Below are 72089 nucleotides of genomic sequence, written 5' to 3'. Positions count from 1 at the left end.
ATTTAGAGAAATTAAATTCATGAGTCATATCATCTAAACCGATAGTAACAACATCCCTTTTGCAATCTATGGTAGCATTAACAGTGTTTAAGAAGGGTCTACCAAATATAATGGGACAAAAGCTATCTTGTGGGGATCCAAGAACAAGAAAATCAGCAGGATATTTAGTTTTCTCACACAAGACTTCAACTTCTCTAACAATTCCCATTGGTGAAATAGTATCTCTATTGGCAAGTTTAATTGTGACATCAATATCTTCTATCTCAGCAGGTGCAATATCATGCATAATTTCTTTGTATAAGGAATAAGGTATTGCACTAGCACTAGCACCCATATCACATAAGCCATGATAACAATGATCTCCTATTTTAACAGAAATAACAGGCATGCCTACCACAGGTCTAGGTTTATCGTTAGCACAAGGTTTAGCAATTCTAGCAGTTTCATCACAGAAATAAATAACATGCCCATCAATATTATCAGACAAGAGATCTTTAACAATAGCAGTATTAGGTTCAACTTTAATTTTCTCAGGAGGTGTATAAGTTTTAATATTGCTTTTACGAACTATAGTTGAAGCTTTAGCATGATCCTTTATCCTAACAGGAAAAGGTGGTTTCTCAACATAAGAAGTACGAACAATAGGATCATTATAAGTGACAATCTTTTCTTCAACTTTAATAGGTGCAGCTACTTTTACTTCTATGGGATTATTTAAACCACTTCTCCTTGGGGAGATCAACATAAGTAGCAAAAGATTCACAGAAAGAAGCTACTATCTCAGAGTCAAGTCCATATTTAGTGCTAAATTTACGGAAAACATCGGTATCCATAAAAGATTTAACACAATCAAAACGAGGTGTCCTACCTGACTCCTTACCTTTGTCGAGGTCCCAATCTTCAGAGTTGCGTTTAATCCTTTCCAATAAATCCCATTTGAATTCAATAGTTTTCATCATAAAAGAGCCAGCACAAGAAGTATCAAGCATGGTGCGATTGCTATCAGAAAGTCGAGCATAAAATTTTTGAATAATCATTTCTCTTGAGAGCTCATGATTGGGGCATGAATGTAACATTGATTTAAGCCTCCCCCAAGCTTGAGAGATGCCTTCTCCTTCGCGAGGCCAAAAATTATATATATAATTGTGATCACGATGAACAAGATGCATAGGATAAAACTTCTGATGAAATTCCAATTTCAATCATTTGTAACTCCAAGACCCCATATCATCACATAGCCTATACCATGTCGATGCATCTCCCTTCAAAGATAAAGGGAAGACCTTCTTCTTAACAACATCTTCGGGTACACCTGCAAGCTTAAATAATCCACAAACTTCATCCACATATATTAGATGCTCATCAGGATGTTTTGTTCCATCTCCTAAAAAGGGATTAGCTAGCAGTTTTTCTATCATACCCGGAGGAATTTCAAAGCAGACATTTTCATTTTCAGTAGGTTTAGTAGGTTGAGGAGCAACTCTTTGCTCTACTGGTCGGGTGAAGATACCCCGAACAAGCCCCTCAAAGGATTACTTTCCATAGTAACAAGTGACAGTAAATTTCAGCACACTATACAAATTTTTCCTTACCAAATTCCACCTACCAAAGGCCTTCACTCCCCGGCAACGGCGCCAGAAAAGAGTCTTGATGACCCACAAGTATAGGGGATCTATCGTAGTCCTTTCGATAAGTAAGAGTGTCGAACCCAACGAGGAGCAGAAGGAAATGATAAGCGGTTTCCAACAAGGTATTCTCTGCAAGTACTGAAATAAGTGGTAACAGATAGTTTTGTGATAGGATAATTTGTAACGAGCAACAAGTAACAAAAGTAAATAAAGTGCAGCAAGGTGGCCCAATCCTTTTTGTAGCAAAGGACAAGCCTGGACAAACTCTTATATAGAGAAAAGCGCTCCTGAGGACACATGGGAATATCATCAAGCTAGTTTTCATCACACTCATATGATTCGCGTTCGGTACTTTGATAATTTGGTATGTGGGTGGACCGGTGCTTGGGTGCTGTCCTTACTTGGACAAGCATCCCACTTATGATTAACCTCTATTGCAAGCATCCGCAACTACAACAAAAGTATTAAGGTAAACCTAACCATAGCATGAAACATGTGGATCCAAATCAGCCCCTTACGAAGCAACGCATAAACTAGGGTTTAAGCTTCTGTCACTCTAGCAACCCATCATCTACTTATTACTTCCCAATGCCTTCCTCTAGGCCCAAATAATGGTGAAGTGTCATGTAGTCGACGTTCACATAACACCACTAGAGGAGAGACAACATACATCTCATCAAAATATCGAACGAATACCAAATTCACATGACTACTAATAGCAAGACTTCTCCCATGTCCCCAGGAACAAACATAACTACTCACAAAGCATAAACATGTTCATAATCAGAGGGGTATTAATATGCATATAGGATCTGAACATATGATATTCCACCAAATAAACCAACTAGCATCAACTACAAGGAGTAATTAACACTACTAGCAACCTACTAGCACCAATCCCGGACTTGGAGACAAGAATTGGATACAAGAGATGAACTAGGGTTTTGAGACGAGATGGTGCTGATGAAGATGTTGATGGAGATTGCCCTCTCCCGATGAGAGGATCGTTGGTGATGACGATGGCGATGATTTCCCCCTCCGGGAGGGAAGTTTCCCCGGTAGAACAACTCCGCCAGAGCCCTAGATTGGTTCCGCCAAGGTTCCGCCTCGTGGCGGCGGAGTTTCGTCCGAGAAGATGGCTTCCTATTTTTTCCCATCGAAAGACTTCATATAGCAGAAGATGGACACCGGAGGGCCACCAGGGGGCCCACGAGGTAGGGGGCGCGCCTAGGGGGTAGGGCGTGCCCCCCACCCTCGTGGGCAGGGTGTGGCCCCCCTAGTGAATCTCTTCCGCTGAGTATTTTTTATATATTCTGAAAACGTATTCCGTGAAGTTTCAGGACTTTTGGAGCTGTGCATAATAGGTCTCTAATATTTTGTCCTTTTCCAGCCCAGAATCCCAGCTGCCGGCATTCTCCCTCTTCATGTAAACCTTGTAAAATAAGAGAGAATAGGCATAAGTATTGTGACATAATGTGTAATAACAGCCCATAATGCGATAAATATCGATATAAAAGCATGATGCAAAATGGACGTATCACTATTGGACTAGGCCCAAAAGAGACAAAATTCCAGCAATCCCCCACCAGATCCCAGAGGCACAGAAAATTTGCCTTTGGTTCCAAAACACTGTTTTATATACCGGTATTGCGGTGGAGAATGTTAAGTTGAACTTCCACCTAGAACTCTATGCTACACTAGTAGGCAACTTGAACAGTGGGCTGGGCCTTGAACTGCAAGTTTTCTGCTAATCTAGCTTCACACAAAGCCTTGACCGATACTAGGCTACCGTGAGTCTTCCCCGCGGATGGAGCTTATGCGTCATACTCCATGACCTTTCATGAGTTTACTAGAGAGAACCCTACTCTCATAGATTGCGACGTTTGACAATAAGACTCATATAGGTATGTTCTTCAAAAGATGTTCTGCAGGACAACATCTCTGCTTAAATGAGCCACTTAGAACACATTAAGATATACATCAACCTGCCATGCAGATTTAGGAGAGTATTGCATCTTCATGGAGTGGTATTGTTAACAGTAAGGATACTCCCCTCTCAGTTGACCAACAGCTTGTCTTCCATATCTAATTCACGGGATCTCCGATCACATAGACTAGGTTACCACTGTGAACAACTCATATTGTGGGTCTCATACCCATCTCCCTTGATGCATTATCTATCACATTACGTGATAGACCCTTAGTAAAAGGATCTGCCAGATTTTTAGACGTTTGGATATAATCCAATGCAATAACTCCGGAGTTTCTCATTTTCCTGACAGACTTTAACCTTCTCTGAACGTGTCTTGATGACTTCATGTTATCCTTTGAGCTGTTCACTTTCGTGATCACAGGTTGATTGTCGTAGTTCATAAGGATACCCGGTACAGGTTTCTCAATAACCGGTAAGTCATTCAAGAGCCGGTGAAGCCAATCTGCTTCGACGGTAGTTGTATCTAGTGCTGTGAGTTCTGCTTCCATTGTTGACCTTGTTAAGATGGTCTTCTTGCAAGACTTCCAAGAAATAGCGCCACCTCCATGAGTGAATACATATCCGCTCGTGGCATTTATCTCATCAGCATCTGAGATCTAGTTTGAGTCACTATACCCTTCAAGCACCTTTGGGTGCCCAGTGTAGTGAATTCCATAATTTGCAGTGCCTTTCAAATAACGCAAAACTCTCTCTAGAGCTTTCCAATGCACATCTCCTGGTTTTGAGACAAACCGACTCAGTTTGCTAACAGCAAAAGAGATGTCAGGTCTTGTAGCACTGGCAAAGTACATAAGCGAGCCAATAATCTGAGAATACTTCAATTGATCTCTAGCAATTCTTTGATTCTTTCAAAGTAACACACTCGGATCATATGGTGTTGGAGAGGGCTTGCAATCACTATAGCCAAAGCGGCTCAAGATCTTTTCCACATAGTGAGATTGAAGTAATGTAATCCCACCATCATCGTCTCTCAATAACTTGATGTTCAGAATGACATCAACCACTCCTAAATCCTTCATCTCAAAACAGCAAGATAGGAAATCCTTGACCTCCTTAATTACATTCAGATTTGTTCCGAAAATCAGTATGTCATCAACATACAAGCAAAGGATAACTCCCTCGCCCCCACCATGGCGATAGTACACACATTTGTCAGCTTCATTTACAACAAAGCCTACAGCTGTTAAAGTTCTTTCAAACTTCTCATGCCACTGTTTGGGTGCTTTCTTGAGTCCATACAAAGACTTCATCAACTTGCACACTTTTCCTTCCTGACCATCTAGTACAAACCCATCTGGTTGTTCCATATAAATTTCCTCATCCAACTCTCCATTTAGGAAATAAGTCTTAACATCCATTTGATGAACGAGAAGACCATGTGAGGCAGCTAGTGAAAGTAGAACTCAAATAGTGGTCAGTCGAGCCACATGTGAGTAAGTATCAAATAAGTCTTCACCTTCCTTTTGGGTATAACCCTTAGCCACGAGCCGAGCCTTGTACTTTTCAATAGTACCATCAGGCCTAAGCTTCTTCTTAAATACCCATTTGCACCCTATAGGTTTGCACCCATAAGGACGATTAGTTATCTCCCAAGTTTCATTCGCCAAGATGGAATCCATCTCACTACGAACTGCTTCCTTCCAGTAGTCAGCATCTTCAGATGCATAGGCCTCTGAAATAGAACTGGGAGTATCATCTATGAGATACACAAGAAAATCATCACCAAAGGACTTTGCAGTCCTCTGTCTCTTGCTCCTAGTAGGAACTTCATTGTTCTCCTCCACAGGATTTTCAAAGTGTTCTATGAAATGGCAGGTTCAGTAATTGTAACTGGTTCCTGATTCGATGAACTAGACATCTCCTAATTAGATGAGGTAGCCATATCCTTCATGGGAAAGATATCTTCAGAGAAAGTCACTTCATTCGACTCCATGATCGTACCGACATGCATGTCAGGTACCTCAGATTTTACAACCAAGAATCTATAGCGAATGCTATGAAAAGCATATCCCAGGAAAACACAATCCACAGTCTTTGGTCCAAGCTTGCGCTTCTTTGGGATTGGCACATTGACTTTCGCCAAACAACCCCAGGTTCGTAGATAAGAGAGCTTTAACCTTTTCTTCTCTCATTCCTCGAATGGAGTTCTCTCTTTGTTCTTTGTGGGGACTCGGTTTAGGACATGACATGCTGTCAATATCGCCTCCCCCCACCATGCCTTGGAAAGACCAGATGTGTCTAACATGGTGTTAACTAAATCAGTTAGAGTACGGTTCTTTCTTTCGGCCACCCCATTTGACTGAGGTGAGTAGGAAGGCGTCCTCTCATGGATTATACCATGTTCCGCACAAAAAGCAACAAATTCATTGGAAAAATACTCTCCACCACGGTCGGACCTAAGCCTCTTGATTTTTCGATCAAGTTGGTTTTCCACTTCAGCTTTATAGATCTTGAAAGAGTTCAAAGCCTCATCCTTAGATTTCAGAAGATACACATGGCAGTATCTAGTGGAGTCGTCAATTAACGTCATGAAATATTTCTTTCCTCCTTTTGTCAAAACACCATTCATTTCACATAGATCTGAATGTATGAGCTCTAGTGGTGCAAGATTTCTCGTTTCCGCAGTCGTGTGAGACTTACGAGGTTGCTTAGCTTGCACACAAAATTGACACTTAGATCCCTTGACAGTGGTGAAACTAGGGATTAAGTTCAACTTCGCTAGTCGCGACATGCAACCAAAGTTAACATAATAAAGATGTGAATGCCGCACATTTGATTCACTATTGTTGCAAACATGATTAAGAACTTTATTGCTAACGTTTGATAAGGATAAATGAAACAGGCCTCCTAACTCATAGCCTTTACCAACAAAAGGTTCCATACTTGGATATTACAAATTTATTTGACTCAAAGACAAGCTTATAGCCATCTCTACACAGAAGAGATCCGCTAACAAGATTTTTATTGACGGAGGGGACATAATGCACGTTCTTCAGCCGCACGATATTCCCAAAGTAAACTTCAGATCGATCGTGCCAACACCACGAACAGAAGCACTTGAACCATTTCCCATCAGCACGGTTGAAGTCCCTGCGGTCTGATAAGACGAAAACATGGAAATATCACCTCATACATGCACATTAGCACCCGTGTCCATCAACCAATCAGGAGAATTACATACTGAAAGAATAGTGGGAAATATACCATACCCAACATCCTTCATGTCAATGTCTCCAATGACAACATTAGCAGTCTTGCCTCCTTTCCCAGGATGACGCTTGTCATTGCGATTAGGGCAACTAGGAGCTCAATGATCAGGATCCCCACACACATGACAGACACCTTTCTTCTTGCCATTCTTCTTCTTGAAGTTTGTGTGTTGCACAACCTTGTTATTCCCATAAAATTTTGCTTTACCATCAAACTTGCCCTTGTTCTTGAACTTGTGGGGCTGGAAGTTCTTCTTCTATACCAGATTGGCACTAGATCCTCCCTCAATACCTCGAGCATGTGTGTCCTTTGCTCTCGCCTTTTCTTCGACATTAAGAGTACCAATGAGATCAGGAACGGAAAACTCTTGTCTCTTATGCTTCAGTAAGGTAGCAAAGTTCCTCCACGAAGGAGGAAGCTTGGTGATGATACCTCCGTCAACAAACTGGTCCGGTAGCATAAAGTTGAAGTGCTCAAGTTCTCTAGCAAATGACTGTATCTCATGAGCTTGCTCAACCATGGAGCGCTCTTCAGTCATCCTGTAATCATAGAATTGCTCCATGATGTATAGCTCAGTGCCGGCATCCAAGACCCCAAACTTGGCCTCGAGTGTGTCCCACATATCTTCTCCATTGTCAATTGACGCATAAGCATCAACTATGTTCTCACCAAGAACACTCAATAGAGCAGCCTTAAACAGAGTATCCATTTTCTGAAAAGCTTGTTCCTGTCGGGCATCAAACTGTTGGAAATATGCCCTAGAGGCAATAATAAATTAGTTATTATTATATTATATTTCATTGTTCATGATAATCGTTTATTATCCATGCTAGAATTGTATTGATAGGAAACTCAGATACATGTGTGGATACATAGACAACACCATGTCCCTAGTAAGCCTCTAGTTGACTAGCTCGTTGATCAATAGATGGTTACGGTTTCCTGACCATGGACATTGGATGTCGTTGATAACGGGATCACATCATTAGGAGAATGATGTGATGGACAAGACCCAATCCTAAGCCTAGCACAAAGATTGTGTAGTTCGTATGCTAAAGCTTTTCTAATGTCAAGTATCATTTCCTTAGACCATGAGATTGTGCAACTCCCGGATACCATAGGAATGCTTTGGGTGTACCAAACGTCACAACGTAACTGGGTGGCTATAAAGGTTCACTACAGGTATCTCCGAAAGTGTCTGTTGGGTTAGCACGAATCGAGACTACGATTTGTCACTCCGTGTAAACGGAGAGGTATCTCTGGGCCCACTCGGTAGGACATCATCATAATGTGCACAATGTGATCAAGGAGTTGATCACGGGATGATGTGTTACGGAACGAGTAAAGAGACTTGCCGTTAACGAGATTGAACAAGGTATCGGGATATCGACGATCGAATCTCGGGCGTTCTTGCAACGCTTCCGCTTAGCGATCTACAAGGGTATGTAGATGCACTCCCCTTCCCCTTGTTGCTAGATTACTCCATAGATTGATCTTGGTGATGCGTAGAAAATTTTAAATTTCTGCTACGATCCCCAATAGTGGCATCATGAGCTAGGTCTATGCGTAGTTTCTATGCACGAGTAGAACACAAGTTGTTGTGGGCGTCGATTTTGTCAATTTACTTGTCGTTACTAGTCTTATCTTGATTCGGCGGCATCGTGGGATGAAGCGGCCCGGACCGACCTTACACGTACTCTTACGTGAGACTGGTTCCACCGATTGACATGCACTAGTTGCATAAGGTGGCTAGCGGGTGTCTGTCTCTCCCACTTTAGTCGAATTGGATTCGATGAAAAGGGTCCTTATGAAGGGTAAATAGAAATTGGCATATCACGTTGTGGTTTTGGCGTAGGTAAGAAACGTTCTTGCTAGAAACCTATAGCAGCCACGTAAAAACTTGCAACAACAATTAGAGGACGTCTAACTTGTTTTTGCAGCATATGCCTTGTGATGTGATATGGCCAAAAGGATGTGATGAATGATATATGTGATGTATGAGATTGATCATGTTCTTGTAATAGGAATCACGACTTGCATGTCGATGAGTATGACAACCGGCAGGAGCCATAGGAGTTGTCTTAATTTATTTATGACCTGCGTGTCAACATAAACGTCATGTAATTACTTTACTTTATTGCTAAAGCGTTAGCCATAGTAGTAGAAGTAATAGATGATGAGACAACTTCAAGAAGACACGATGATGGAGATCATGATGATGGCGATCATGGTGTCATGCTAGTGACAACGATGATCATGGAGCCCCGAAGATGGAGATCAAAAGGAGCAAAATGATATTGGCCATATCATGTCACTATTTGATTGCATGTGATGCTTATCATGTTTTACATCTTATTTGCTTAGAACGACGGTAGCTTAAATAAGATGATCCCTCACTAAAATTTCAAGAAAAGTGTTCCCCCTAACTGTGCACCGTTGTGAAGGTTCGTTGTTTCGAAGCACCATGTGATGATCAGGTGTGATAGATTCTAACGTTCGAATACAACGGGTGTTGACGAGCCTAGCATGTACAGACATGGCCTCGGGACACATGCGAAACACTTAGATTGACTTAACGAGCCTAGCATGTACAGACATGGCCTCGGAACACGGAAGACCGAATGGTCGAACATGAGTCGTATAGAAGATACGATCAACATGAGATGTTCACCGTTGATGACTAGTCCGTCTCACGTGATGATCGAACACGGCCTAGTTGATTCGGATCATGTTTCACTTAGATGACTAGAGGGATGTCTACCTGAGTGGGAGTTCATTAAATAATTTGATTAGATGAACTTAATTATCATGAACATAGTCTAAATTGTATTTGCAAATATGTTGTAGATAGATAGCTCACGTTGTAGCTCCCTATTTCAATACGTTCCTAGAGAAATACCAAGTTGAAAGATATTGTAAGCAATGATGCGGACTGGGTCCGTAGTCCGAGCAGTGTCCTCACTGCTACACAGAAGGCTTACGTCTTTGATGCACCGCTCGATGTGCAAACCCCTACAACGTCGTCTGTGGATGTTGTGAACACCTGACAGACACATCATGATGACTACTTGATAGTTTTGTTGGAAATATGCCCTAGAGGCAATAATAAATTGATTATTATTATATTTCCTTGTTCATGATAATCGTTTATTATCCATGCTAGAATTGTATTGATAGGAAACTCAGGTACATGTGTGGATACATAGACAACACCATGTCCCTAGTAAGCCTCTAGTTGATTAGCTCGTTGATCAATAGATGGTTACGGTTTCCTGACCATGGACATTGAATGTCATTGATAACGGGATCACATCATTAGGAGAATGATGTGATGGACAAGACCCAATCCTAAGCATAGCACTAGATCGTGTAGTTCGTATGCTAAAGCTTTTCTAATGTCAAGTATCATTTCCTTAGACCATGAGATTGTGCAACTCCCGGATACCGTAGGAATACTTTGGGTGTGCCAAACGTCACAACGTAACTGGGTGACTATAAAGGTACACTACGGGTATCTTCGAAAGTGTCTGTTGGGTTGGCACGAATCGAGACTGGGATTTGTCACTCCGTGTGACGGAGAGGTATCTCTGGGCCCACTCGGTAGGACATCATCATAATGTGCACAATGTGATCAAGGAGTTGATCACGGGATGATGTGTTACGGAACGAGTAAGGAGACTTGCCGGTAACGAGATTGAACAAGGTATCGGGATACCGACAATCGAATCTCGGGAAAGTATCGTACCGCTAGACAAAGGGAATTGTATACGGGATTGATTAAGTCCTTGACATCGTGGTTCATCCGATGAGATCATCGTGGAACATGTGGGAGCCAACATGGGTATCCAGATCCCGCTGTTGGTTATTGACCGGAGAGTCATCTCGGTCATGTCTGCATGTCTCCCAAACCCGTAGGGTCTACACACTTAAGGTTCGGTGACGCTAGGGTTGTAGGGATATGTATATGCAGTAACCCGAATGAGTAACCCGAAAGTTGTTCGGAGTCCCGGATGAGATCCCGGACGTCACGAGGAGTTCCGAATGGTCCGGAGGTAAAGAATTATATATAGGAAGTGCTATTTCGGCCATCGGGACAAGTTTCGGGGTCACCGGTATTGTACCGGGACCACCGGAAGGGTCCCGGGGGTCCACCGGGTGGGGCCACCTATCCCGGAGGGCCCCATGGGCTGAAGTGGGAAGGGATCCAGCCCAAAGTGGGCTGGGGCGCCACTTTCCCCTAGGGCCCATGCGCCTAGGGTGGGGAAACCCTAAGGAAGAGTCCTAAGAGGGGAAGGCACCTCCTAGGTGCCTTGGGGAGGAGGGATTCCTCCCTTGGCCGCCGCCCCCCTAGGAGATTGGATCTCCTAGGGCCGGCGCCCCCCCCCTTGCTCCCTATATATAGTGGGGAAGAGGGCCTCTCACCACGCCTTTGGTGCCTCCCTCTCCCTCTCCAACACATCCTCCTCCTCCATAGTGCTTAGCGAAGCCCTGCCGGAGTACTGCAGCTCCATCACCACCACGCCGTCGTGCTGCTGCTGGAGCCATCTCCCTCAACCTCTCCTTCCCCCTTGCTGGATCAAGAAGGAGGAGACGTCGCTGCTCCGTACGTGTGTTGAACGCGGAGGTGCCGTCCGTTCGGCGCTAGGATCATCGGTGATTTGGATCACGACGAGTACGACTCCATCAACCCCGTTCTCTTGAACGCTTCCGCGCGCGATCTACAAGGGTATGTAGATCCACTCCTCCCTCGTTGCTATGACTCCATAGATAGATCTTGGTGACACGTAGGAAAATTTTGAATTTGAAAATTTTGAATTTATGCTACGTTACCCAACGGTGGCATCATGAGCTAGGTCTATGCGTAGTTTCTATGCACAAGTAGAACACAAAGTAGTTGTGGGCGTTGATTTTGTTCAATATGCTTGCCGTTACTAGTCTTATCTTGATTCGGCGGCATCGTGGGATGAAGCGGCCCGGACCAACCTTACACGTACGCTTACGTGAGACCGGTTCCACCGACTGACATGCACTAGTTGCATTAGGTGGCTGGCGGGTGTCTGTCTCTCCCACTTTAGTCGGATCGGATTCGATGAAAAGGGTCCTTATGAAGGGTAAATAGCAATTGGCATATCACATTGTGGTTTTTGCGTAGGTAAGAAACGTTCTTGCTAGAAACCCATAGCAGCCACGTAAAACATGCAAACAATAATTAGAGGACGTCTAACTTGTTTTTGCAGGGTATGCTATGTGATGTGATATGGCCCAAAGGATGTGACGTATGAGATTGATCATGTTCTTGTAATAGGAATCACGACTTGCATGTCGATGAGTATGACAACCGGCAGGAGCCATAGGAGTTGTCTTAATCTATTTATGACCTGCGTGTCAACATAAACGTCATGTAATTACTTTACTTTATTGCTAACCGTTAGCTGTAGTAGTAGAAGTAATAGTTGACGAGACAACTTCATGAAGACACGATGATAGAGATCATGATGATGGAGATCATGGTGTCATGCCGGTGACGTTGATGATCATGGAGCCCCGAAGATGGAGATCAAAAGGAGCAATATGATATTGGCCATATCATGTCACTATTTGATTGCATGTGATGTTTATCATGTTTATACATCTTGTTTACTTAGAACGACGGTAGTAAATAAGATGATCCCTCACTAAAATTTCAAGAAGGTGTTCCCCCTAACTGTGCACCGTTGCGACAGTTCGTTGTTTCGAAGCACCACGTGATGATCGGGTGTGATAGATTCTAACGTTCACATACAACGGGTGTAAGACAGATTTACACACGCGAAACACTTAGGTTGACTTGACGAGCCTAGCATGTGTACAGACATGGCCTCGGAACACAAGAGACCGAAAGGTCGAGCATGAGTCGTATGGTAGATACGATCAACATGAAGATGTTCACCGATGATGACTAGTCCGTCTCACGTGATGATCGGACACGGCCTAGTTGACTCGGATCATGTAATCACTTAGATGTCTAGAGGGATGTCTATCTGAGTGGGAGTTCATAAGATGAACTTAATTATCCTGAACATAGTCAAAAGGTCTTCGCAAATTATGTCGTAGCTCGCGCTTCAGTTCTACTGTTTAGATATGTTCCTAGAGAAAATTTAGTTGAAAGTTGATAGTAGCAATTATGCGGACTAGGTCCGTAAACTGAGGATTGTCCTCATTGCTTCATAGAAGTCTTATGTCCTTAATGCACCGCTCAGTGTGTTGAACCTCGAACGTTGTCTGTGGATGTTGTGAACATCTGACATACACATTTTGATAACTACATGATAGTTCAGTTAAACGGTTTAGAATTGAGGCACCGAAGATGTTTTGAAACGTCGCGAAACATATGAGATGTTTTGAGGGCTGAAATTGGGATTTCAGGCTCGTGCCCATGTCAAGAGGTATAAGACCTCCGACGATTTTTCTTAGCCTGCAAACTAAGGGAGAAAAGCTCAATTGTTGAGCTTGTGCTCAGACTGTCTGAGTACAACAATCATTTGAATCAAGTGGGAGTTGATCTTCCAGATGAGTTAGTGATGTTTCTCCAAAGTCATTGCCACCAAGCTGCTAGAGCTTCGTGATGAACTATAATATATCAGGGACATATATGATGATCCTTGAGATATTCGCGATGTTTGACACCACAAAAGTAGAAATCAAGAAGGAGCATCAATTGTTGATGGTTGGTGAAACCACTAGTTTCAAGAAGGGCAAGGGCAAAAAGGGATGCTTCATGAAACGGCAAATCAGCTGCTGCTCTAGTGAAGAAACCCAAGGTTGAACCCAAACCCGAGACTAAGTGCTTCTGTAATAAGGGGAACAGCCACTGGAGCAGAATTACCCTAGATACTTGGTAGATGAGAAGGCTTGTAGGGTCGATAGAAGTATATTGGATATACATTGTGTTGATGTGTACTTTACTAGTACTCCTAGTAGCACCAGGGTATTAGATACCGGTTCGGTTGCTAAGTGTTAGTAACTCGAAATAAAAGCTACGGAATAAACGGAGACTAGCTAAAGATGAGCTGACGATATGTGTTGGAAGTGTTTCCAATGTTGATATGATCAAGCATCGCACGCTCCCTCTACCATCAAGATTGGTAAACCTAAATAATTGTTATTTGGTGTTTGCGTTGAGCATAGACATGATTGGATTATGTCTATCTTGATACAGTTATTCATTTAAGGATAATAACGGTTACTCTGTTTATTTGAATAATACCTTCAATGGTCTTGCACCTAAAATGAATGGTTCATTGAATCTCGATCATAGTGATACACATGTTCATGCCAAAAGATATAAGATAGTAATGATAGTACCACCTACTTGTGGCACTGCCACATAAGTCATATCGGTATAAAACGCATGAAGAAGCTCCATGTTGATGGATCTTTGGGCTCACTCGTTTTTGAAAAGTTTGAGGCATGCGAACCATGTCTATTGGTGTATATGCATGAAGAAACTCCATGCAAATGGACCGTTTGGACTCACTTGATTTTGAATCACTTGAGACATGCAAATCATACCACATGGGCAAGATGACTGAAAGCCTCGTTTTCAGTAAAATGGAACTAGAAAGCAACTTGTTGGAAGTAATACATTTTGATGTGTGCAGTCCAATGAGTGCTGAGGCATGTAGTGGATATCGTTATGTTCTTACTTCACAGATGATTTGAGTAGATGTTGAGTATATTTACATGATGAATCACGAGTCCGAATTATTGAAAGGTTCAAGTAATTTCAGGGTGAAGTTGAAAGATCGTCGTGACAAGAGGATAAAATATCTATGATATGATCATAGAGATGAATATCTAAATTACGAGTTTGGCACAGAATTAAGACATTGTGGAAATTGTTTCACAACTGATACAACCTGGAACACCATAGTGTGATGGTGTGTCCGAACATCATAACTGCACCCTATTGGATATGATGCATACCATGATGTCTCTTATCGAATTACCACGATAGTTTATGGGTTAGGCATTAGAGACAACCACATTCACTTTAAATAGGGCACCACGTAATTCCGTTGAGACGACACCGTATGAACTATGGTTTAGAGAAACCTAAGCTGTCATTTCTTAAAAGTTTGGGGCTGCGACGCTTATGCGAAAAAGTTTCAGGCTGATAAGATCGAACCCAAAGCGGATAAATGCATCTTCATAGGACACCCAAAACAGTCGGGTATACCTCCTATCTCAGAACCGAAAGCAATAAGGGATTGTTTCTAGAATCGGGTCCTTTCTCGAGGAAAAGTTTCTCTCAAAAGAATTGAGTGGGAGGATGGTGGAGACTTGATGAGGTTATTGAACCGTCTCTTCAACTAGTGTGTGACAGGGCACAGGAAGTTGTTCCTGTGGAACCTACACCAATTGAAGTGGAAGCTTATGATAGTGATCATGAAACTTCAGATCAAGTCACTACCAAATCTCGTGGGATGACAAGGATGCGTACTACTTCAGAGTGGTACGTAATCCTGTCTTGGAAGTCATGTTGCTAGACAACAATGAACCTACGAGCTATGGAGAAGCGATGGTGGGCCCGGATTCCGATAAATGGCTCGAGGCCATAAAATCCGAGAGAGGATCCATGTATGAAAACAAAGTGTAGACTTTGGGAGAACTACTTGATGGTCGTAAGGCTGTTAGGTACATATGGATTTTAAAAGGAAGACGGACAATGATGGTAAGTATCACCATTAAGAAAGCTCGACTTGTCGTTAAGATGTTTTCCGACAAGTTCAAGGAGTTGACTACGATGAGACTTTCTCACTCGTAGCGATGCTAAGAGTCTGTTGGAATTATATTAGCGATTACTGCATTATTTATGAAATCTTGCAGATAGGATGTCAAAACATTGTTTCCTCGACGATTTTCTTGAGGAAAGGTTGTATGTGATACAACCGGAAGGTTTTGTCAATCCTGAAAGATGCTAATAAGTATGCAAAGCTCCAGCAATCCTTCTAGGGACTGGAGTAAGCATCTCGGAGTTGGAATGTACGCTTTGATGAGATGATCAAAGGTTTTGGGTTTATACAAAGTTTATGAGAAACTTGTATTTCCAAAGAAGTGAGTGGGAGCACTATAGAATTTCTGATAAATATATGTTGTTGACATATTGTTGATCAGAAATGACGTAGAATTTCTGGAAAGCATATAGGGTTATTTGGAAAGTGTTTTTCAATGGAAAGCCTGGATTAAGCTACTTGAACATTGAGCATCAATATCTATAAGGATAGATCAAAACGCTTAATGGTACTTTCAAATGAGCACATACCTTGACATGATCTTGAAGGTGTTCAAGATGGATCAATCAAAGAAGGAGTTCTTGCCTGAGTTGTAAGGTATGAAGTTAAGACTTAAAGCTCGACCACGGCAGAATAGAGAAAAAGGACGAAGGTCGTCCCCTATGCTTAAGACATAGGCTCTACAGTATGCTATGCTGTGTACCGCACCTGAAATGTGCCTTGCCATGAGTAAGTCAAGGGGTACAAGAGTGATCTAAGAATGGATCACAGGACAGCGGTCAAAGTTATCCTTAGTAACTAGTGGACTAAGGAATTTTCTCGATTATGGAGGTGATAAAGAGTTCGACGTAAAGAGTTACGTCGATGCAAGCTTAACACCTATCCGGATAGCTCTGAGTAGAGATACCGGATACGTATAATGGAGCAACAATTTAGAATAGCTCCATGTAGAACAGTTATTTGAAATGGCTCCAAATATAGCGTAGTAGCTGCATCTACAAGATGACATAGAGATTTGCGAAGTACATACGGATCTGAAAGATTCAGACCCGTTGACTATAACATCTCTCACAAGCATAACATGATCAAACCCAGAACTCATCGAGTGTTAATCACATGGTAATGTGAACTAGATTATTAACTCTAGTAAACTCTTTGGGTGTTAGTCACATGGGGATGTGACCTTGAGTGTTAATCACATGGCGATGTGAACTAGATTATTGACTCTAGTGCAAGTGGGAGACTGTTGGAAATATGCCCTAGAGGCAATAATAAATTGATTATTATTATATTTCCTTGTTCATGATAATCGTTTATTATCCATGCTAGAATTGTATTGATAGGAAACTCAGATACATGTGTGGATACATAGACAACACCATGTCCCTAGTAAGCCTCTAGTTGACTAGCTCGTTGATCAATAGATGGTTACGGTTTCCTGACCATGGACATTGGATGTCGTTGATAACGGGATCACATCATTAGGAGAATGATGTGATGGACAAGACCCAATCCTAAGCATAGCACTAGATCGTGTAGTTCGTATGCTAAAGCTTTTCTAATGTCAAGTATCATTTCCTTAGACCATGAGATTGTGCAACTCCCGGATATCGTAGGAGTGCTTTGGGTGTGCCAAACGTCACAATGTAACTGGGTGGCTATAAAGGTACACTACGGGTATCTCCGAAAGTGTCTGTTGGGTTGGCACGAATCGAGACTGGGATTTGTCACTCCGTGTAAACGGAGAGGTATCTTGGGCCCACTCGGTAGGACATCATCATAATGTGCACAATTTGATCAAGGAGTTGATCACGGAATGATGTGTTACGGAACGAGTAAAGAGACTTGCCGGTAACAAGATTGAACAAGGTATCGGGATACCAACGATCGAATCTCGGGCAAGTATCGTACCGATAGACAAAGGGAATTGCATACGGGATTGATTAAGTCCTTGACATCATGGTTCATCCGATGAGATCATCGTGGAACATGTGGGAGCCAACATGGGTATCCAGATCCCGCTGTTGGTTATTGGCCGGAGAGTCATCTCGGTCATGTCTACATGGTTCCCGAACCCATAGGGTCTACACACTTAAGGTTCGGTGACGCTAGGGTTGTAGGGATATGTATATGCAGTAACCCGAATGTTTTTCGGAGTACCGTATGAGATCCCGGACGTCACGAGGAATTTCGGAATGGTCCGGAGGTAAAGAATTATATATGGGAAGTGCTATTTCGGCCATCAGGACAAGTTTCAGGGTCACTGGTATTGTACCGGGACCACCGGAAGGGTCCCGGGGGTCCACCGGGTGGGGCCACCTATCCCGGAGGGCCCCATGGGCTGAAGTGGGAAGGGATCCAGCCCAAAGTGGGCTGGGGCGCCACTTCCCCCTAGGGCCCATGCGCCTAAGGGTGGGGAAACCCTAAAGGGGGCGCGGGGGGCCCCCCTTGCTTGGGGGGCAAGCCCCCCACCCTAGGCCGCCGCCCCCCCTATAGGATTGATCTCCCTAGGGCCGGCGCCCCCCCCCCTGGACCCTCCACTATATACTATGGGGGAACAAGGAAGGGCCCCTCCTTTTGAACCTACGCCCTTTGGTGCCTCCCCTCTCCCCCTCAACAACATCAATCCCTCCACTTCCTCCCCATAAGTGTGCTTTAGCGAGCCCCTGCCGGAGTACGCAAGCTCCATCAACCACCACCGCCCGTCGTGCTGCTGCGGAGCAAGTCCTTCCCTAAAAACCTCTCCTTCTTCACCCCTTGCCCTGAAATTTTCAGAAAGGAGGAAGGATTCCGCTGCCTCCGTACGTGGTGGGGTTGAACGCGGAGGGGTGGCCGTCCCGTTCTGCGTAAAGGACCATCGAATGATCGTTGGATACACGAACAGTAAAACGAATTTCCCATCAACCCCGTCTCTTGAAACGCTTCCCGCCGTGGCGAATTTTCTTTACAAGGGTAAAATGTTAGATCCCACCTCCCCTCCCCTCGTTTGCTAGAATGATTCCATAGATTAAGATTTCCTGGTGAACACGTAGAAATTTGAAATTTATCAACGTTTACCTCCAACAAGTTTTTTAGTGGCACCATACTTAACGGTTAAGAATCGGGAATTTTCCAATTGACGTTTTTGAATGCCATAAGACATATGAGATGTTTCCAAGAGCCTTGAAATTGGGATTTCAGGTCTCATTGCCCGTATTTGAGAGGTATGAGACCTCTGACAAGTTCTTTTGCCAACAAGATGGAGAAGAATAGCTCAGCTAGTGAGCATGTGCTCAGAATTTCTGGGTGCTGCAATCACTTAAATCAAGTGGGAGTTAAACTTCAGATAAGATAGTGATTGATAGAGTTCTCTAGCCACTATCACTAAGCTACTAGATCTTCGTGATGAACTATGACATGCAAGGGATGGAGTTGATCCCGGAGCTGTTCGCGGTGCTTAAGACCGCAAAAGGTAGAAATCAAGAAGGAGCATCAAGTGTTGATGGTTTAACAAGACCACTGGTTTCAAGAAGGGCAAGGGCTAGAAGGGAAACTTCATGGATGGCAAACCAGTTGCCGCTCCAGTAAAGGAACCCAAGGTTGAACCCAAACCCGAGACTAAGTGCTTCTATTGTAAGGGGAACGGTCACTGGTAGCGGAATTACCCCAAATGCATGGTAGATAAGAAGGCTGGCAACTTCAACAAAGTATATACGTGTTATTAATGTGTACCTCGCTAGTACTCCTGGTAGCACCTGGGTATTGGATACCGGTTCAGTTGCTATTATTGGTGACTTGAAGCAAAAGCTACGGACTAAACGGAGACTGGCTAAGGGCGAGGTGACGATGTGTGTTGGAAGTGTTTCCAAAGTTGATGAGATCACCATCGCACGCTCCATCTGCCTTCGGGATTAGTATTGAACCTAGATAAATGTTATCAGGTGTCTACGTTGAGCATGAATATGATTAGATCATGTTCATTGCAATACGGTCATTCATTTAAGTTAGAGAATAATGGTTATTCTGTTTACATGAATGATACCTTTCATGGTCATGCACCCTATGTGAATGGTTCATTGAATCTCGGTCGTGGTAATACACATGTTCACGCCAAAAGATGTAGAGTTAATAATGATAGTACCACTTTTCTTGTGGCACTGCCGCTTAGGTCATATTGGCGTAAGATGCATGAAGAAACTCCATGTCGATGGATGTTTGGAGTCACTTGATTTTGAATCACTTGACACATGCGAGCCATGCCTCATGGGCAGGATGACTAAGACCCCGTTTTTCAGGTACAATGAAACGGGCAAGTGACTTGTTGGAAATCATGCATGCTGATGCGTGTGATCCAATGAGAATTGAAGCGTGCGGTGGATATCGCTATTTTCTCATCTTCACTGACGATTTGGGTAGATATAGGTATATTTACTTAATGAAGCACAAGTCTGAAACGTTTGAAAAGTTCAAGCGATTTCAGAGTGAAGTTAAGAATCATCATAACAAGAAGATCATGTTCCTACGATCTGATCAAAAGGGGATTTTCTGAGTTATGAGTTTGGCAATCACTTAAGACATTACGGAATTGTTTCATAGTTGAAGCCACCTGGAACACCACAAGGTAATGGTGTGTCCGGACGTCGTAGTCGAACCCTATGAGATACGATGCGATCTATGATGTCTCTTACCAATCTACCGTTTTCATTTTGAGGTTATGCGTTAGAGACAGCTGCATTCACTTTAGATAGGACACCATCTAAGTCCGTTGAGACGACGTCATATGAACATTAGTTTGGCAAGAAACCAAAGTTGTCGTTTCTTAATGTTTGGGGATGCGATGCTTAGGGCTTCAGCCAGAGAAGCTCGAACCCAAAGCGGACAAACATATCTTCATAGGATACCCAAGGGTGACAGTTGGGTATACCTTCTATCTCAGATCCGAGGGCAAATTGTCTGTCGCTAAGAACGGGTCCTTTCTCGAGAAGGAGTTTCTCTCAAAAGAATTGAGTGGGAGGAAGATAGAACTTGATGAGGTTGTCGAACCTTTACTTCAACCAGAGAGTGATGCAACACAGAAAGATGTTTTCGGTGGTGCCTACGTCTGTTGAATAGGAAGTTAATGATAGTGATCATGAAGCTTCGGATCAAGTTGCTATCGAACCTTGTAGGTCGACAAGGATATGTACTACTCCTGAGTGGTGCAGTAATCTTGTCTTAGATATCATGTTGTTAGACAACAAGGAACCTACGAGCTACGGAGAAGCGATGGTGGGCCCGTATTCTGACAAATGGTTAGAAGCCATGAAATCCGAGATAGGATCCATATATCAGAACAAAGTATGGACTTTGGTGGACTTGCCCGATGATCAGCGAGCCATTGAGATAAATGGATCTTTAAGAAGAAGACGGACGTGGGCGGTAATGTTACCGTCTATGAAGCTCAACTTGTGGGAAAGAGTCTTTTCACAAGTTCAAGGAGTTGACTACGATGAGAATTTCTCACCCGTAGCGATGCTTAAGTCCGTCGGAATCATGTTAGCATTAGCTGTATTTTTCGATTATGAAATCTTACAGATGGATGTCAAAACAAGTTTTCTTACCAAGTTTTCGTAAGAAAAGTTGTATGTGATACAATAAAAGGTTTTGTCGATCCTAAGGATGCTAAAAGGTATGCTGGCTCCAGCAATCCTTCTATGGACTAGAGCAAGCATCTCGGAATCAGAATATATGTTTTGATGGAGTGATCAAAGCTTTTAGGTTTATACAATGTTTGCTAGGAACTTGTATTTACAAGAAAGTGAGTGGGAGCACTACAACATTTCTGATAAGTATATGTGGATGACATATTGTTGATTCGAAATGATGTAGAATTTCTGGAAAGCATAAACGGTTGTTTGAAGAGTGTTTTTCAAAGGAAGACCTGGATAAAGCTGCTTACATATTGGGCATCAAGATCTATAGAGATAGATCAAAACGCCTGATGATACTTTCAAAGAACGCACACCTTGACATGTTTTTGAAGGAGTTCAAAATAGATCAGTCAAAGAAGGGGTTCTTACCTGAGTTGTAAGGTGTGAAGTTGAGTAAGACTCAAAGCTTGACCACGGCAGAAGAAAGAAGAAGGACGAAGGTCGTCCCCTATGCTCTTGTCATAGGCTCTATACGGTATGTCATGCTGAACTACCGCACCTAATGTGTGCCTTGCCACATGTCTGGCAAGAGGGTACAAAGGTGTTCTAGGAGTAGATCACCAGATAGCGGTCAAAATTATCCTTAGAGGAATAAGGAAATGTTTCTCAGTTATGGAGGTGATAAAGAGTTCAACGTAAAGAGTTATGTCGATGCAAGTTTAACACCTGTTCGGATAGCTCCGAGTAGAGATACCGGATACGTATAATGGAGCAACAATTTGGAATAGCTCCAAGTGGAACGTGGTAGCAGCATCTACGATATAAAGTTTTACGAAATACATAGGGATCTGAATATGGCAAGACCCGTTGACTACAACCTCTCTCACAAGCATAACATGATCAACCCCAGAACTCTTTGAGTGTTTATCACATCGCGATGTGAACTAGATTATTGAGTCTAGTAAACTCTTTGGATGTTGGTCACATGGCGATGTGACCTATGAGTGTTAATCACATGGCGATGTGAACTAGATTATTGACTCTAGTGCAAGTGGGAGACTGTTGGAAATATGCCCTAGAGGCAATAATAAATTAGTTATTATTATATTATATTTCATTGTTCATGATAATCATTTATTATCCATGCTAGAATTGTATTGATAGGAAACTCAGATACATGTGTGGATACATAGACAACACCATGTCCCTAGTAAGCCTCTAGTTGACTAGCTCGTTGATCAATAGATGGTTACGGTTTCCTGACCATGGACATTGGATGTCGTTGATAACGGGATCACATCATTAGGAGAATGATGTGATGGACAAGACCCAATCCTAAGCCTAGCACAAAGATCGTGTAGTTCGTATGCTAAAGCTTTTCTAATGTCAAGTATCATTTCCTTAGACCATGAGATTGTGCAACTCCCGGATACCGTAGGAATGCTTTGGGTGTACCAAACGTCACAACGTAACTAGGTGGCTATAAAGGTTCACTACAGGTATCTCCGAAAGTGTCTGTTGGGTTGGCACGAATCGAGACTGGGATTTGTCACTCCGTGTAAACGGAGAGGTATCTCTGGGCCCACTCGGTAGGACATCATCATAATGTGCACAATGTGACCAAGGAGTTGATCACGGGATGATGTGTTACGGATCGAGTAAAGAGACTTGCCGGTAACGATATTGAACAAGGTATCGGGATATAGACGATCGAATCTCGGGCAAGTATCGTACCGATGGACAAAGGGAATTGTATACGGGATTGATTGAATCCTTGACATCGTGGTTCATCCGATGAGATCATCATGGAGCATGTGGGAGCCAACATGGGTATCCAGATCCCGCTGTTGGTTATTGACCGGAGAGTTGTCTCGGCCATGTCTGCATGACTCCCGAACCTGTAGGGTCTACACACTTAAGGTTCGATGATGCTAGGGTTATAGGAAAGTATGTACACGGTTACCGAATGTTGTTCGGAGTCCCTGATGAGATCCCGGACGTCGCGAGGAGTTCCGAAATGGTCAGGAGGTAAAGATTGATATATAGGAAGTATGGTTTTGGCCACCGGAAGTGTTCCTGGCATCACCGATAGTGTACCGGGACCACTGGAGGGGTCCGGGGGTCCACCAGGTGGGGCCACCAGACCGGGAGGCCTACATGGGCCAATAGTGGGAAGGGACCAGCCCCTAGGTGGGCTGGGGCGCCTCCCACCAAGGCCCAAGGCGCAAGGGAGAGTGGGAGGGGGCAAACCCTAGGTCCAGATGGGCCTTAAGGCCCACCCTAGGTGCGCCCCCCTCTCTCCCCCTTGGTCGCAACCCTAGATGGGTTTTGGGGCTGCCGCCACCCCTAGGGAGGGAACCCTAGATGGGGGCGCAGCCCCTCCCCTTCCCCTATATATACTTGAGGTATTGGGGCTGCAATGGACACGCGAGATCATCTCCCTCTTGGCGCAGCCCTACCTCTCTCCCTCCTCGTCTCTCGTAGTGCTTGGCGAAGCCCTGCTGGAGTTCCGCACTCCTCCACCACCACCACGCCATCGTGCTGTTGCTGGACGGAGTCTTCCCCAACCTCTCCTTCTCCCCTTGCTGGATCAAGGCGTAGGAGACGACACCGGGCTGCATGTGTGTTGAACGCGGAGGCACCGTGGTTCGGTGCTTAGATCGGAATCAACCACGATCTGAATCGCTACGAGTACGACTCCTTCGTCCGCGTTCTTGCAACGCTTCCGCTTAGCGATCTACAAGGGTATGTAGATGCACTCCCCTTCCCCTCGTTGCTAGATTACTCCATAGATTGATCTTGGTGATGCGTAGAAAATTTTAAATTTCTGCTACGATCCCCAACACAAACTCCCCTTCAGGCTTGCCAACTGTGGCGTCATAGAAACTCATGGTTTGAAACCATAAGACTGCTCTCACACGCCACCTCTTATAGTGGATACCCTCAAACATAGGAAGTCTCATGGAAGCTACAAAACCACTTGGGGTAAATTTCCTATTATAAGGTTTTTGGATTGTTGAAAATATGAGCAATTTACCAAATGATTGTATTAACAGAAATACTAGATAAAGCATGACTAATATAGTAGAGATAAAACAAGTCATGCGTTTTGACAAAGAGAAGGTAAATAACATCTGCATATATGAACTGTAGCCTAGCATATCTAGAGCAGGAAGTAGAGCTAGTTGCATATATGGAGTAGAACCTAACACATCTAGGGCAAGTACTAGTACGAGAAACTGTGGCAGGGCATCTAACAGAAAGGAGAAGAACACATACGTGACAGCAGCAGCAGCAGTACTGGACTTGGGGTCGATGTCCTTGCCAGCCATGTCGTTGAGGAGGTTGTCGATGTTGGGAAAGTAGTCGTCATCGGGGAAGTAGTCGTCGGAGTCCGGGGCGTCCGTGACAAAGAAGTCAGTAGTCGCGCTAAGCGCTCCCCAAAAACCTTATCACCCTTCTCCCGTACAGGACTCAAAGAGGTGCAGTTTCGGAGGCCTACAGTCCCGACTCGCGGTGCACGCCGCAAGCTGGGATGAGGAAGACAGCAACAACTCAGAGATTGGAACCGGTGGCGAGAGGAAGGAGAAGTTCTGGTGTGTCTCTCTGAGAGGAGCGACCACCCTTTTATAGGCGCAAGAGAAGGAGGCGAGAGGCTGCGCCGGGAGCTGAAGGGAACGCGGGAGACGAAACGAATAGACAACAGCCGAAGGGTGCAGCGTTCGTATTCAATATCCACTACAGCAAAAACTTTCCAGCTCCTGAGTGACCTTTCGTATACCCGTAGTGCGTGGCAAAAATTTAGACATCGGCTCGGCTCATTCCTGCAACCCGCAAGCCGCAAACCGCGGCGCGTCGTGACGAGGCGTGGCGTGGCGTGGCGAGGCGGGCGGTGGAGGAGGAGCGCGCGTGGATATCCCTCTTGTTCTCATGCTCATACAAGTGGGGAAAGAACCTCCCTTATAAGGAGGTCCAACTCCCACTGAACTAGCAATGTGGGACTAAACTTTAGTTCCACCTCTTGCCTTGCACTAATGAGCTGCATGGGCCTTTAGTATTTATTAGGAATTTCTGAAACTGCTATTGGACTAGGCCCAAAATAGACAAAATTCCAGCACAAACTCCTTGGTTCAACTCCACAATCTTGACGGAGGCTCCCAAGTGACACCTAACCAATCTAGGAGACACCACTCTCCAAAAGGTAATAGACGGTGTGTTGATGATGAACTCCTTGCTCTTATGCTTCAAATGATAGTCTCCCAACACTCAACTCTCTCTCACTGATTTGGATTTGGTGGAAAGATGATTTGAGTGGAAAGCAACTTGGAGAAGGCTAGAGATCAAGATTCATATGGTTGGAATGGAATATCTTGACCTCAACACATGAGTAGGTGGTTCTCTCTCAGAAAATGTATGATGGAAGTGTAGGCGTGTTTTGATGGATCTCTCCACGAATGAAGAGTGGGTGGAGGGGTATATATAGCCTCCACACAAAATCTAACCATTACACACAAATCACCAAACTCGGTGGGACCGAATAATGAAACTCGGTTGGACCGATTTAGTTCAAAATGTGAACGTTAAGATTTTCGGTGGGACCAACATGTCAACTCGGTGAGACCGATTTCATTAGGGTTAGGGCATAACGTAATCTCAGTGAGACCAATTACACAAACTCGGTGGGACCGATTTTGGTAATAAGCTAACCAGAGAGTTGGTCAGGCAAACTCGGTGGGACCGACTCGCTCATCTTGGTGAGACCGAAACGTTATGAAGGGGAAACAGAGAGTTTGCATTGCGAACTCGGTGGGACCGATCGCTCATTTCGGTTGGACCAAAACGTTACGAAGGGAAACAGAGAGTTTGCAATCCCATCTCGGTGAGACCGAGATCCCTATCGGTGAGACCGAAATGACTAGGGTTTTGTGGCAGTGGCTATGTCAACTGAACTCGATGGCGCCAGATAGAAAGTTTTGGTGGGGCCGAGTTTGACTTTTGGTTTGGGACATATGTGGATATATGAAAGTGGTTGAGGTTTTTGGAGCATATCACTAAGCATTTTGAGCAAGTAACCCATTAAGCAACACCTCATCCCCTTTTGATAGTATTGGCTTTTCCTATGGACTCAATGTGATCTTGGATCACTAAAAGGTAAAATGTAGAGTCTTGAGCTTTAGAGCTTGAGCCAATCTTTTGTCCTTAGTATTTTAAGGAGTCCACATTTCTAATCCATGCCATGCCAATCATTGAGCTTTCCTGAAATATTTATCTTGAAATAGTATTAGCTCAATGAGCTATATGTTGTTAGGAATTACCAAAACCACCCAGGGATAGTTGCACTTTCATCCCTTTATCGGAAAAAAAATGCTAAGGTCCAGTTGGAGCCGCTGTCGCTTCATCGTCGAAGCCATCCTGACGTTGTATCCTGCAGTCGGGAAGTCATCATGCTAAGATCCAGTTGGACCAACACCTCGGAGAAAAAGTCGTCATCGTAGAAGCCTTGTGTAGATAAATATCTCAGAGCCAAACCATGTCCGAACACAAACCTTTCGTCAGATCTGCAACGACGACAGAGAGAGCATCTCCATGACTAAGAGGAAACATGAACCACAAGAGAACATTGTGTCGCATAAAGGAGACACCCAAGGAGAGAAAAGGAGGAAAAAGCCTCGCCGTTGCCACAAAAACAACCAGGAGAACATCACCCACATCCACAAGGGTCGGCCTTCTGCCTCCGAAGTCGCTAGTTGCCTGCAACACTAGCACCACAAAGAGTGGGAAGAAGAAGATCATTACCTTGATACTAACACGAAGACACACGAAGCGCCCGCTTAGATCCCAAGGACCGCATACGTCATAGACACCACCTCCCAGACCCGACAACAATAGCTAAGAAAACCATCACTTCGATGAAAAATCGGGAGGAAACTTATTTGATGCCAGCATTGCGACCGTCGAAGCATAAGTCGTGGACAACCAAAGAATTGATGAAGACACTACATAACTAAACATGCATGAGGTGCCCTCCCTCCCACCGCTAGCGCAACCTGTGGAGGTGAGGAACCCTAGTGACATGAAATATGATGCCCATGTTCCTAGGTTGCAGTGGCGTAGTTGGAGGGTGGACTAGGACCACCCTGTACATCGGCCCAGTACTTCATTATACCCGCAAAATAAAATTGGTAGGCCGCAACGCACGTCAAAGGACTAACTTCAAAAAGTACGACTGCACAATCTATAGCTAGCTCCCTCATTCCTTCCTATGTTCTAGGTATACGCCTTTCCCAAGAAAAGTTCCATCGCGTGCTTAAAATATGTTTCCTTGTATGCTAGAGGATGGACTTGATGACTCGAAGTCTCCAATCGACCACACCGTGATAGCGAACCCTAGCGTTCAGCGATGTAGAAGCCGATGACACATGGGAAACATAGGGCGAAGGAGTGTGAGGCAGGGCTAGTAACGTGTGCACGGGGCAGATCAAGCCACCGAGGTAGGAACTCCACTGACCTCACATCATTCCAATTTAAACTATAATTTTCATTCTCAATTCAAAGTATGATTTTGCCTTTAAGGTTTATCTGTGATTACAAATAGAAACTCAAAATGGATAAATGAAGCCAACTGACTATGATGGTTATGGGTTCATTCAAAACGATAATTAAAAATTAAACCTTTTTATTATAGAGTTCTTGAAAAATTAAACTTACGGATATATTATTTTCATAAATTCTATACTAGTATGCAGTGGTGGAGCTAGACGATGGGTTCGTTTGGATCCTTCTTGTGCTTTCCATGCCAATATTGGCGCACAAAAATAACTGGCAGCGGATTCGCCTGCCAGCCAGTCACCAAAATATTGGCTAAGAAACCAACTAAGAATGTTGTTGGGGCTAGGGCAAACCAAAATATTGGACGAGAACCAAACGGAGACCAGCATTGAAGTCAACACCAAATATTTAGGCAGGTTGCTCATAGGGTGCCAAACCAAACAGACCCGATATCTTTTCCTGCTGTTGGCAAAAGACAAAGCATGAGTGTTTGGGGGAGGGGGAGGGGGAGAACAATGGCTAAAAAATTCCCATCTAAGCCCTCCCATGTTGTTTTCATAAATTAGTTCAAAGCTAGGGAAAGGGGGGATTGCCTCCCTCATCTTAACACATAGCTCCGTCTCTCCTAGTATGTTGAAATGTTGCATTTCTGGTGTAAATATTTTTTATATCAATTCGACCACTCTAGCTCCTACCACCGTGTGGCTAAATGCACCACTCAACCTGCACGCAGTAGGCTGGGCGGCTTACTGAGATATTCATCTTGTACGCAGTAGGCGGGGGCACACATCTGTTAGCGCCGACGATCCTTGTTATTTCACCACCGAGCAGTCCCCCCCCCCCCTCGTTATTTCCGTGTTCAATGCACACACAGTAGTCTTTCTAAGTAAGTATTCTCTGTAAATAAATCCATATGATTTCTATCATTAGTTATGTCAATCATGTATGCTCTGTAAATAAATCTACATCGAAGTTGTGTTCCTTAATTAGTTATGTCAATCATCTATGCGCTCTAAATAAGCAATTTAGCTACATGTAAGTCACCTGGAATTTAATTTTGGGTCAGTCGATTTTATATGTTGTTGATCGTTATTAAATTGACCGACCACATGTTTGGGCCAGTTGATTTCTTAATGGGCCAAAGCCCATTACTAGGTGCGACCCAACCTTCCCATTTCTCCCTTTGTTTTTCTCTTCTTTTGTTTTTTCTGTTTTTTATCTGATTTCATTTTCAATTTTTTATTTTATTAACTTATTTTCATATTTATTTTCAAGGTATTTATGAAATGTTGGGTGAGTGTAAATATTTACGCACAAATACTATACATCCAAAATTGCATTGTTATATGATTAGTTTTCACATATTAAAAAAAGCACAATTTCAGTGCAAAGTTGTATGCAACTATTTTTTACATTTTTTATTTTGTTTCTTCTTAAAGGATAATACTATTGCTACTAATTCGTTCTTTTTTGTAAAGCTTTATTATTTAAATTTTATTTTTTATTTCTTCTTTAAGGATAATACCAATGTCACTAATTCATGTTTTTGTAGGAAACTTATTTTTTTGTGAAAAATTCTACTATCATATGTTTATTCTGGCATATTTTAAAAAATCCATTGTTTGCTTTATATTTTTTTCCATCTTATTTAAAGGTTAATACCAATGGCACTAATTCATTTTTTCATAGAAAACTTCATTGTTTTGATTTTTTTTTGTTTTTTTCTTTTCTTTTCTTCTTTCAGGGTAATTCCAATAATCCAATAACATATATAGTGAATATTCCATAATGATATCGATATCAAGCATGCATTAAACTATTAAGTAAAATTACATTAAGCCCGATGACATGATGTAGATATTATATTATTTTCACCATGCGTAGATTGCTTTATCACACCTATCTTTTTATCCTCAGTGGCAACGACACAATAAAAACCTTTATCACTTTCTGCCAATGTGGTAGATTGCTTGATTGAACCCCAACTAACATACACAACTCCCTCTTGAAGATCGTTCATTTAAACATGGCGAGTGCAAAACTAATAAATCACAGAGTATATAAGTCTATAAATTATGCAGCAAATCACTCATATGAATCCATGAATAACATAGATAAATCTGATCATAAAATGATAATTTATCACACCACAAAGAACACATCATAAAGATTACACTAGATATATCAAAATCAATGTAGGACAGCTCATGTGATCATTGTATAGAAAAACAAGGCAGAGATCGTCATCTAGTTGGTAGTGGCAGCAACGTTGATGTAGATGGTTGCCGTGATGAATTCCCCCTCCGACAGAGTGCAGAAAAAACCTCCAAAATGGATCGCAGGCAAGAATTCCGTATTGAGAAAAATGGTACTTCCTTTTTGTAATTTGTAGATCGATTAGAGCCTGCAGAATAGAGAGGTTCGGTGGCAGAAAAATTCCTTGATAAATATGACATAGGGTTTTGGGCCAATATAAAACCAGGGGCGTCAATAGGTGGTGGAAGGGTGCTTATGAGACCCATGCAGCCCTGGCTCGCACCCCTAGCCGCGAGCTAGGGGCACGTGGGGCTCACGGGCATCACCATCCAGCCCTCTGGTGCTTCCTTGTACCTTTTGGACTTGACAATCACCGACATATTTTTTCTGATATTTTTGCTCTCCTGAAAATTGTTTTTCTAAAAAGTTTGAAAGCAACAAAAAACTAAAACTTCATTCGACAATGAATTAATAGGTTAGTCAAAATAATAATAAAAGGTGGTGCCAAACTATACAATATAGTATGATTGTAACAGGAAACAATTTTTTAATAAATATGCCTAGAACATATCAGCGTCCCTAAGTTTAATGTCTGATCATCTCCAAGCATGTAGATAATAATAAAATAATTTTTGATTTTGAATGTTAGCTTAACATGAACATGATCAGTCTAAGGATGCGGCTATTCTGCACCCGGGCTCATATGAGCCCGGGTGTGAACAGTAAAATCATTTGAAATATTACCTCCATCCCAAAATCGTATCTTAGATTTATCTCGATATGGAAGGATCTAACACTTAAACATGTGGCTAGACACATTCGCATTTAGCCAAATCTAAGACAAAAATTTTGAGACAAATGGAGTTGTAATAAACAAATTCAAAAAGAAAAAGAAAAAACCTTTTTTTTGTGAAGTTTGGACACTCCAGAAGCTCACGGCAAAAATCCGAAGACGAGTTCACTACTAGTTTAGACAAACAAGGATTTTGGGACGAAGGGAGTAGTAAATAAATTTCAAAAAAGAACTTTTTTTGCAAGATGCTCATGTGCATGATGCCGGTGGAAAATTTGATGAAGGTTGAACATTCGAGAAGCTCGTGGGAAAAAAACGACAAGATGAGTTCACTGCCTGACGCGTACAGAGCTTTTTTGTTTTTGTTTTTGAGACAATCCTGTAGAGAGCTAGTACTTCGCTGCCTGACGATGTGGCCCGGCCCACATATATGACAACAACGCATTGGTGGCTTAAGTGCAGCTCCAAAATGGAGCGTGATGTGCCCCTCAAAAAAAGAAAATGGAGCGTGATGTGAACGTGATAGGACGACGCGTACACTGCCTGGACTTATCGTGTTATCCTCTGCGTTCTGCGAGGTACTAGGTACCAGTGCCGCAGTGCGTGCCAGTGTGTGGTTGTGGGCCTTGTGGCGTGCGTACAGTAGGCAAATACGTACGTACGACTGGACACTCTGCTCTGCTTGTGGAACATGCGTCTCAGCCAGACAGCCACACACAGGGATCTACGTTACGTGTGGGGCGAGTGCACTCTCGCTACGTACGGCCCTAGTCGACTTACGAGGATATCTTCTTGCTACCCCACGACACAAGGTATCAGAACACGCGCACACGCACACGCACCCGCACCCGCACCTGAGAGAGAGAGAGAGAGAGAGAGAGATGGCGGCCGGTGGCATGAGCAGGGAGGCGAGGTGGAGCCTGGCCGGCGCGACGGCGCTCGTCACCGGCGGCAGCAAAGGGATCGGGTGCGCAATTCTATATAACCTTCTTACGTACACACATGCTATGTACACGTATACTCATGTGCTTCTGTGCATCATGGTGTCGATCGATGCAACGCAGCCACGCGATCGTGGAGGAGCTGGCGGGGCACGGGGCGCGGGTACACACGTGCGCCCGGAGCGCGGCGGAGCTGGAGGAGTGCCGCCGCCGGTGGGAGGCCAGGGGCCTCCCGGTCACCGTCTCCGTCTGCGACGTCTCCCTGCGCGCACAGAGGGAGCAGCTCGTGGAGACGGTCAAGCAAGTCTTCGACGCCAAGCTCGACATACTGGTAACTAATAATAACTACATGGACTTGTACTTGGCCCTCTTTCTGAGAGTACTTACAATAGGAGTAACATAGATAGATGGTAAAATCACATATCTCTAGGCAAAATAGATGGAGAATGTGACGAGTAATTAATGAGAAAATATAAGTATGTAATAACATAGTTAGTTACTGCAACATCAAATATACTAAGACAAGATGAGTCTACAACCTAATAAATAAAATGTTACATGACACCACACATATGTTACTCCAAGATAGTAATATAGAGTAGTAACATATGCTAATCTTACTACCCATGACTAGTCTAAAATCTCCAGAGTTCGTATGTTCAACCTGATTAAGTTTAGATTGAGATCAGGCCAGCCGTCCAGAGACTGCAATTGGGCTCTAAAATTCCACCCAATCCAAAGAGGTTCATATAGGTTTTACACTTTACGGGGCTGACCATTCCTACTGTACATATTCAGGTGAACAACGCGGCGCAGGCTCTTGCCAAGGCGGCCGTGGAGTGCACATCGGAGGAGTACACGCACCTCATGTCGACCAACCTAGAGCCGTGCTTCCACCTCAGCAAGCTCACGCACCCCTTGCTCCTCGGGGCCTCCATCGCCGGAGGAGGTAGCATCGTCAACATATCCTCCATTGGGGGCACGCTTGGGTTCCCGGGCTACGCACTTTACGGTATCACAAAAGGTAGTATGCGCTATTCCCTCCAGTTTTCCTACTTCTGAAATTCCAGTACTATTATTATCTCGATAAATAGTCGGAGGGATACTTCAAAATTACATCATCCATCCATGTTAAAAATGAAACTTTGAAATGATGACAGTTTAAAAAATAGTGGGTTAATTCGTACTTTAAAGATCCTGTCAATGTCCAAAACAGAGGTCATGTTTTCATTTAATATATTTGTAAGGTCCAAAAAATGAATGTTGTATTTCTCGATACAAATTCACATGCATGATTTTAGGTGTTCAATCTCAATATTTCTAGATACCAACAGTCAATTGATTATTTTGAAAATTTGAGTCTTTGCATGCCTCATACGATGATGTTCTTTCGAGACGACCGCACTACAACATTTTAACTATCCAATCTAACTATTTGTGAAAATAAATACTCAAAGAAGCTCTAATTGAAGGTGCTCATCGCCATAACCACAACTTGATCCAAATTTCAACTTAGGCATAAAACTCACATATGTTTTTTGCCTCTAATTTTACCGCCTGACATGCAGGAGGGATCAACCAGCTCACGCGGAGCCTTGCTACCGAGTGGGCCCAGAACAAAGTTCGAGTGAATTGCGTTGCCCCGGGCGTGACCAAGAGTGACATGTTAAACAGTGTATGCACCAGCCGTGTCTTTTTAAAAGTACATTAAAGAAAATACACAATCAGAACTATTTAACCAAATTAGTTATGAGTTATGACCTTTTTACGTGTATAGTACTACCTCCGTCTAAGTTAATAAGTCATTCGCATAGTTCTAGGTCATCGGTTTGAGAAATTAAATATATGTTGTATGTCATGAAAAGTATATCACTAGATTTCTACACGGATGTAGTTTCTAAATATATATTTTTTGTTACATATAACACATATTTAATTTCTCAAATCGATGATTTAGAACTACGCGAATGACTTATTCATCTAGACGGAGGTAGTATTGGTGATTAGAGACGACGAGTTCGCAGAATCCTACTACACAACTCTTTAGTATCGGTTTTTCTAAGAAACTAATAATTTGGAGAACTGATCATTTGTGTGTGGAACAGGTCGCACCCGACATTTTAGAGAAGGAGTTGGCGAAGGTTCCGATGCGGCGGGTAGGTGAGCCAGAGGACGTGGCTGCAGTGGTGTCATTCCTCTGCATGCCAGCGGCATCCTTCGTCACTGGGCAGGTCATCACCGTCGATGGTGGTCGAACAATTAGTGCCTAGTTAATTAACGGCACCTCACCGATAAAATCGTGTGCATGTTGATCAATTTATAAAGTAGCCGGTGAGTACTACCTCCGTCCCGTTAGCTTGAAAAACGTTCTTATATTATGAGACAAAAGGAGGAGTTAGCAAGGACCTGAGTGTTGTCCGCTAGTATAATTATTTTGCTACATTTTTGATTTGTTTTTAGTTTTTATTGTATTTCTAAAGTAGATTTGCGTATTTAACTAGCCAAGCAAGCGTGGCCGCACCCATGATGCATGATCTTGGATGCTGGCATTGCCGTTATTGTGCCTTGTGTACTTTTGTTGTACAAGTTATAAAGATGTGTACATTTTGGAACCGAACCGATATAGAGCACCATATAGTGGTGATATTCATCACATAGAGTGAAGCCTCTTAATTATTGATCTTTGGTATAATACATATAATTAATTCTTTTTCCCTAAACTTAAAAGGTAATTAACCATGGCACAATTGAACACAACTATTGGATCTTAACAGGGGTATTCAATTTTGCCCCGGATACGCACCTACATATATATGGTTCACATAACTATTAAACCATAAAGAGGCATATAATCAAGGACAAATCTTTGAATTGTCATGCCAAAAAAAAAGAAAAATTCTCCATGGGAAAGCTTAAACGCTGTCCTTGCCACAAGACCATCCAATGCATAAAAGCTTCCTATGCCCTTACTGTAGGAGCACCCAGTCGCCCAAAAGATTTAAATTATTACTACCACCATGCTAAAGAATTACGCGCAACGACGAAAATAAAATATCTAATGATTTCGTCTGATTCAAATCCCCCAACACCAATGCCCAAACCAACAACCGGATTCGGACAAACAGGAGGTCGCGAGCATCCCAGGCCGGTAGGGAAGACCGATGAATGAGGGAGAGGACCGCCATCTTCAAATCAGGTCGAAGGGCAAACCCAAGATCGAGCTCCATGCTCTTCGTCATCACGCCACCCGGCGGCCATAAATGGCGCACACCAGCATTCCATGCCAATCCCCATCGTGGGGAAGGAGGCGCGTGCCCCAATATGACCGATCAAGTACCGAACGCACGGCACCTCCGAGTTCTGCACACGTTCAACTCGATGACGTCCCTCGAACTCTGATCCAGCCGAGTGTTGAGGGAGAGTTTCGTCAGCACGACGGCGTGGTGACGATGATGATGTTCTACCAACGCAGGGCTTCGCCTAAACACCGCTACGTTATGATCGAGGTGGATTATGATGGAGGGGGACACCGCACATGGCTAAGAGATTAAGAGATCAATTGTTGTGTCTATGGGGTGCCCCCTGGCCATGTATATAAAGGAGTAGAGGAGGGGAGGGGCCGGCCCTCTCTATGGCACGCCCTAGGGGAGTCCTACTCCCACCGGGAGTAGGATTCCCCCTTTCCTAGTAGAACTAGAATCCCTTCGAAGTAGTAGGAGTAGGAGAGAAGGAAAGGGAAGGGAAAAGGAGAAGGAAGGAAGGGGGCGCCCCCTCCCTAGTCCAATTCGGACCAGCCCATGGGGAGGGGTGCGGCCCCCCTTTGAGGCCTTTCTCTTCTTTCCCGTATGGCCCATTAAGGCCCAATACGAATTCCCGTAACTCCCTGGTACTTCTGAAAATACCCGAATCACTCGGAACCTTTCCGATGTCCGAATATAGTCGTCCAATATATCGATCTTTACGTCTCGACCATTTCGAGACTCCTCGTCATGTCCCCGATCTCATCCGGGACACCGAACTCCTTCGGTACATCAAAACACATAAACTCATAATATAACCATCATCGAACTTTAAGCGTGCGGACCCTACGGGTTCGAGAACTATGTAGACATGACCGAGACACGTCTCCGGTCAATAACCAATAGCGGAACATGGATGCTCATATTGGCTCCTACATATTCTACGAAGATCTGTATGGGTCAAACCGCATAACAACATACGTTGTTCCCTTTGTCATCGGTATGTTACTTGCCCGAGATTCGATCGTCGGTATCTCAATACCTAGTTCAATCTCGTTACCGGGAAGTCTCTTTACTCATTCCGTAATACATTATCCCGCAACTAACTCATTAGTTGCAAGGCTTATAGTGATGTGCATTACCGAGTGGGCCCAGAGATACCTCTCCGACAATCGGAGTGACAAATCATAATCTCGAAATACGTCAACCCAACAAGTACCTTCGGAGACACCTGTAGAGCACCTTTATAATCACCCAGTTATGTTGTGACGTTTGGTGGCACACAAAGTGTTTCTCCGGTAAACGGGAGTTGCATAATCTCATAGTCATAGGAACATGTATAAGTCATGAAGAAAGCAATAGCAGCATACTAAACGATCGTGTGCTAAGCTAACGGAATGGGTCAAGTCAATCACATCATTCTCCTAATGATGTGATCCCATTAATCAAATGACAACTCATGTCTATGGTTAGGAAACATAACCATCTTTGATCAACGAGCTAGTCAAGTAAAGGCATACTAGTGACACTCTGTTTGTCTATGTATTCACACATGTATTATGTTTCCGGTTAATACAATTCTAGCATGAATAATAAACATTTATCATGATATAAGGAAATAAATAATAACTTTATTATTGCCTCTAGGGCATATTTCCTTCAGTCTCCCACTTGCACTAGAATCAATAATCTAGTTCACATCGGCATGTGATTTAATACCAATAGTTCACATCACCATGTGATTAACACCCATAGTTCACATCGACATGTGACCAACACCCAAAGGGTTTATTAGAGTCAATAATCTAGTTAACATTGCTATGTGGTTAACACCCAAAGAGTACTGAGGTGTGATCATGTTTTGCTTGTGAGAGAAATTTAGTCAACGGGTCTGCCACATTCAGATCCGTAAGTATTTGAAGGAAATATGCCCTAGAGGCAATAATAAAGTTATTATTTATTTCCTTATAATCATGATAAATGTTTATTATTCATGCTAGAATTGTATTAACCGGAAACATAATACATGTGTGAATACATAGACAAACAAAGTGTCACTGGTATGCCTCTACTTGACTAGCTCGTTAATCAAAGATGGTTATGTTTCCTAACCATGAACAATGAGTTGTTATTTTTGATTAACGAGGTCACATCATTAGTTGAATGATCTGATTGACATGACCCATTCCATTAGCTTAGCACCCGATCGTTTAGTATGTTGCTATTGCTTTCTTCATGACTTATACATGTTCCTATGACTATGAGATTATGCAACTCCCGTTTACCGGAGGAACACTTTGGGTGCTACCAAACGTCACAACGTAACTGGGTGATTATAAAGGAGCATTACAGGTGTCTCCAAAGGTAGATGTTGGGTTGGCGTATTTCGAGATTAAGATTTGTCACTCCGATTATCGGAGAGGTATCTCTGGGCCCTCTCGGTAATACACATCACATAAGCCTTGCAAGCATTATAACTAATATGTTAGTTGTGAGATGATGTATTACAGAACGAGTAAAGAGACTTGCCGGTAACGAGATTGAACTAGGTATTGGATACCGACGATCGAATCTCGGGCAAGTAACATACCGATGACAAATGGAACAACGTATGTTGTTATGCGGTCTGACCGATAAAGATCTTCGTAGAATATGTAGGAGCCAATATGGGCATCCAGGTCCCGCTATTGGTTATTGACCGGAGACGTGTCTCGGTCATGTCTACATTGTTCTCGAACCCGTAGGGTCCGCACGCTTAAGGTTACGATGACAGTTTCATTATGAGTTTATGCATTTTGATGTACCGAAAGTTGTTTGGAGTCCCGGATATGATCACGGACATGACGAGGAGTCTCGAAATGGTCGAGACGTAAAGATTGATAAATTGGAAGCCTATGTTTGGACATCGGAAGTGTTCCGGGTGAAATCGGGATTTTACCGGGTTGCCGGGAGGTTACCGGAACCCCCCGGGAGCCATATGGGCCTTCATGGGCCTTAGTGGAAAGGAGAAAGGGGCAGCCCAAGGTGGCTGCGCCACTTCCCCCTCCCCTAGTCCTATTAGGAATAGGACTAGGAGAAGGTGGCCGGCCCCCCTCTCTCTTTCCCCCCTTGGGAATCCTAGTTGGAATAGGATTGGGGGGGGAGTCCTACTCCCGGAAGGAGTAGGACTCCTCCTGCGCCTCTCTCCCTGGCCGGCGCCCCCCTCCCCCCTTGGCTCCTTTATATACTGAGGTAGAGGCACCCTAGAACACACAAGTTGATCCACGTGATCTATTCCTTAGCCGTGTGCGGTGCCCCCTGCCACCATATTCCTCGATAATACTGTAGCGGAGTTTAGGCGAAGCCCTGCTGCTGTAGTACATCAAGATCGTCACCACGCCGTCATGCTGACGAAACTCTTCCCCAACACTTTGCCGGATCGGAGTCCGGGGATCGTCATCGAGCTGAACGTGTGCTCGAACTCGGAGGTGCCGTAGTTTCGGTGCTTGATCGGTTGGATCGTGAAGACGTACGACTACTTCCTCTATGTCGTGTCATCGCTTCCGCAGTCGGTCTGCGTTGGGTACGTAGACAACACTCTCCCCCTTGTTGCTATGCATCACATGATCTTGCGTGTGCGTAGGAAATTTTTTGAAATTACTACGAAACCCAACAGTGGTATCAGAGCCAGGTTATTTATGTTGATGTTATATGCACGAGTAGAACACAAGTGAGTTGTGGACGATACAAGTCATACTGCCTACCAGCATGTCATACTTTGGTTCGGCGGTATTGTTGGACGAGACGACCCGGACCAACCTTACGCGTACGCTTACGCGAGACCGGTTCCCTCGACGTGCTTTGCACATAGATGGCTTGCGGGCGACTGTCTCTCCAACTTTAGTTGAACCAAGTATGGCTACGCCCGGTCCTTGAGAAGGTTAAAATGGAGTCTATTTGACAAACTATCGTTGTGGTTTTGATGCGTAGGTGAGATTGGTTCTTACTTAAGCCCGTAGCAGCCACGTAAAACATGCAACAACAAAGTAGAGGACGTCTAACTTGTTTTTGCAGGGCATGTTGTGATGTGATATGGTCAAGGCATGATGCTGAATTTTATTGTATGAGATGATCATGTTTTGTAACCGAGTTATCGGCAACTGGCAGGAGCCATATGGTTGTCGCTTTATTGTATGCAATGCAATCACGATGTAATGCTTTACTTTATTACTAAACGGTAGTGATAGTCGTGGAAGCATAAGATTGGCGAGACGACAACGATGCTACGATGGAGATCAAGGTGTCGCGCCGGTGACGATGGTGATCATGACGGTGCTTCGGAGATGGAGATCACAAGCACAAGATGATGATGGCCATATCATATCACTTATATTGATTGCATGTGATGTTTATCTTTTTATGCATCTTATCTTGCTTTGATTGACGGTAGCATTATAAGATGATCTCTCACTAAATTATCAAGAAGTGTTCTCGCTGAGTATGCACCGTTGCCAAAGTTTGTCGTGCCCAGACACCACGTGATGATCGGGTGATAAGCTCTACGTCCATCTACAACGGGTGCAAGCCAGTTTTGCACACGCAGAATACTCAGGTTAAACTTGACGAGCCTAGCATATGCAGATATGGCCTCGGAACACGGAGACCGAAAGGTCGAGCGTGAATCATATAGTAGATATGATCAACATAAACGATGTTCACCATTGAAACTACTCCATCTCACGTGATGATCGGTTATGGTTTAGTTGATTTGGATCACGTAATCACTTAGAAGATTAGAGGGATGTCTATCTAAGTGGGAGTTCTTAAGTAATATGATTAATTGAACTTAAATTTATCATGAACTTAGTACCTGATAGTATCTTGCTTGTTTATGTTGATTGTAGATAGATGGCTCGTGCTGTTGTTCCGTTGAATTTTAATGCGTTCCTTGAGAAAGCAAAGTTGAAAGATGATGGTAGCAATTACACGGACTGGGTCCGTAACTTGAGGATTATCCTCATTGCTGCACAGAAGAATTACATCCTGGAAGCACCGCTGGGTGCCAGGCCTGCTGCTGGAGCAACACCAGATGTTATGAACGTCTGGCAGAGCAAAGCTGATGACTACTCGATAGTTCAGTGTGCCATGCTTTACGGCTTAGAATCGGGACTTCAACGACGTTTTGAACGTCATGGAGCATATGAGATGTTCCAGGAGTTGAAGTTAATATTTCAAGCAAATGCCCGAATTGAGAGATATGAAGTCTCCAATAAGTTCTATAGCTGCAAGATGGAGGAGAACAGTTCTGTCAGTGAGCATATACTCAAAATGTCTGGGTATAATAATCACTTGATTCAATTGGGAGTTAATCTTCTCGATGATTGCGTCATTGACAGAATTCTCCAATCACTGCCACCAAGCTACAAGAGCTTCGTGATGAACTATAATATGCAAGGGATGAACAAGACTATTCCCGAGCTCTTCGCAATGCTGAAAGCTGCGGAGGTAGAAATCAAAAAGGAGCATCAAGTGTTGATGGTTAACAAAACCACTAGTTTCAAGAAAAAGGGCAAAGGAAAGAAGAAGGGGAACTTCAAGAAGAACGGCAAGCAAGTTGCTGCTCAGGAGAAGAAACCCAAGTCTGGACCTAAGCCTGAAACTGAGTGCTTCTACTGCAAGCAGACTGGTCACTGGAAGCGGAACTGCCCCAAGTATTTGGCGGATAAGAAGGATGGCAAGGTGAACAAAGGTATATGTGATATACATGTTATTGATGTGTACCTTACTAGAGCTCGCAGTAGCACCTGGGTATTTGATACTGGTTCTGTTGCTAATATTTGCAACTCGAAACAGGGACTACGGAATAAGCGAGCACTGGCAAAGGACGAGGTGACGATGCGCGTGGGAAACGGTTCCAAAGTCGATGTGATCGCAGTCGGCACGCTACCTCTACATCTACCTTCGGGATTAATATTAGACCTAAATAATTGTTATTTGGTGCCAGCGTTGAGCATGAACATTATATCTGGATCTTGTTTAATGCGAGACGGTTATTCATTTAAATCAGAGAATAATGGTTGTTCTATTTATATGAGTAATATCTTTTATGGTCATGCACCCTTGAAGAGTGGTCTATTCTTATTAAATCTCGATAGTAGTAATACACATATTCATAATGTTGAAGCCAAAAGATGCAGAGTTGATAATGAAAGTGCAACTTATTTGTGGCACTGTCGTTTAGGTCATATCGGTATAAAGCGCATGAAGAAACTCCATACTGATGGACTTTTGGAACCACTTGATTATGAATCACTTGGTACTTGCGAACCGTGCCTCATGGGCAAGATGACTAAAACACCATTCTCGGGTACTATGGAGAGAGCAACAGATTTGTTGGAAATCATACATACCGATGTATGTGGTCCGATGAATATTGAGGCTCATGGCGGATATCGTTATTTTCTCACCTTCACAGATGATTTAAGCAGATATGGGTATATCTACTTAATGAAACATAAATCTGAAACATTTGAAAAGTTCAAAGAATTTCAGAGTGAAGTTGAAAATCATCGTAACAAGAAAATAAAGTTTCTACGATCTGATCGTGGAGGAGAATATTTGAGTTACGAGTTTGGTGTACATTTGAAAAACTGTGGAATAGTTTCGCAACTCACGCCACCCGGAACACCACAACGTAATGGTGTGTCCGAACGTCGTAATCGTACTTTACTGGATATGGTGCGATCTATGATGTCTCTTACTGATTAACCGCTATTGTTTTGGGGTTATGCTCTAGAGACGGCCGCATTCACGTTAAATAGGGCACCATCAAAATCCGTTGAGACGACGCCTTATGAACTGTGGTTTGGCAAGAAACCAAAGTTGTCGTTTCTTAAAGTTTGGGGCTGCGATGCTTATGTGAAAAAGCTTCAACCTGATAAGCTCGAACCCAAATCGGAGAAATGTGTCTTCATAGGATACCCAAAGGAAACTGTTGGGTACACCTTCTATCACAGATCCGAAGGCAAAACATTCGTTGCCAAGAATGGATCCTTTCTAGAGAAGGAGTTTCTCTCGAAAGAAGTGAGTGGGAGGAAAGTAGAACTTGACGAGGTAACTGTACCTGCTCCCTTACTGGAAAGTAGTTCATCACAGAAAACTGTTTCAGTGACACCTGCACCAGTTAGTGAGGAATCCAATGATAATGATCATGAAACTTCAGATCAAGATACTACTGAACCTCGTAGATCAACCAGAGTAAGATCCGTACCAGAGTGGTACGGTAATCCTGTTCTAGAAGTCATGATACTAGATCATGATGAACCTACGAACTATGAATAAGCGATGGTGAGCCCAGATTCCGCAAAGTGGCTTGAAGCCATGAAATCTGAGATGGGATCCATGTATGAGAACAAAGTGTGGACTTTGGTTGACTTGCCCGATGATCGGCAAGCAATTGAAAATAAATGGATCTTTAAGAAGAAGACTGACGCTGATGGTAATATTACTGTCTACAAAGCTCGACTTGTCGCAAAAGGTTTTCGGCAAGTTCAAGGGATTGACTACGATGAGACCTTCTCACCCGTAGCGATGCTTAAGTCCGTCCGAATCATGTTAGCGATTGCCGCATTTTATGATTATGAAATTTGGCAGATGGATGTCAAAACTGCATTCCTGAATGGATTTCTGGAAGAAGAGTTGTATATGATGCAAACGGAAGGTTTTGTCGATCCAAAGGGAGATAACAAAGTGTGCAAGCTCCAGCGATCCATTTATGGACTGGTGCAAGCCTCTCGGAGTAGGAATAAACGTTTTGATAGTGTGATCAAAGCATTTGGTTTTATACAGACTTTCGGAGAAGCCTGTATTTACAAGAAAGTGAGTGGGAGCTCTGTAGCATTTCTGATATTATATGTGGATGACATATTGCTAATTGGAAATGATATAGAATTTCTGGATAGCATAAAGGGATACTTGAATAAAAGTTTTTCAATGAAAGACCTCGGTGAAGCTGCTTACATATTAGGCATTAAGATCTATAGAGACAGATCAAGACGCTTAATTGGACTTTCACAAAGCACATACCTTGACAAAATTTTGAAGAAGTTCAAAATGGATCAAGCAAAGAAAGGATTCTTGCCTGTGTTACAAGGTGTGAAGTTGAGTAAGACTCAATGCCCGACCACTGCAGAAGATAGAGAGAATATGAAAGATGTTCCCTATGCATCAGCCATAGGCTCTATCATGTATGCAATGTTGTGTACCAGACCTGATGTGTGCCTTGCTATAAGTTTAGCAGGGAGGTACCAAAGTAATCCAGGAGTGGATCACTGGACAGCGGTCAAGAACATCCTGAAATACCTGAAAAGGACTAAGGATATGTTTCTCGTATATGGAGGTGACAAAGAGCTCACCGTAAAAGGTTACGTTGATCCGGACGATTCTAAATCGCAAACCGGATACGTGTTTACATTAAACGGTGGAGCTGTCAGTTGGTGCAGTTCTAAACAAAGCGTCGTAGCGGGATCTACATGTGAAGCGGAGTACATAGCTGCTTCGGAAGCAGCAAACGAAGGAGTCTGGATGAAGGAGTTCATATCCGATCTAGGTGTCATACCTAGTGCATCGGGTCCAATGAAAATCTTTTGTGACAATAATGGTGCAATTACCTTGGCAAAGGAATCCAGATTTCACAAAAGGACCAAACACATCAAGAGACGCTTCAATTCCATCCGGGATCTAGTCCAGGTGGGAGACATAGAGATTTGCAAGATACATACGGATCTGAATGTTGCAGACCCGTTGACTAAGCCTCTTCCACGAGCAAAACATGATCAGCACCAAAACTCCATGGGTGTTAGAATCATGCAACTCCCGTTTACCGGAGGAACACTTTGGGTGCTACCAAACGTCACAACGTAACTGGGTGATTATAAAGGAGCATTACAGGTGTCTTCAAAGGTAGATGTTGGGTTGGCGTATTTCGAGATTAGGCTTTGTCACTCCGATTATCGGAGAGGTATCTCTGGGCCCTCTCGGTAATACACATCACATAAGCCTTGCAAGCATTATAACTAATATGTTAGTTGTGAGATGATGTATTACGGAACGAGTAAAGAGACTTGCCGGTAACGAGATTGAACTAGGTATTGGATACCGACGATCGAATCTCGGGCAAGTAACATACCGATGACAAAGGGAACAACGTATGTTGTTATGCGGTCTGACCAATAAAGATCTTCGTAGAATATGTAGGAGCCAATATGGGCATCTAGGTCCCGCTATTGGTTATTGACCGGAGACGTTTCTCGGTCATGTCTACATTGTTCTCGAACCCGTAGGGTCCGCACGCTTAAGGTTACGATGAAGTTTCATTATGAGTTTATGCATTTTGATGTACCGAAGGTTGTTCGGAGTCCCGGATGTGATCACGGACATGACGAGGAGTCTCGAAATGGTCGAGACGTAAAGATTGATATATTGGAAGCCTATGTTTGGACATCGGAAGTGTTCCGGGTGAAATCGGGATTTTACCGGGTTACCGGGAGGTTACCGGAACCCCCCGGGAGCCATATGGGCCTTCATGGGCCTTAGTGGAAAGGAGAAAGGGGCAGGCCAAGGTGGCTGCGCCACTTCCCCCTCCCCTAGTCCTATTAGGACTAGGAGAAGGTGGCCGGCCCCCCTCTCTCTCTTTCCCCCCTTGGGAATCCTAGTTGGAATAGGATTGGGGGGGGAGTCCTACTCCCGGAAGGAGTAGGACTCCTCCTGCGCCTCTCTCCCTGGCTGGCGCCCCCTCCCCCCTTGGCTCCTTTATATACTGAGGTAGAGGCACCCTAGAACACACAAGTTGATCCACGTGATCTATTCCTTAGCCGTGTGCGGTGCCCCCTGCCACCATATTCCTCGATAATACTGTAGCGGAGTTTAGGCGAAGCCCTGCTGCTGTAGTACATCAAGATCGTCACCACGCCGTCGTGCTGACGAAACTCTTCCCCAACACTTTGCTGGATCGGAGTCCGGGGATCGTCATCGAGCTGAACGTGTGCTCGAACTCGGAGGTGCCGTAGTTTCGGTGCTTGATCGGTTGGATCGTAAAGACGTACGACTACTTCCTCTACGTCGTGTCATCGCTTCCGCAGTCGGTCTGCGTTGGGTACGTAGACAACACTCTCCCCCTCGTTGCTATGCATCACATGATCTTGCGTGTGCGTAGGAAATTTTTTGAAATTACTACGAAACCCAACAGTATTTTGCAAATTTCTATGTCAACAATGCTCTGCACAGAGCTACTCTAGCTAATTGCTCCCACTTTCAATATGTATCTAGATTGAGATTCAGAGTCATCTGGATCAGTGTCAAAATTTGCATCAACGTAACCCTTTATGACGAACCTTTTGTCACTTCCATAATCGAGAAACATATCCTTATACCACTAAGGATAATTTTGACCAATGTCCAGTGATCTACTCCTAGATCACTATTGTACTCCTTTGCCAAACTCAGGGCAGGGTATACAATAGGTCTGGTACACAGCATGGCATACTTTATATAACCTATGGCTGAGGCATAGGGAATGACTTTCATTCTCTCTCTATCTTCTGCCGTGGTTGGGTTTTGAGTCTTACTCAACTTCACACCTTGTAACACAGGCAAGAACTCTTTCTTTGACTGTTCCATTTTGAACTACTTCAAAATCTTGTCAAAGTATGTACTCATTGAAATACTTATCAAGCGTCTTGATCTATCTCTATAGATCTTGATGCTCAATATGTAAGCATCTTCACCGAGGTCTTTTTTGAAAAACTCCTTTCAAACACTCCTTTATGCTTTGCAGAATAATTCTGCATTATTTTCGATCAACAATATGTCATTTACATATATTTATCAGAAATGATGTAGTGCTCCCACTCACTTTCTTGAATAATACAGGCTTCACCGTAAGTCTGTATAAAACTATATGCTTTGATCAACTTATCAAAGCGTATATTCTAACTCCGAGATGCTTGCACCAGTCCATTGATGGATCGCTGGAGCTTGCATATTTTGTTAGCACCTTTAGGATTGACAAAACCTTCTTTAATAAATCTTTTAAGGAATGCAGTTTTGTTTATCCATTTGCTGGATTTCATAAAATGCGGCAATTTGTTAACATGATTCGGACAGACTTAAGCATCGCTACAAGTGAGAAAATATCATCATAGTCAACACCTTGAACTTTGTCAAAAACCTTTTTCGACAAGTCTAGCTTTGTATATAGTAACACTACTATCTGCGTCCGTCTTCCTCTTGAAGATCCATTTATTTTCTATGGCTTGCCGATCATCGGGCAAGTCAACTAAACTCCACACTTTGTTCTCATACATGGATCCCATCTCAGATTTCATGGCCTCAAGCCATTTCGTGGAATCTGGACTCATCATCGCTTCCTCATAGTTCGTAGGTTCGTCATGGTCAATTAACATGACCTCCAGAATAGGATTACCGTACCACTCTGGTGCGGATCTCACTCTGGTTGACCTACGAGGTTCGGTAGTAACTTGATCTGAAGTTACATGATCACCATCATTAGCTTCCTCACTAATTGGTGTAATAGTCACAGAAACAGATTTCTGTGATGAACTACTTTCCAATAAGGGAGCAGGTACAGTTACCTCATCAAGTTCTACTTTTCTCCCACTCACTTCTTTCGAGAGAAACTCTTTCTCTAGAAAGGATCCATTCTCAGCAACAAATATCTTGCGTTCGGATCTGTGATAGAAGGTGTACCCAACAGTTACTTTTGGGTATCCTATGAAGATGCACTTCTCCGACTTGGGTTTGAGCTTATCAAGATGAAACTTTTTCACATAAGCATTGCAACCCCAAACTTTAAGAAACGGCAACTTTGGTTTCTTGCCAAACCACAGTTCATAAGGCGTCGTCTCAACGGATTTCGATGGTGCCCTTTTTAATGTGAATGTAACTGTCTCTAATGCATAACCTCAAAACTGTAGTGGTTAATCGGTAAGAAACATCATAGATTGCACTATATCCAATAATAGTACGGTTATGACGTTCGGACACACCATTATGCTGTGGTGTTCCAGATGGCATGAGTTTGTGAAACTATTCCACATTGTTTTAATTGAAGACCAAACTCGTAACTCAATTATTTGTCTCTGCGATCAGATCGTAGAAACTTTATTTTCTTGTCACGATGATTTTCCACTTCACTCTGAAGTTTTTGAACTTTTCAAATGTTTCAGACTTGTGCTTCATTAAGTAGATATTTGTTGGTGCGGCCACCCTTTGAGGCCTTTCTCTCCTTTCCCGTATGGCCCATTAAGGCCCAATACGAATTCCCATAACTCCCCGATACTCCTGAAAATACCCGAATCACTCGGAACATTTCCGATGTCCGAATAGTCATCCAATATATCGATCTTTACGTCTCGACCATTTCGAGACTCCTCGTCATGTCCCCGGTCTCATCCGGGACTCCAAACTCCTTCGGTACATCAAAACACATAAACTCATAATATAATCGTCATCGAACTTTAAGCGTGCGGACCCTACGGGTTCGAGAACTATGTAGACATGACCGAGACACGTCTCCGGTCAATAACCAATAGCGGAACCTGGATGCTCATATTGGCTCCTACATATTATACGAAGATCTTTATCGGTCAAACCGCATAACAACATACGTTGTTCCCTTTGTCATCGGTATGTTACTTGCCCGAGATTCGATCGTCGGTATCTCAATACCTAGTTCAATCTCGTTACCGGCAAGTCTCTTTACTCGTTCCGTAATACATTATCCCGCAACTAACTCATTAGTTGCAATGCTTGCAAGGCTTATAGTGATGTGCATTACCGAGTAGGCCCAGAGATACCTCTCCGACAATCGGAGTGACAAATCCTAATCTCGAAATACGCCAACCCAACAAGTACCTTCGGAGACACCTATAGAGCACCTTTATAATCACCCAGTTACGTTGTGACGTTTGGTGGCACACAAAGTGTTTCTCCAGTAAACGGGAGTTGCATAATCTCATAGTCATAGGAACATGTATAAGTCATGAAGAAAGCAATAGCAACATACTAAACGATCGTGTGCTAAGCTAACGGAATGGGTCAAGTCAATCACATCATTCTCCTAATGATGTGATCCCGTTAATCAAATGACAACTCATGTCTATGGTTAGGAAACATAACCATCTTTGATCAACGAGCTAGTCAAGTAGAGGCATACTAGTGACACTCTGTTTGTCTATGTATTCACACATGTATTATGTTTCTTGTTAATACAATTCTAGCATGAATAATAAACATTTATCATGATATAAGGAAATAAACAATAACTTTATTATTGCCTCTAGGGCATATTTCCTTCAACGACGCGGGGGCCTAGGGTTTCCCTTGTGTATGACGTGACGTACTACCCAAGATCAAGGTACATAAAAGATTGAATATATCAGGTTAGCATGCAAATAAAGTACATGTTGCTATTATGTGCAAAAGTTGTGTGCCTACTTACTTACATGCCTCAATTTCTACCCATGGAAGATAAACTCATAGAGTAAGCATGTGTGGCACCTTGTATACTTATCTAGAAGGCAAAAGGACAACATCGGCTAGAGCTAATCTTCCATGTAGAAACATCCTTAAGATGATCGTTCAACCCTCTCGATGTTGGGGAGGGGGGAGGGGGATAACATACGTGAATAAGGAAACTAATATTAATTCACAACTTAATTTATTGCAGATAGATTTGAATTCTCTTGCGTGATGACGGAGCCGATAGCATTGAGAAACGGTCTAATCCTAGTAGGGCAAGCATGCAACAAGCTTTTGGTACACTCTAACTGTATGGATGTTATTGACACGATGGATAACTATGGAGACTCAATCGGTGTCGCTGCTGCAGTTTATGAAGAAGAATCCTTCCTTTTGTAGAGGTTTTGCTATTGTCAAGTTCGATCACTGACCTAGAGAAGCCAATCAAGTTAGCGCAGTTTTTAGCTCGTAATTCTAAGAGTTTTAGTGCTATTCTGTGGCAACAACATGAACCACCTGATGTAATATTCGCACAACTAACAAATGATGCAATTTTTATGCCATTTTGAATAAAGTCGCAACGACAGCTTTTCCTAAAAGGCACGTCAAGAGAGCTTTCTTAAAAAAAGGAGAAAGGCCCACGGCCTCTGCATCTGGACGATGCATGCTATCATTTTATTAATTATTTTTAAAAGATCTTACAAAGAAATACAACAGTAAGTCTGAAGTCACCGTTTAGGCAACATCTGTCGCTACTCATATCCATTTGATGAAGAGATGTTGATAGTTCGGGCCTAATACGAAACAGACCTCGCAACCAAGCCTAACATCTAAGACCTGAGACCCCAACCAAGCCATTTGCTGGGTATGGGGAACACACCGGTCCGGCGCGCTCTCAGAGGTCGCCGCCGCCAACTACCACCACTCCATCTTTAGAGTTGTACTGATGCATCAATCTTGCCCAGTCTAGCTGCCGTCGACGTCACCACGACGCCAGACAACGCCACCTTCCTGCGCTCGTCCATCAACACACGCCCAGCAGCGAGACCCCGCTGCTCCATGCCGCTGAGACCCGCAGTTGTCGACGTGTCAGATGCAACGCTGCTCCTTCTTCGCGAACACCACCTGCTACCACTGGTCCCATCCCCTCCACTTGTAGATCCTCTGCACTCCCAACAAAGTCCTAGTGCCCCTAACGACATCTCCAGAAACATCACGACGCGAAAAGCGCCGCTGCCACCAGATCCGTAAAGTATTGAAGTTTTTCATCCGGTCGGGGATCAGGGTGGGTAGATTGGACCCTCAGTTGCGCCTTCATGAAGGAAAGCGGCGCCTATAGGCGTCGCCGCCACCGGGCCGGCCAGACTGGCCAAGGTTTTCCCAGACCCAAAGTACACCATCAGGGCCCACCACCACCGGAGCCTCCAGCCGCAAACCACCGGGACGGAGAACCGCGCAATAATTATCATCTACTCCCTTCGTTTCAAAATAGATGACTCAATTTTAGGGAGTAGATTACAGCGACGCAATGATTCAAACTCCGCCAAAAGCTCTGACAAGTACATGTAACAATAAACTTTGGAGTATATAATTTTGCAAGGATAAGTCATCAGTGGTCAAAGCTGTAATAATGGAATCGACATCCGAAACGGCAGCTATTCTTGAGAAAACGCCAACCGCGTCCGTTTGCATGCATCGTCAACCGCCAATGGCCAATCCATCTCCCATTCACCGTGAACCAGTGATCGGTCTACAAATTGGAGTGTGGCTTGACTGTCTGGAGTAGGCAAATACGACTGGACACTATGATGCTCGGTGCTCGTGGAACATGTGTTTCTGCCACACACTGCCACATACTGCCTACGCTACGTGTGAAGCGAGGTAACTCTCCCTACCTACGCCGCCACTCGCCCACTCCACAGCACAGAGTACCAGAACACGCGCACACACGCAGAGAGAGAGAGAGAGAGAGAGAGAGAGAGAGAGAGATGGCGGCCGGTGGCATGAGCAGGGAGGAGAGGTGGAGCCTGGCCGGCGCGACGGCGCTCGTCACCGGCGGCAGCAAAGGGATCGGGTACGTGATCATACTGTAATCTAATCGGCTAGCTTAGGTAGGAAGATGCAATTTACTGCACTATAGTCGTTGATCGACCGATCGATGCATATATTCATGTGCTTATCGATGGGTGGAGAACAGCCACGCGATCGTGGAGGAGCTGGCGGGGCACGGGGCGCGGGTGCACACGTGCTCCCGGAGCGCGGCGGAGCTGGAGGAGTGCCGCCGCCGGTGGGAGGCCAAGGGGCTCCCGGTCACCGTCTCCGTCTGCGACGTCTCCCTGCGCGCCCACAGGGAGCAGCTCGTGGAGACGGCCAAGCAAGTCTTCGACGGCAAGCTCGACATACTGGTAAGTCGTCTTCCTGAAATCTCCAGAGTTTGCCAGTTCAATCTGATGAACTTCGGATTGAGATTGCAAATGGGCTCTAAAATTCCACCCAATCCAAAGAGGTTGGTCTGGACATAAAGGGCTAAGTGTTTTCGCTGGATCATTCCTACTGTATATATGCAGGTGAACAACGCGGCGCAGATTCTAGCCAAGCCGGGCGTGGAGTGGACATCGGAGGAGTACTCGCACCTCATGGCAACCAACCTAGAGTCGTGCTTCCACCTGAGCCAGCTCGCGCACCCCTTGCTCCTCGGGGCCTCCATCGCTGGAGGAGGGAGCATTGTCAACATATCCTCCCTTGGGGGCACACTTGGGTTCCCGGGCCTCGCAATTTACAGTATGACAAAAGGTAACTCCCTCCGGTCTTCCTGTTTTGAAATTTGAGTATTATTATAGCGCCCATTTTAAAACTGAAACTTTCAAATAATGACGGTTTCAGAAAATAGTGATTTAATTTGTACTTTAAAGATCAGGTAAATGTCTGAAACAACAACCATGCTTTCATTTCTATGTTTGTAGAGTCCAAAAAATTGAATGGTGTACTTTCCGATGCAAATTCACACACATGATTTTAGGTGTTCAATCCAATCTCAATATTTCTAGATATCGATAGTCAAGTGACTATTTTGAAAATTTGAATCTTTCCTTGTCTCAAGCGACAATGTTTTTTCGAGACGAAATCGCACTATAACTTTTTAGCTATCCAATCTAACTACTTGTATAAAAACTCAAAGAAGCTCTAACTGAAGGTATTCATAACCACGACTCGATCCAACTTTCAAGTGAGGCATAAGACTGACATCTCTTTTTTGTCTCTAATATACCAGGAGGAATTAACCAGCTTACAAGGAGCCTTGCTACCGAATGGGCCCAGAACAAGATCCGAGTGAATTGCGTCGCCCCGGGCGCGACCAAGAGTGACATGTTAAACAGTGTAGGCACCGACCGAGTCTTCATTAAAATTACATTCAAAAAATACACAAACAAAACCATTTAGCCTAATTAGTTATGACTTTTTACGTATATAGTAGGATTCTCTTATACTGTCATTTTTCAAAGAAACAAATCATTTGGAGAACTGATCATTTGTGCGTGGAACAGCTTCCACCGGAAATTAAAGAGACCGAGTTGGCGAGGACTCCGATGCGGCGGGCAGGCGAGCCAGAGGAGGTGGCCGCAGTGGTGTCGTTCCTCTGCATGCCGGCGGCATCTTTCGTCACCGGCCAAGTCATCGCTGTCGATGGTGGTCGAACAATTAGTGCGTAGTTAATTATTAAGAGGGCCTCATCGATTAAACTCTTGTGCATGCAGATTCAGTAATAAAGTAGCAAGTAGTTAGCAAGCACCTGAGTGTTGTCCACTAGTACAATTATTTTGCTACATTGTTGTTAGTTTTTAATGTATTTCTAAAGTAGATTTGTCTATTTTACTAGCTAAGCAGGCGTGGACGCACACATGATGCATGATTTTGGATGTTGCGAAAATTCGCAGGGGCACGTGCGTGCGGAATTCGCAGGGGCACGTATCTACGTTGTGATCCGTGCACATGTATTTTGCGGAAATTCATTGGAAAATGGATGAAAATTCTTACGTACCTCCTCCTCTCAGCTCTCCTCATCTAGGCAACGGGCACCATGGTCCCTTATAACATTGATGTTATGTTGGAACGTGAATGTCGTTTTTTTTTGTGTTTGACCACTATATTGCGAAAGAAGAGGCATATTCATTGCACAAATTTAAATAGCTCCAAAGTCCATTTTTTATCTGTTATTTATGCAATGATGCAACTCATATGTTTCAGTTAGGTTTCTCACCACTCTAGTACTCCATCTTTTTTTCTACTTTGCATTTTAGTTTTGTCCTAAGTGAAACTTTACTTTTATAAGTTTGAAAGTTTATAAAAATAATATTAAAATTTATAATAACAAATATATATATATATAATGTGAATATATATTCGATGATGAATCTACTGGCATTGATTCCGTATTGTAAATGTTCATAAATTTTTACTATAAACTTGGCCAAACTTTATTACTCCCTCCATTTTTGTATATAAGGCCACTATCAAAATTACAATTTGCATCTATACAAGGTCACTAATATCAATTGAGGTAAAATTGATGAGGTTTGCTTCGTACTAGCAATCGAGGACATTAATACCGCTTGCATGCATGTGGGAGTGAGAAGATTGGTTTTCATGTACCACATTAATCAACCAATGATGAGTGAGAGGGTTGTCTTGTTTCGCGTTGAAGAGAAAAATACACATTAATTAACACGTCAAGCGAGAAGAAAAGACTAGCTTGCAACATTGGCTTAAGTAGGCATTAATTTCTATTTTGGTACCTGTAATATGAGTTTGTGGCCTTGTATACAAAAATAAAGGGAGTATATTGTAAAGTAGTACTACTCCATTCCATAATGTAAGATATTTTTTAACACTACACTAGTGTCAAAAGACGTCTTACATTATGGGATGGGGAAGCATAAATTAGGACAAAAAGCAAATATGCAGAGTAAATAAAATCTAGGGGGTATGTTAAATAATCCAGGGAAGCTATTGAGGTGTAAGCCTTTATAACACTGTAAAGAACTTATCTAACATTTTTAAGAAGTTGATTTCCACTACTAGCAATTCTCTTAGCATGTATACTGTCCACGTCATCAACCTACCACGTCAGCAGTTCCTCATCCTCATCCATGCACCCACTCATGAGACATGCATCCTTCCACCCTAGATGCAAGAAAATAATTAGGAAAAAAAATGTCTATCACTAGACTTCTATCCAGCCACGTCCGTATTTAGAGGGCTGGAAAATTAGAGAATTAATGCAGCATGCACACTATTGCCAGGAATAAATCTAGCCTTGATTGAAGACGAGATTTGCCTGCTCCCCGCGTGTGTGCCCATTCGTGCTTCCGCATACGTGGCTTGATTTGATTGAAATCAAATAAGACCCGGCCCCACTCCTTAAAATCAGGGAAGGGATTATTAGATTAGAAAAGAAAAAAAAGGAAAAGGACAGCCGTAGGATGAAGTGGGAGCACGGATGAGAGCATAGGGAGGGAGCAGGCAAGCTCGATCCGGAGCGATGAGGGGCACAACACAAATAACAATGCATGCCCGGGAAAGAAGGATCTGACTGTGCTATTCATGTGCATGTGGATCATGCTAGGGAGAGGAATCGAGAGAAAGAAGGCACATACTCCCTCCATTTCTTTTTAGCCTTGCATATAAGATTTGGTCAAAATCAAACTTTATCAACTTTGGCTAAGTTTATAGAAAAAAATATTAAGATTCACAATAAGAAATCAATATTGTCAGATGCATCATGAAATTAATTTTCATACCATATAGCTTTAGTGTTGTAGATGTTGATATTTTTCTCAACAAAGTTGGTCAAACTTTATAAAGTTTGACTTTGACCAAATCTTATATGCAGACTAAAAAAAAATGAAAAGAGTACAATAACTGCACGAGTTTTAAGGGATTAGGCTGTGTGTGCGCTATTTTTTTCCATAACTGAAGGAATATTATTGGCCATCTCCTGAACCGCCGTCTTATTACCCTATTAATCTTATCTAATCAACGAACCCCCGAAGGTTCATTCATCTCCCTGGACGAATAAAGCTCCAACTATTCCCTCATGAAAAGGAAACAACACCAATCGGTTCTTCCCATGTTTCGTCTATCTCTACCTCTTTCTCTTCGTATTGCACCACGGCCGGCCAAGCTTTCACAAGTCGATCGTCACCATCAGAGACCCAAGCACTACTGCCGGATCAGAGCCTCGTGATCCTTCCCTTTATCTTCACCTCTCCTGAAGCCCGGTGATCCCTGTCATCGTGTGAGCTATGATGGTCCAAGACTACGCCCAGGCGTCCACCTGACGAGCTATATTGTGCCTAACTGCAATCCCGCATCTCTCCGTCTCCCCCCTCTCACACATGTTAGTTTAGTATTTTGTACTATTATTGCTCTCGGTAGATTATTTTGTAGAATCACAAGTTCACAACATATATCATATAATTTTCAGGTAATTTGTTCATTTTCAGGTATTCCATTCTGAATTTTATGGTTCGTTCTGTTCTATTACTCGAGTGATACAATTGTGTGATTGACATTTTTGTTCTTCCCAAATTGTAGGGTTCTACTGTTGTCACAACAATCACCTGCATATACAAATGAAAGGAAATATGAAGTACTATTATTAACATACTTGCATTCTCTCTGAAATTTAGTTTAACTGTATGGTGCCTATAGCCCTACTACTGTACTACATGCTTACTAACAAATATTATCTTGAATCGTTATGAGAAAATTTTCATCCCAATATATGTTAGTTCTCTTAATGTTGGCAACGCATTCTTTTGGTTATGCAAATATGGAGATACTCTATAATATATTAATTTGTCGGACTTTTTATACCATTCAAATGTTCAAATAGACATATGTTTATATTTCCTTTCATAAGTTTCCCTATTTCTCACTTTATAAATCCTCCTATACAGTACTAAAAATTCCTGCAGCAATACGCGGGGTAAAATCTAGTCAACGTAATTATTTGGTTTAACCGTTTAAGCATGCAACAGGCGTGTATGTCAGTTGGTAATATAGCAGCACCTGGCTTAAAAAAACAACTTGTCTGGGTGGTGTAGTTGCTTATCACGTTAGTCTCACACACTAAAGGTGCCCAGTTCGAACCTGGGCTTAGACAACCTTTTTTTAACGTTTTTTAAAAAGCATATAGGAGTAGCTCGTTAATTTGGTTCGAGATTAATCCACTTAATCACATTTAATCTCCTAAATGCATGATTCATCTAAAAAAGAAGCCAACAAAATTATATTAATGGCATATGCAAGAATTAAAGAATTGACTTGCTCAAATTATTCATGTTATATACTCCTTTCGTCTAAAGCATATACTCTTGTAGAAAATCAATAATCATACTTGTATGTACAGTACTTGACCACTAGTTAATTAGTAACGACGTTAAAAAAGATGTGAATGGCACCATTATATTTTTCATTAACAATTGTATCACAGCATATATTTTGTCATGGTTTACTTGCATACATCTTTTATCGATTGCCAATATCACTAACTAGAAAAAAAATATGTTAACAATTTGTTCTTTCATACGTGTCGCGCCGACTCACGGCGTGCGGAGCGGCTGGTCGAGCCGCTGGCCTTCATCTTCTTCTTCATCGCCGTGCGGGCCGGTGGGTCATCATCCTCGGCAGAGTCGAGGTCGATCTACCAGGTACGACGGCCCGACTCTGGCGCCCTCACTAGCATTGTGCACCGCTTCTTCCTCCTCCGCCTTAGGCTCCCCGTCGATGACCGCCGGTGGCGCGATAGCCGTCTCCCAGTACATTGCGGCACGACGGTCATCAGGAGCCCAGTAGGTATTGTACTTGCACCACTTCTTCCTCTGTTTAGCATCGTCGGAGACGGACTGATTCATGGCCCGGCGAATGATGTCAACTGCCATCACGCCCTTCGTTGGGTCAGGAACCAACGTCTTCAGCTCTTCTGCAGTGGCCTTCATGAGCACTGCATTAGCTTCCTTCTGCATCTCAGGCATGGAGCCGAAGTTCGAGCACACCTCCATGGTGTTCTCGAACTGGGTCCGGTCACCAGCCGTCCACCCGAGGAAGAAGGCCCTCCAACCAATACCCCAAGGGAAGGGGTTGGCGTTGGAGCTGGAGCTAGAGCTCATGGCGATGGGGAGGAGGAAGGTTGTCAGTGAGAGAAGAGAGGGGGCGGGTAAGTAGTCGTGGGCAGGGTGAGTAAATATAGGAGGGATTGAGAGGAGGAGAAGAGTGACAGTCATGCCGTTTTAACTACATGCTCTTCAATTAGCCATGAACTCTGTGTTGTGCTTGACTCCATGAATTGTGTGCATATCGAGGAGAGCAATGAGATTGGCACGGAGGTGCTCCCGACCGTTGACAACAAGGACAAGCAGCCCCTTCACCCAATGTCCGACGAGATTGTGCTGCCGCCCCCCGCCGAGGAAGACCCATTACCTACTATTACATGGAATAGTCAGAATCTGCCAGTATCAAACCCTGAGCAGAATACAATCAGCATCAACCATACATACAGTGAACCGCCTAGTAATTAAGGGTGAGAAGCATTAGTATTTGCAAGGGACACAAATATTCCATCTCTTAAAACTGAAAAAGGAAAAGAAAGATGGAGCGAATACATCCGTTTATTATTTTGAGCTACAAGGAACTCAGAACAACCTTGGACCAAACACATCATAAGTTTAAGTCACAACATCAAATGTTACAGAGTAGTCTTTGCTATTGCACAGTTGTCTAGAGCTATCTAAGCCCCCGGACAAAATCCATTTTGTGCATGTGGTGCGGTAGCCTTGCACAATTTTATGAATGTATATTGAAATCCTATACGACAATAAACTCAATCACACATGTGAATATGAATCTAGGCAAGCTACTACGGTGATATGCTACGATACTGGCTAGATTTTTCCCGATGCCTGTAATTCCAAGAAATAAAATGACAGCCTACACATCCATACATCTATCTTTGTACACACCACCTAACACACGTTTCTTCTCTATCATTTTCAAGTGAATATTCAACAACATACATAGTAGTGTGGTTATATATATAGTGCTTCGATACAGTATGTGCCTGGAAATGTCAGGCCAAATTTAATGATGGTATAAGGTCTGGTGGTTGATGTCTGAATCAATTATCCAGGATTTCTCACAGTACAATTATTTAAAGTAGAATGAATGTTAGGGAGATGGTTCATTAGCCTTTTTCTGTTCCATTTGAGGCCAACACCACTAATACAACCAACTTATGGTCTCAAAAATTCAACATGAAGGATGTACAAACAACTAGGTCAGCCACAATATCACGAGATAGATGAAGTGCCATATAGCCCGTATGTTCCAAAATAAGTGATGCTTTAGACTTTCCCGTTTTTCTGCAATTGAACTGAACACAAAATCAGCAGGGATATACCTAATTTTGAATCAGGCCGCACAAGCAAATTAAATCGCCAAGCAAGGCATACCTGGATTCCTGGAGCAGGAGATTAATTAAAGACACCTCATGCTTCATAGGTGGATGGAAACCGACCAAAATTCTTTGTTGGTGGAGACAATGAACCTCTAGCTGCAATATCATCTTCAGATCTGTTCTGAAAGAGATGATCAGACTATATCTGTTCTAGAGAGAAACAAAGTATCAAGCTGAAGAGACCTACACAATTACCGGCCAAGTTGGTTTGTAAACTTATCATTTCTTTTCTGTAGCGACGAACTACTTTTGCTGTTTATATGCTGAAAATAAAAATATATTTGAATTCTGCCATCGACATTTAGTATGATTTGCATGTTTTTTAGTTCCTGAAACCTATCGATATCTCGGAGTTTTCTGGACAGACATGTAAAAATAAAGATAAACTGGTTCGACAAGATTGCCACGAAGTAATTTTTATTGATGCAAATCATAATATACATCCAGAAACTCGAAACAGACATAGTATCCATTGCGTACAGCTAAGCCAGCCAGCTAGTTCCTACATCCAGAACGCTACAGGAGAAAACCCGGTGATATGCTTGGACAACACATAGGAGTTGGTGGTGCGATTGATGGTTTGCAACTCTCCATTATGAGAGTACTTGAGGCCAAACTTGGTCATAAGGAGCATGCAACCATCACAATCACCTAAGGCGTCCTCATACTCGACTTCCTCGCGTACCACACACTCCACAAGGCAAAATCTGGCATTGCCCATGCATGTTAGAGTGGCATATGAGGCCGCTCGTTTCCTCTCCGGGACCTTGTGGAACAACTTCCCCTTGACAATCTTCCACTCCGGCTGCATGGTACTTGCGCGGCTGCGGGGGGCGACTTGGCAGGCGCAGATGTAGCCATCCTCGTGAAGGCCAACCCATCCGTCCAGCGTCTTGTCATAGTAGCCCTGGCCTTGGAAAGGCAAGGCCCATTCACCATGAAACCTCCACTCGCAGTAGCCGGTGTCGAAAGAGAAGGTCCGGCGCTTGAGATTGTACTTGTTGACCCCAGACATGAAGATGGTGCGTCCATCAGGGTGCACGGCGTAGGAGGTGATCCATTCATCCTCCTCGAACGGGGGTGGTGAGGGCACACTTGTCCATGACCAGCTCATGGTATGAGGATTTGGAGATTCCCAAGACATCACCTCAAAGGAGTGCTGCTGATTCCTATGGTGAAAACTCAGCGCATACAGCATATCCGCAGTGGCCACGGAGGTGTGGAAGTCACCTACCAGTGGACCGGGGAGTGGAGGGCCGACGGCGAGTCCTGTTCTTTTCGTATCATAGAAAAGTGTGGGAGCCTGGCCACAGCGTGGGTTGGTGACGATGACGATGTTGCTGCCCAGGACCGCAAAGCGCATTGGAAAACCAGGCGCCGGCGACACCAACCGGAGGACCGGTGGCTAGCCAAGGTCCGCGTCATCGTCGTCGGCCTCAATCTTGTGAATGCTGAACCCATCTTTCCAGTCATCCAGTACCAGATAGAGGTGCTTCTGATCAGAACGTCGTGACCTTTTGCGGGCGCAGTTTGCGTGTTTCTCCTCTCCCTGGAGCCGCTTAGACATCCTGGTTTTTTTTCGATCTGCTGCTCCCTCTGTCTGCAAGCAGTATATATAGAGCCCTAAAGACTGGATCTTTTGTTGTGCTTGGGGCTTGAGCCCCAATTGTAGTCGAATTCGGAGGCAAGATTGCGTACCTGACCCGGATTCCGTGTCGGACGCGGTCGAATCAGATCTACCTGACCTTGAATAGGAGCCGGACGCGGCCGAATCAGATCCAGATGGTCGCCGGGCGCCGCCACCACCACCGCAGGTACCTCCCTTCCTCCCTCTGCCGGTCGGTTCATACCGTCGCCTCACTTGGTCGGGCGAGATCGAGCCACGGCGAGCTCGGGTACGGTTAGGCGGGGAGGATCCGGCCATGACTGGCCACGGCGAGGTCGGGGACGGCTAATATGTTACCGCGGTTTTGCGTGAGGCGTTGGGGACGATTGTGGCGGCCGTCAGGCACGGCGGATGAGAGACAGAGAAGAGAATCTAGGGTATGTTATAAGTTTATTTACAAACCAATTTCTTGGCGGGCCCGTCGGATTTGGAGACTGTTTGCTTCGATCCCGGCCCGCCGGTAAGGAAGCCTCTCTTAGGCCATCTTGGGCTCAGTTTGTCACTGCATGCTGGTCCACTTTGACGGGTGCGTCATGCTCGCTGCGTTTCTCTCGCTGTTCGGTCCTTGCAAAATTTTATTGTTATGGATGTACTCCCTCTGTTCTTTTATATGAGGTGTATTTGTTTTTTCAAAAGTCAAACAAGTGCATGTTCGACCGAGTTTTGAGAAAATATATTAACATCCACAATATGAAATTTATATCATTTTAGCCATCATAAAAAGTAGTTTTATTATTTATCTATTAGGTATTGCAGATATTTCTATTCTATTCTACAATCTCGGTCAAACTTTCAAATGGTTGACTCGCACGAAAGTTAATACACCTTATATTCTAAAACGGAGGGTGTAGTACTTGCTAGAGTTTGAATTACTGGGCACTACATCCGTTCCTAAATATAAGACCTTTTGGATGATTTAGCAGTTTGACTTTAACTGCCGAAACGTCTTATATCTAGGACATCGATAAGCAACGAACGCCAGATTTCTAGCCTCCTTGGACCGAACGTTTCGTTCGACTGGGGGGCGACCGTCCTCACAGTGCCCTACATGCCTTTTTACTGTGAATTAAATAAAACTAGAAATAAAGCACAATGTTTGCAGTCAAAAAAAAATGAAGCACGGTATTTTTATTATGACTAATAAGAGTACATTTGCCATGATCGAAAATGAAAATTCTGCCATGGTCTAAAAGTACGAATTTTTTAGGGTCCAAAAAATTAACTTTGTCATTGGTCAACAAAGTAAAATTTGAACAATAACTTTACCATGCTTCAAAAAATGAATATACCATGGTGCAAACAAATAAAGTAGAATTGCCATAGTGATTCTCACATGGGAAATTTCTTCCCATGGCAAAAAGTATATCCGGAAAATTGCCAAGGCAAAAATTACCGTGTAAAAAGCTAGAATAAACAGTGCAAAAAAATATGAGCTAAAATTTTTCCATGGCATCTGGACATTAAAATTTGCCATGGTATTTTAAGTAAAATTGCCATGCTTGTATAAAGAAATTTGCCGTGCATGTAAGGATAACACAAATCATTACCAGAAAATGTAAAATGGTTGATGTATATTAAAAATATATGAAATAAATTTTCCGTGGACACAGTTTAGAAAAATTGACATGGTCCATGCACTAAAATATGCCATGACGCATAAGATAAATTTGCCATCGTCCCATAGAAAATAGACAATTGTACCATGTTCAGGACGATAAAAAGTTGACATGGCCAATTACTGTATTTGCCATGATCCGTTAAATTAAATCTTCCATAGCAAATTTTCGACATGTATGTTAAACGCAAATGTGCCATGGCAAGAAAATGTAAATTTGCCATCTCAATAATAGTTAAATTTTGCCATGGCGATTCAGGTAAATTTGCCATGTCAATAAAGGTAAATCTGCCATGGTAAAATAGAAAATTAAAATTTGCCATGCCAATAAACTAAAAAAAATGCCATCGATGGCAAATGTACATATCATGAAAAAATGCATTTTTTGGAGTACTAGTCACAAAGCAAGTTTATGAAATTTGTTCACTGCATGGCAAGTTTCATATCTGGTCACATGGCAAATTCATAAAAGAAACATTTTGTTTTCCCAAAAAAGCGTGACAAAAGTGTATAAATCTTTGAAAAGTCCACATGGCAAGACTATGAAAATTTTTAGACCTATCACATGGGCAAATTTATGTACTCCTGGACATGCAAAATTTATGCACATTTGGAGGCACAGAGGCAGTGGCGCATCGACCTCCTCGGCAGGCCCAGCGATCCGTCCACCATGGATCCCGACAAACGCCATCATGCAGCACCGGCCACTACCAAATCCGCAGGCCAGGCCACCAATGCCATGGTCCGGCAACGCCAGGATCTTGTCGAGATCGAGCCCAAGGGACGTGGTCATGCCTACGTTCTCCGGGAGAGCCCAGTCTCCTAGTGCCATGCGTAGGCGGGGAGAGAGATGGGAGGGAGGTCAGGGAGGAGATGAGAAGGAGGATGAGGAGGAATTAGAGGCAAGTGGAGGGCGGGGCAGCTCACCGGCGGCTTGCCTCGTGGCCAGCTACCGAAGGAGGCGGCTGGAGATGGCAGAGGAGTGGGCGTGTGCTACTTGTGAGTTGCTTTGGGATTTCCCCCAAAAAGGAAAGGAGATGTAGAGTAGAGATAAGTATTTCCCTCGGTGAGAACCAAGATTTATCGAACCAATAGGAAAATCACACAAAGCCTCATGAACAACACCTGCACACACGAAAATAAATACTTGCACCCAACACGGGCAAGAGGGTTGTCAATCTCCTTGAACTCGTTACTTGCAAGGATTAAATCTTGTAGTGGTAGATACACAAATTGCAAAATAAAAAAAAAGTAATAAATTGCAGTAAGGTATTTTTGGATTTTATAATATGATTAAAGTGGACCCGAAGGCCATAGTTTTCACTAGAGGCTTCTCTCTCGAACACATAGGATACAATGGCTAAACAAATTACTGTTGGGCAATTGATAGAAAAGCGCATAGTTATGACGTATTCCTACCAATGATCATGTATATACGCATCATGTACGAGACAAGAAGACCGACTCCTGCCTGCATCTACTACTATTACTCCACCAATCAACCGTTATCCATCATGCATCTATGGTATTAAGTTCATGACAAACAGTGATGCCTTAAGCAAGATGACATGATGTAGACAAAGTAAACCCAATCAATATGAATAAACCCCGCCGTTTTATACTTAGTAGCAACAATGCAATATACGTGTCTCGCTACCCTTTCTCGAAGGAAATATGCCCTGGAGGCAATAATAAAGTTGCTATTTTATATTTCCTTATTCATGATAAATGTTTATTATTCATGCTAGAATTGTATTGATCGGAAACCTTAATACTCCCTCCGTCCGAAAATACTTGTCATCAAAATGAACAAAAAGGGATGTATCTAGACGTATTTTAGTTTTAGATACATCCCTTTTTATCCATTTTGATGACAAGTATTTTCGGACGAAGGGAGTACATGTGTCAGTACATAGACAAACACTATGTCCCTAGTGAGCCTCTACTTGACTAGCTCGTTGATCAAAGATGGTTAAGGTTCGCTAACCATGGAAATGAGTTGTCATTTGATAATGGGATCACATCATTAGGAGAATGATGTGATGGACATGAACCATTCGTTAGCTTAGCATAATGATTGTTCAGTTTTATTGCTATTGCTTTCTTCATGTCAAATACATATTCCTTCGACTATGAGATTATCCAACTCCCGGATACCGGAGGAATTCCTTGTGTGCTATCAAACGTTACAACGTATCTGGGTGATTATAAAGATACTCTACAGGTATCTCCGAAGGTGTTTGTTGAGTTGGCATAGATCGAAATTAGGATTTGTCACTCCGAGTGTCGGAGAGGTATCTCTGGGCCCTCTCAGTAATGAAGGAAATATGCCCTAGAGGCAATAATAAAGTTGTTATTTATATTTCCTTATATCATGATAAATGTTTATTATTCATGCTAGAATTGTATTAACCGGAAACTTAGTACATGTGTGAATACATGGACAAACAGAGTGTCACTAGTATGCCTCTACTTGACTAACTCGTTAATCAAAGATGGTTAAGTTTCCTAGCCATAGACATGAGTTGTCATTTGATGAACGGGATCACATCATTAGAGAACGATGTGATTGACTTAACCCATCTGTTAGCTTAACACTATGATCGTTTAGTTTATTGCTATTGCTTTCTCCGTAACTTATACATGTTCCTATGACTATGAGATTACGCAACTCCCGAATACCGAGGAACACTTAGTGTGCTATCAAACGTCACAACGTAACTGGGTGATTATAAAGATGCTCTACAGGTGTCTCCGACGGTGTTTGTTGAGTTGGCATAGATCGAGATTGGGATTTGTCACTCCGATTGTCGTAGAGGTATCTCTGGGCCCTCTCGGTAATGCACATCACTATAAGCCTTGCAAGCAATGTGACTAATGAGTTAGTTACGGGATGTTGCATTACGGAACGAGTAAAGAGACTTGTCGGTAATGAGATTGAACTAGGTATGATGATACCGACGATCGAATCTCGGGCAAGTAACATACCAATGACAAAGGTGTGACGCCCCAAGACTGGAGCTTCAGATGCCTTCCAGGGTTTCCGAGATTCGTTGTGTGATTTGTTTTTGCTTGTTGCATTCATCATTGCATCATGTGCATTGCATCATGTCATCATGTCTTTAATCTTTCCAACTCAACTAAATAAACCGTATGGATCTTCGATCCATTTAAACTGAAGGAACTCACATGGTGGTTTCTCTTTATAACATACCCTCCCGATATTTAGGGAGATATTATAAAATATTCCATTGTTTTGGAATCACCCATGAACCCACTTGCATATTAAATCCCTTGCCTTTTTTTCTTCTACAAGTTTCGACTCTCTAGCATTGCCAATAATTCTTTTACCATTTTTCGGAACTCTACCAAAATTCTCAACATTTTTGGATACTCCTAAAACCCCGTCCTAGTTCAAACCCATTTGAATTAAATTCAAATGAGTTTGAATTCTTATCGTTCGATCTGGCCTTTCTAATTTTCTCGGACCGAGCATATTTTTGTGAGTCCAAGAAAATTAACCACATGCCCAAATTCTTCCTCTAACCTTCTCTTCTCTCTTTTCCTTTCTCTTATTTCTTTGTTATTGTAAAGAGAAGGAAATAGGAGGGAGGGAGAGAGAGAGCCCAGACATGCCATTTGGGCCTCCTGCGGCCCATTTGGTCCAAGGTTTCCCGCAGCTCCAGCAGGCCTCTGGCCACTTCCCTCTCCCTGGGCCGGCCTCCAAGGCCCAGTCTCTCCCCTGATCTAACCTAGGCCCAGCCGCTACCTAATCCATCTCCCTCGATCCCTTCCCTCGTCTCCCTCCTCATGCCGCCAGGAGAAGCCACGCCCGAACCCCATCCCATCGATCCCTCCTCCCTCTCGATCCCACCACAACGCTGTTGGGGAACGTAGCATAAATTCAAAATTTTCCTACGTGTCACCAAGATCTATCTATGGAGTCATCTAGCAACGAGGGAGGAGTGGATCTACATACCCTTGTAGATCGCGCGCGGAAGCATTCAAGAGAACGGGGTTGATGGACTCGTACTCGTCGTGATCCAAATCACCGATGATCCTAGCGCCGAACGGACGGCACCTCCGCGTTCAACACACGTACGGAGCAGCGACGTCTCCTCCTTCTTGATCCAGCAAGGGGGAAGGAGAGGTTGAGGAAGATGGCTCCAACAGCAGCACGACGGCGTGGTGGTGATGGAGCTGCAGTACTCCGGCAGGGCTTCGCTAAGCTCTATGGAGGAGGAGGAGGTGTTGGAGAGGGAGAGGGAGGCACCAAGGCGCGTGGTGAGAGGGCCTCCTTCCCTCACTATATATAGGGAGGCCAAGGGGGGGGCGCCGGCCCTAGGAGATCCAATCTCCTAGGGGGCCGGCGGCCAAGGGAGGAGTCCCTCCCCCCCAAGGCACCTAGGGGTGCCTTCCTGAAGGAAATATGCCCTAGAGGCAATAATAAAGTTATTATTTATTTCCTTATAATCATGATAAATGTTTATTATTCATGCTAGAATTGTATTAACCGGAAACATAATACATGTGTGAATACATAGACAAACAAAGTGTCACTAGTATGCCTCTACTTGACTAGCTCGTTAATCAAAGATGGTTATGTTTCCTAACCATGAACAATGAGTTGTTATTTGATTAACGAGGTCACATCATTAGTTGAATGATCTGATTGACATGACCCATTCCATTAGCTTAGCACACGATCGTTTAGTATGTTGCTATTGCTTTCTTCATGACTTATACATGTTCCTATGACTATGAGATTATGCAACTCCCGTTTGCCGGAGGAACACTTTGGGTGCTACCAAACGTCACAACGTAACTGGGCGATTATAAAGGAGCATTACAGGTGTCTCCGAAGGTAGATGTTGGGTTGGCGTATATCGAGATTAGGATTTGTCACTCCGATTGTCGGAGAGGTATCTCTGGGCCCTCTCGGTAATACACATCACATAAGCCTTGCAAGCATTAAAACTAATATGTTAGTTGTGAGATGATGTATTACGGAACGAGTAAAGAGACTTGCCGATAACGAGATTGAACTAGGTATTGGATACCGACGATCGAATCTCGGGCAAGTAACATACCGATGACAAAGGGAACAACGTATGTTGTTATGCGGTCTGACCGATAAAGATCTTCGTAGAATATGTAGGAGCCAATATGGGCATCCAGGTCCCGCTATTGGTTATTTACCGGAGACGTGTCTCGGTCATGTCTACATTGTTCTCAAACCCGTAGGGTCCGCACGCTTAAGGTTACGATGACAGTTACATTATGAGTTTATGCATTTTGATGTACCGAAGGTTGTTCGGAGTCCCGGATGTGATCACGGACATGACGAGGAGTCTCGAAATGGTCGAGACGTAAAGATTGATATATTGGAAACCTATGTTTGGACATCGGAAGTGTTCCGGGTGAAATCGGGATTTTACGGGTTACCGGGAGGTTACCGGAACCCCCCGGGAGCCATATGGGCCTACATGGGCCTTAGTGGAAAGGTGAAAGGGCTGCCCACAAGGGCTGCGCGCCTCCCCCCTTCCCCTAGTCCTATTAGGACTAGGAGAGGTGGCCGGCCACCCCTCTCCCTCTTTCCCCCTCGGGGAATCCTAGTTGGAATGGGGGGGGGGGGGAATCCTACTCCCAGAGGGAGTAGGACTCTCCTGGCGCACCAAGCTTGGCCGGCCAGCCTCCCCCCTCTACTCCTTTATATACGGAGGCAGGGGGCACCTCTAGACACACAAGTTGATCCACGTGATCTATTCCTTAGTCGTGTGCGGTGCCCCCTGCCACCATATACCTCGATAATACTGTAGCGGAGTTTAGGCGAAGCCCTGCTGCTGTAGTACATCAAGATCGTCACCACGCCGTCGTGCTGACGGAACTCTTCCCCGACACTTTGCTGGATCGGAGTCCGGGGATCGTCATCGAGCTGAACGTGTGCTCGAACTCGGAGATGCCGTAGTTTCGGTGCTTGATCGGTTGGATCGTGAAGACGTACGACTACTTCCTCTACGTCGTGTCATCGCTTCCGTAGTCGGTCTGCGTTGGGTACGTAGACAACACTCTCCCCCTCGTTGCTATGCATCATATGATCTTGCGTGTGCGTAGGAAATTTTTTGAAATTACTACGAAACCCTACAGTGGCATCCGAGACTAGGTTATTTATGTTGATGTTATATGCACGAGTAGAACACAAGTGAGTTGTGGACGATACAAGTCATACTGCCTACCAGCATGTCATACTTTGGTACGGCGGTATTGTTGGACGAGACGACCCGGACCAACCTTACGCGTACGCTTACGCGAGACCGGTTCCCTCGACGTGCTTTGCACATAGATGGCTTGCGGGCGACTGTCTCTCCAACTTTAGTTGTACCGAGTGTGGCTACGCCCGGTCCTTGCGAAGGTTAAAACGGAGTCTATTTGACAAACTATCGTTGTGGTTTTGATGCGTAGGTGAGATTGGTTCTTACTTAAGCCCGTAGCAGCCACGTAAAACATGCAACAACAAAGTAGAGGACGTCTAACTTGTTTTTGCAGGGCATGTTGTGATGTGATATGGTCAAGGCATGATGCTGAATTTTATTGTATGAGATGATCATGTTTTGTAACCGAGTTATCGGCAACTGGCAGGAGCCATATGGTTGTCGCTTTATTGTATGCAATGCAATCGCGATGTAATGCTTTACATTATTACTAAACGGTAGTGATAGTCGTGGAAGCATAAGATTGGCGAGACGACAATGATGCTACGATGGAGATCAAGGTGTCGCGCCGGTGACGATGGTAATCATGACGGTGCTTCGGAGATGAAGATCACAGGCACAAGATGATGATGGCCATATCATATCACTTATATTGATTGCATGTGATGTTTATCTTTTATGCATCTTATCTTGCTTTGATTGACGGTAGCATTATAAGATGATCTCTCATTAAATTATCAAGAAGTGTTCTCCCTGAGTATGCACCGTTGCGAAAGTTCTTCGTGCTGAGACACCACGTGATGATCGGTTGTGATAGGCTCTACGTTCAAATACAACGGGTGCAAAACAGTTGCGCACGCAGAATACTCGGGTTATACTTGCCGAGCCAAGCATATACAGATATGGCCTCAGAACACAGAGACCGAAAGGTCGAGCGTGAATCATATAGTAGATATGATCAACATAATGATGTTCACCGATGAAACTACTCCATCTCACGTGATGATCGGACATGGTTTAGTTGATTTGGATCACGTGATCACTTAGAGGATTAGAGGGATATCTATCTAAGTGGGAGTTCTTAAGTAATATGATTAATTGAACTTAAATTTATCATGAACTTAGTACCTGATAGTATCTTGCTTGTTTATGTTGATTGTAGATAGATGGCTCGTGCTGTTGTTCCGTTGAATTTTAATGCGTTCCTTGAGAAAGCAAAGTTGAAAGATGATGGTAGCAATTACACGGACTTGGTCCGTAACTTGAGGATTATCCTCATTGCTGCATAGAAGAATTACGTCCTGGAAGCACCGCTGGGTGCCAGGCCTGCTGTTGGAGCAACGCCAGATGTTATTAACGTCTGGCAGAGCAAAGCTGATGACTACTCGATAGTTCAGTGTGCCATGCTTTACGGCTTAGAATCGGGACTTCAACGACGTTTTGAACGTCATGGAGCATATGAGATGTTCCAGGAGTTGAAGTTAATATTTCAAGCAAATGCCCGGATTGAGAAATATGAAGTCTCCAATAAATTCTATAGCTGCAAGATGGAGGAGAACAGTTCTGTCAGTGAGCATATACTCAAAATGTCTGGGTATAATAATCACTTGATTCAATTGGGAGTTAATCTTCCAGATGATTGCGTCATTGACAGAATTCTCCAATCACTGCCACCAAGCTACAAGAGCTTCGTGATGAACTATAATACGCAAGGGATGAACAAGACTATTCCCGAGCTCTTCGCGATGCTGAAAGCTGCGGAGGTAGAAATCAAGAAAGAGCATCAAGTGTTGATGGTCAACAAGACCACTAGTTTCAAGAAAAAGGGCAAAGGAAAGAAGAAGGGGAACTTCAAGAAGAACAGCAAGCCAGTTGCTGCTCAAGAGAAGAAACCCAAGTCTGGATCTAAGCCTGAAACTGAGTGCTTCTACTGCAAGCAGACTGGTCACTGGAAGCGGAACTGCCCCAAGTATTTGGCGGATAAGAAGGATGGCAAAGTGAACAAATGTATATGTCATATACATGTTATTGATGTGTACCTTACTAATGCTCGCAGTAGCACCTGGGTATTTGATACTGGTTCTGTTGCTAATATTTGCAACTCGAAACAGGGGCTACGGATTAAGCGAAGATTGGCTAAGGACGAGGTGACGATGCGCGTGGGAAACGGTTCCAAAGTCGATGTGATCGCGGTCGGCACGCTACCTCTACATCTACCTTCGGGATTAATATTAGACGTAAATAATTGTTATTTGGTGCCAGCGTTGAGCATGAACATTATATCTGGATCTTGTTTAATGCGAGACGGTTATTCATTTAAATCAGAGAATAATGGTTGTTCTATTTATATGAGTAATATCTTTTATGGTCATGCACCCTTGAAGAGTGGTCTATTCTTATTGAATCTCGATAGTAGTAATACACATATTCATAATGTTGAAGCCAAAAGATGCAGAGTTGATAATGAAAGTGCAACTTATTTGTGGCACTGTCGTTTAGGTCATATCGGTATAAAGCGCATGAAGAAACTCCATACTGATGGACTTTTGGAACCACTTGATTATGAATCACTTGTTACTTGTGAACCGTGCCTCATGGGCAAGATGACTAAAACACCGTTCTCTGGTACTATGGAGAGAGCAACAGATTTGTTGGAAATCATACATACCGATGTATGTGGTCCGATGAATATTGAGGCTCGTGGTGGATATCGTTATTTTCTCACCTTCACAGATGATTTAAGCAGATATGGGTATATTTACTTAATGAAACATAAAGCTGAAACATTTGAAAGGTTCAAAGAATTTCAGAGTGAAGTTGAAAATCATCGTAACAAGAAAATAAAGTTTCTACGATCTGATCATGGAGGAGAATATTTGAGTTACGAGTTTGGTGTACATTTGAAAAACTGTGGAATAGTTTCGCAACTCACGCCACCCGGAACACCACAGCGTAATGGTGTGTCCGAACGTCGTAATCGTACTTTACTGGATATGGTGCGATCTATGATGTCTCTTACTGATTTACCGCTATCGTTTTGGGGTTATGCTCTAGAGACGGCCGCATTCACGTTAAATAGGGCACCATCAAAATCCGTTGAGACGACGCCTTATGAACTGTGGTTTGGCAAGAAACCAAAGTTGTCGTTTCTTAAAGTTTGGGGCTGCGATGCTTATGTGAAAAAGCTTCAACCTCATAAGCTCAAACCCAAATCGGAGAAATGTGTCTTCATAGGATATCCAAAGAAAACTATTGGATACACCTTCTATCACAGATCCGAAGGCAAGACTTTTGTTGCTAAATTCGGAAACTTTCTTGAGAAGGAGTTTCTCTCGAAAGAAGTGAGTGGGAGGAAAGTAGAACTTGACGAGGTAACTGTACCTACTCCCTTGTTGGAAAGTAGTACATCACAGAAAATTGTTTCTGTGACACCTACACCAATAAGTGAGGAAGTTAATGATAATGATCATGAAACTTCAGAACAAGATACTACTGAACCTCGTAGATCAACCAGAGTAAGATCCGCACCAGAGTGGTACGGTAATCCAGTTCTGGAAGTCATGCTACTAGATCATGATGAACCTACGAACTATGAAGAAGCGATGGTGAGCCCAGATTCCGCAAAGTGGCTTGAAGCCATGAAATCTGAGATGGGATCCATGTATGAGAACAAAGTATGGACTTTGGTTGACTTGCCCGATGATCGGCGAGCAATTGAGAATAAATGGATCTTTAAGAAGAAGACTGACGCTGATGGTAATGTTACTGTCTATAAAGCTCGACTTGTCGCGAAAGGTTTTCGACAAGTTCAAGGGATTGACTATGATGAGACCTTCTCACCCGTAGCGATGCTTAAGTCCATCCGAATCATGTTAGCGATTGCCGCATTTTATGATTATGAAATTTGGCAGATGGATGTCAAAACTGCATTGCTGAATGGATTTCTGGAAGAAGAGTTGTATATGATGCAACCGGAAGGTTTTGTCGATCCAAAGGGAGCTAACAAAGTGTGCAAGCTCCAGCGATCCATTTATGGACTGGTGCAAGCCTCTCGGAGTTGGAATAAACGTTTTGATAGTGTGATCAAAGCATTTGGTTTTATACAGACTTTCGGAGAAGCCTGTATTTACAAGAAAGTGAGTGGGAGCTCTGTAGCATTTCTGATATTATATGTGGATGACATATTGCTAATTGGAAATGATATAGAATTTCTGGATAGCATAAAGGGATACTTGAATAAAAGTTTTTCAATGAAAGACCTCGGTGAAGCTGCTTACATATTAGGCATTAAGATCTATAGAGATAGATCAAGACGCTTAATTGGACTTTCACAAAGCACATACCTTGACAAAATTTTGAAGAAGTTCAAAATGGATCAAGCAAAGAAAGGGTTCTTGCCTGTGTTACAAGGTGTGAAATTGAGTAAGACTCAATGCCCGACCACTGCAGAAGGTAGAGAGAATATGAAAGATGTTCCCTATGCATCAGCCATAGGATCTATCATGTATGCAATGCTGTGTACCAGACCTGATGTGTGCCTTGCTATAAGTTTAGCAGGGAGGTACCAAAGTA

At 43.5% G+C, this 72089-nt stretch overlaps 3 protein-coding genes and 1 non-coding gene across 7 annotated transcripts; 3 read left to right on the top strand and 1 right to left on the bottom strand.

The window, feature by feature from the left end:
• Positions 1-31541: 31541 nt before the first annotated feature.
• LOC125545550 (noroxomaritidine/norcraugsodine reductase-like) lies at positions 31542-34370 on the top strand. Its single transcript, XM_048709542.1, has 5 exons — positions 31542-31779; positions 31877-32084; positions 32552-32777; positions 33322-33428; positions 33859-34370. The coding sequence occupies exons 1-5, from the start codon at positions 31694-31696 to the stop codon at positions 34021-34023; spliced, it is 792 nt and encodes a 263-aa protein (XP_048565499.1). The 5' UTR covers positions 31542-31693; the 3' UTR covers positions 34024-34370.
• Positions 31549-52378, top strand: LOC125545549 (noroxomaritidine/norcraugsodine reductase-like). 2 transcript variants are annotated; one of them, XM_048709541.1, is made up of 6 exons: positions 31549-31668; positions 50484-50584; positions 50708-50915; positions 51078-51303; positions 51782-51888; positions 52056-52378. In XM_048709541.1, the coding sequence occupies exons 2-6, from the start codon at positions 50499-50501 to the stop codon at positions 52218-52220; spliced, it is 792 nt and encodes a 263-aa protein (XP_048565498.1). In that variant the 5' UTR covers positions 31549-31668; positions 50484-50498; the 3' UTR covers positions 52221-52378. The 2 variants fall into 2 exon arrangements, with proteins under 2 accessions (XP_048565498.1, XP_048565497.1); XM_048709540.1 differs by lacking the exon at positions 31549-31668 and having other exon boundaries at positions 50295-50584.
• A 3223-nt stretch (positions 52379-55601) lies between these two features.
• TRNAV-CAC lies at positions 55602-55675 on the top strand. Its single transcript has one exon. It is a non-coding gene; the product is annotated as a tRNA-Val (tRNA).
• A 342-nt stretch (positions 55676-56017) lies between these two features.
• LOC125545547 lies at positions 56018-60302 on the bottom strand. 3 transcript variants are annotated; one of them, XM_048709538.1, is made up of 3 exons: positions 59723-60302; positions 58020-58140; positions 56018-57940 (listed from the first exon to the last, which is right to left on the bottom strand). In XM_048709538.1, exon 3 carries the CDS (start codon positions 56793-56795, stop codon positions 56190-56192), a length of 606 nt encoding a protein of 201 aa, XP_048565495.1. In that variant the 5' UTR covers positions 56796-57940; positions 58020-58140; positions 59723-60302; the 3' UTR covers positions 56018-56189. The 3 variants fall into 3 exon arrangements, with proteins under 3 accessions (XP_048565495.1, XP_048565496.1, XP_048565494.1); XM_048709539.1 differs by having other exon boundaries at positions 56018-57929; XM_048709537.1 differs by lacking the exons at positions 56018-57940; positions 58020-58140 and adding an exon at positions 58425-59624 and having other exon boundaries at positions 59723-60159.
• Positions 60303-72089: the final 11787 nt, after the last annotated feature.

This window comes from Triticum urartu, chromosome 3 (assembly GCF_003073215.2).
Source record: "Triticum urartu cultivar G1812 chromosome 3, Tu2.1, whole genome shotgun sequence".
NCBI lineage: Eukaryota > Viridiplantae > Streptophyta > Magnoliopsida > Poales > Poaceae > Triticum > Triticum urartu.
The sequence above is the reverse complement of the archived record's forward strand: the minus strand, read 5'-3'. Positions and strand labels throughout refer to the sequence as shown.

Excerpts from the sequence above, each read along its gene's own strand:
- LOC125545550 (XM_048709542.1), top strand. The coding sequence starts at position 31,694 with ATGGCGGCCGGTGGCATGAGCAGGGAGGCGAGGTGGAGCCTGGCCGGC. Across the intron at positions 32,085-32,551 it reads ACGCCAAGCTCGACATACTG|GTGAACAACGCGGCGCAGGC; the intron begins GTAACTAATAAT and ends GTACATATTCAG. Across the intron at positions 32,778-33,321 it reads ACTTTACGGTATCACAAAAG|GAGGGATCAACCAGCTCACG; the intron begins GTAGTATGCGCT and ends CCTGACATGCAG.
- LOC125545547 (XM_048709537.1), bottom strand. The coding sequence starts at position 59,387 with ATGCGCTTTGCGGTCCTGGGCAGCAACATCGTCATCGTCACCAACCCA.
- LOC125545549 (XM_048709540.1), top strand. The coding sequence starts at position 50,316 with ATGATGCTCGGTGCTCGTGGAACATGTGTTTCTGCCACACACTGCCAC. Across the intron at positions 50,585-50,707 it reads GGCGGCAGCAAAGGGATCGG|CCACGCGATCGTGGAGGAGC; the intron begins GTACGTGATCAT and ends GGTGGAGAACAG. Across the intron at positions 50,916-51,077 it reads ACGGCAAGCTCGACATACTG|GTGAACAACGCGGCGCAGAT; the intron begins GTAAGTCGTCTT and ends GTATATATGCAG.